At 45.4% G+C, this 61,542-nt stretch overlaps 2 protein-coding genes and 2 pseudogenes across 3 annotated transcripts in view; 1 reads left to right on the top strand and 3 right to left on the bottom strand.

The window, feature by feature from the left end:
• Window positions 1–18,350: 18,350 nt before the first annotated feature.
• LOC144674606 (uncharacterized) lies at window positions 18,351–33,419 on the bottom strand. Its single transcript, XM_078535879.1, has 2 exons — window positions 32,523–33,419; window positions 18,351–19,266 (listed from the first exon to the last, which is right to left on the bottom strand). Exons 1-2 carry the CDS (start codon window positions 33,267–33,269, stop codon window positions 18,571–18,573), a joined length of 1,443 nt encoding a protein of 480 aa, XP_078392005.1. The 5' UTR covers window positions 33,270–33,419; the 3' UTR covers window positions 18,351–18,570.
• On the top strand, window positions 22,526–44,473 carry LOC144674607 (uncharacterized; annotated as a pseudogene).
• On the bottom strand, window positions 35,471–38,005 carry LOC144674605 (uncharacterized). The gene is made up of 2 exons (XM_078535878.1): window positions 37,952–38,005; window positions 35,471–36,992 (listed from the first exon to the last, which is right to left on the bottom strand). The coding sequence occupies exon 2, from the start codon at window positions 36,881–36,883 to the stop codon at window positions 35,762–35,764; it is 1,122 nt and encodes a 373-aa protein (XP_078392004.1). The 5' UTR covers window positions 36,884–36,992; window positions 37,952–38,005; the 3' UTR covers window positions 35,471–35,761.
• Window positions 44,474–55,649: 11,176 nt separating the features above from the next.
• LOC144674604 (Ig heavy chain C region-like) overlaps window positions 55,650–61,542 on the bottom strand; it is a 15,562-nt pseudogene continuing 9,669 nt past the window's right edge. Inside the window, exons 4-7 of the transcript XR_013574598.1 lie at window positions 58,794–59,099; window positions 58,263–58,577; window positions 57,332–57,643; window positions 55,650–56,087 (exon numbers count right to left, since the gene is read on the bottom strand). The product of XR_013574598.1 is annotated as an Ig heavy chain C region-like (transcript). The remainder of the gene's footprint in view (window positions 56,088–57,331; window positions 57,644–58,262; window positions 58,578–58,793; window positions 59,100–61,542) is intronic.

Genomic DNA, 61,542 nt, shown 5'->3' with positions numbered 1-61,542 from the left:
ACCACCAATTAACGGCCCCTTAATCTCATTAAAGAACTTGTTAAGGAGCCTGTCTGGAACAGAATGGGATTTTCAGTCTTCTGGATTCTAAATTGATTTATGGGGTACAGGTTGTTTGCAATAAATCCCCAATTGTGAATGAAATCACCAGGTTCTACAGGACTGAGCATCCGGCAGGAATGAACACTCTAAATGGTCATTTTAAAAAGATTTATTAACCATTAAAATGTGGAAAGGTAACAAGTTAGAAAGATAAAAATCAAGTTTCAATTAACAGTAAGAGGAGAATGTTTAACTTTAACAATTAAACAGACTTCTCACAACTTTCCTCGGTTGATCAGGCTGAAGACATGAAGTGAGGATAACCCTCCGTCATTTGATACACAGATAACATGCTAACAAAATGGCTTCTCGAAATCTTCATTTCTACACTTAAAAGATGCTGTAAGCCCACCTTAGTTATTGGAAATGGCTAATTGGTCTATGGTTTGTCAATAATGTGACAAGAGTTAACTCCAGTGGTTTTAGCTAATTTGCCACATTGTCTTAAACTTAGGACAGTGCCTTCCTTTAAGCTATGTCTCTCATCTTGATGTTTTTTTCAGGAGCCCATTCATTAAGACAGACTCAACAATCAAGGACAGTGTGTGTTCCTGATAGGGAGCAAGTCCGAGGCTTATCCCATTTCTTTCCCAGCTGTTACAGCACTTTAATTCTCTCATAAGAAATGCTAATGGAGAAATATTGAGATAACATGAAGCGACTTCTAAGCAACTACCAATCATCTGTTGCCCGTCAATCACTGCTTCGTAATACTGTTTTGGGAAAGTTTGTTGGAAAAGGTTAAAATCATCAAAATGGCTTCTTATCTCAATGTTAGCAGAAAATTGTGTTTTGACATTGTTAGCTTATTACAATGAATATGACATGAAATGAACCTGAAAATGGTTGGGCTACACTAAAATCTAGTACCCAGGCTTACTTACAGGATGAAGTCAGATAGTCTGCTGCACGTTAGCGCACAGCTGTGGAGTTACCATAGATCGAAAGGAAGTTAATTTTCATCTGGTTTTTGTTTGTTGAATTTGAGGGATAGACTTGTTCCGGTTTGAGCGCTGTATCTTGATGTCCGTGCACACTTGTATTGTCTTTATTGTCCTGGTCATTTCATGAGCTGCTAGCTCCCCTCGGCAAAGCAGTAGCAAACCCCAAAATGGCTGCCTTTGCTGCTGGACAGGAAGCTCCCTGCCCCCGGAGGCACTTGGTGCCTCGGTCTGGATGCTGAGCTCACCTCCTGCCAAAACAGCTTATTTACATTTAAAAATAATGCTGCAAGAGCGATGCAGTTCAGGTGCAGATTGCGGACCCAGAATTCATCCAGTGTCAGGTTCCCAACCCTCTTTGAAAATCCAGCTCTTGGGGCTTTATTCCTCTTGATGTTAATAATCCCTGTAACAGGGCTGGAGTTTAATATTCTGGTTAAATGTCAAATAAATCACTTTGGCGTCAAACACACAGTGTGTGGAATATTTGTTTTCTTCAGGATAAGAGGAGACTAATTGAAATCTTGTTCTCGACTGTTCCATTTCTGGGCCTTTTCTCCTCTGTTAAAGAAAGATTTTTATTTCTGCAGAGCCTTTCATGACATCAGGATGTCCCAAAGCATTTTACAGCCAATGAAATTCCTTTGAAGTGCAGTCAATGTTGGAATGTAGGAAATACAGCAGCTAATTTATGCACAGCAAGATCGCATAGACAACAAATTGATAATACCCAGATAATCTGTTTCAGTGACGTTGATTGAGGGATAAATATTGACCAAGATTCCTGGGATAAATCCCCTGCTCTTTGAAATAATGTCAATGGATCTCTTACACCCATCCATTCTGTCTCAGTGCAGTCTCTGACAGTCTCTCCCTCAGTACTGCGGTGGAATGTTAGCCTGGATTTTATGCTCATCTTTCTGGATGCGGATTTAAATCCACAACCTCCTGACTAAGACATGGAAATGCAACCACTGAGCCATGACTAACACATCATCATCACTCTGGATTATTTCAGATCCTAGACCTTTGGTTACTCTCATGGACAAGTCCCAGCTCCCCCATACCTTCCAGAGTGTCTCTCCCAACCTTGATAGCAAACATCATCTCACTTTTCAAAAAAGGAGGAAGAGAGAAAATGGGGAACTAGAGGCCAGTTCATCTAACATCAGTAATTGGCAAAATGTAGGAATCTACCATGAGGGATGTGGTAACAGGGCACTTAGAAAATCATTAACTGATCGAGCAGAGCCAATATGGATTTATGAAAGGGAGATCATGTTTGACAAATGTGTTCAGAGCTTTTTGAAAATGTAATAAGTCAGGAGGATAATGAGGATATCAGTAGATGTGTATTTGGATTTTCAAAAAGCATTTGATGAGGGGCCACACGAGAGGTCATCACACAAAATTCGGTCTGGTGTTTGGGGGGTATCTGAGCATGGACTGAGGATTGGTTAATGGTCAGAAAACAGAGAGTGGGAATAAACAGGACATTTTCAGGTTGGCAGGCTGTGACTAGCAGGTACCACAAGGATCAGCAGTTGTGCCTCAGCTATTTACAATCGATATCAATGACTTAGATGAGGGGACTGAGTGTAATGTATCCAGGTTTTCTGACAATACAATGTTGGGTGGGAAAGTAAGTGCTGAGGAGGACACAAAGAGGCTGTACAGGGATATAGACAGGTTGGGTAAGAACATGGCAGATGGAATACAACACGGTGAAGTGTGAAGTTATCCACTTTGGTAGGAAAAAAAAGAATATTTTTTGAATGGTGCGAGACTGGGAAATATTTGCATTCAGAGGGACCTGGGTGTTCTTGTACATGAATCACAGAAAGTTAACATGCAGGTACAGCAAACAAATGGTAAATGGTCTGTTAGCTTTTATTACAAAGGGATTGGAGTATAAGAGTAAAGATGTCTTACCACAATTATACAGAGCATTGGTGAGGCATCACCTGGAGTAGTGTGTGCAGGTTTAGTCTCCTTACCTAAGGAAGGACATACTTGCCCTGGAGGGAGTGAAACAAATGTTCACCAGACTGGTTCCTGGGATGAGGAGATTGTCCCATGAGGAGAGATCGAGCAGACTCGGCCTCGATTGAATGGAGTTTGGAAGATTGAGTGATCCAACTGAAACATTCTTAAATGGCCTGACAAGGTAAATGCTGAGAAAATGTTTCCCAACTGGTGAATTTAGAACACGGGGATCAGTCTCAGAATAAGGGGTCGACCATTTAGGACTGAGATGAGGAGGAATTTCTTCACTCAGTTGTGAATCTTTGGAACTTTCTATCCCAGGGATCCGTGGTTCTCAGTTATATTTAAGACAGAGGTCGACAGAGTTTTGGGTACAAGGGGAATTAAGGTTTCTGGGGAGTGTGGATCTGAGGTAGAAGATCAACCATGATCATATCGAATAGCAGAGCAGACTTAATGGGCCAAATGGCCTCTTCCTACTCCTATTTATTATGTTCATTAAACCTCAGTCTGGTTCCCCTCAAGCTGCTGAGTGAGTGAATTAAATCTTTCTTCACAAATCACCCGGATACCAGACTACAAGTCAGGCCATGAACATTGTTCATTGTTTACAAATCACAGTGAAATGTGGGCACACAGACCTTTTCTAGACATGTCTAAGTGTAATCAGAGTTATCCAGCAGTTCACTAATGGGGAGAGCTATTTCATAAAACAAGGAACAAAGACTCCACAGGATATTCAGTGATTCACTGTAAATCAGCACGAATGGCTGAGTATTAATTACAGCAGGGAGCAGAGTCTGAGGTTATCAATTGGTGAGTTTATTTTCAGAGTAATTCCTTCAATATTTGACAAGTTAACAGCTTTGAACAGCCCGTCTCTCAAATAGCTCGAGCCTACTTGTAATTAAAAACATTCAGAACTTACCGAGCTTCATCCTCGAGTTACAGAACAGACTTTCTCCCATCAATATAGAGCTGCAGGATTGCACTGTGATCTCTTTATTGTTCATCTTTAGTTCAAGGCAGTTTCTGAGTGATTTACATTGAAAACGAGGTTTGCAGACATGATGGTCTATTCACACATAATTGAGAGATGGTGCGGGTACACGCTAAGTCTAAACTGGGCAACTAACATTAGAGATCAACCCCAACTGTCAGAATGAACATGATTCAGTCCAGCAATAACAGCAGAATCCAACCCCTGTAATCACTTGTGAACTCTCTGGTGTGTCACCAGGTAGGATAAGCGAGTGAATCCCTTCCCACATCCGGAGCAGGTGAACGACTTCTCCCCAGTGTGAACTTGCTGGTGTGTCAGCAGGTTGGATGACTGAGCGAATCCCTTCCCACACTCAGAGCAGGTGAACGGTCTCTCCCCAGTGTGGGTGCGCTGGTGTGCGGTGAGATGAAATGATTGCCTGAACCCAGTCCCACAGTGAGAGCATCTGAATGGTTTCTCATCAGTGTGAATACGTTGGTGGTATTGCAGATCCCCAGAACTTTTAAAGCACTTCCCACAGTCTGGACATTTAAACGGCCTCTCGTCAGTGTGAACTCGCTGGTGTCTCAGCAGGTGGGGTTTCTGAGTGAATTTCTTCCCACACTCAGAGCAGGTGAACGGCCTCTCCCCAGTGTGAGTGCGCTGGTGTGCAGTGAGATGAGATGGTTGCCTGAACCCAGTCCCGCAGTGAGAGCACCTGAATGGTCTCTCATCAGTGTGAATACGTTGATGACATTGTTGATGCCCAGAACTTTTGAAGCACTTCCCACAGTCTGGACATTTAAACGGTCTCTCGTCAGTGTGAACTCGCTGGTGTTTCAGAAGGCGGGATGAAGTCCTGAGCCTCTTCCCACACTGTGAGCAGCTGAATGGTGCATACGCAGTATGAATGCGCTGGTGCTCCCTCAGTCCATGTGGGTTTTTAAAGCTCTTTTCACAGTCAGGGCATTTAAACTCTCTCTTGTCAGTGTGAACTTGCTGGTGTTCCAGCAGGTGGGATGAGCGAGTGAATCCTTTTCCACACACGGAGCAGGTGAACGGCCTCTCCCCAGTGTGAAGTCGCTGGTGTCTCTGAAGGCAGATTAACTGAGTGAATCCCTTCCCACACACGGAGCAGATGAACGGCCTCTCCCCAGTGTGACTGCGTCGATGAGTTTCCAGATTAGACGGGGATCTGAATCCCTTCCCACAGTCCCCACATTTCCACGGTTTCTCCCTGGTGTAAACGGTGCTTTTTGCTTCCATGTTCAAAGGCTGATGATCTTCAGGTCCTGATGAATCGAGAGACTCTGGCAGATTTTGATGTGATTTTGGTTTGACCTTCCTAACTGCAAATCCTTCTCATACTCTGTAATGTGAATTCAAAACAGAAACAAAGAAATATGAAAGAGAACCCACAAAAACAGAAAGGCAGGTTGTGAAATTGAGCTGAATGAATCCGGTAATTTGTGGGGCTGACACGAGGAAAATGTGACTATGAAAACTGCCAGATTGTCATAAAAACCCAACTGGTTCATTAATGTTCTCGAGGGAAGGGAATCTACCTCCCGGTCTGGGCCTACACGAGACTCTGGCCTCTGTGGGAGAAGAGAGAGTGAGAGGTGGAGGAGGGAAAAGAAGATGGATTTCATAGATCTGCAGCTCAACCAGAATTTTGATAGAATCTCCCAAACCCATGACCCCCACCACCTGGAAAGACAAGAGCAGCTGGTGCATGGGGAAGCCATCAGCTCCAAGACACACAGCAGCGAGTTCACACTGGGGACAGGCCGGACACCTGCTCCACGTGTGAGAAGGGATTTAATCCATCATCCAACCGGCTGATACACCAGCGAGTTCAGCATTGACTCCAGGGGTTGGATTCTGCTGTTATTGTTGCTGTTGATCACACCCAGTACTGAACCTTGTTCATTCTGATAGTTTGGGTTTGTTTCTGCTGATGTTAAAAATCACTGTAACTGGACTGAAGGTTTAATATTCTGGAAATCGGCTTGTTTTATATTGTAACCCTTACTCTTCAAATAAAGTATATTTCTTTGGCCTAAAACAAACAGTCATTTACTTGTAATTGTTTTCAATTTAGTTACTGTATTCAGTGCTCATCATGTGCTCTGATCGACATGGTGAAGATCAAACACAGATTGTGTGATCACTTTGTGGAACAACCTCTGTTCAGTCTGTGAGCTTGACCCTGAGCTTCCAGTCACTTGTCATTTTAATTCTCCGCCCCACTCCCACTCTGACCTCTCTGTCCTTGGCCTCCTGAACTGTTCCAATGAAGCTCAGTGGGAGCTCTAGGAACAGCAGCTCATCTTTCGATCTGGCATTTTACAAACTTCCAGACTCAACATCAAGTTCAGCAGTTTCTGCACCAACAGAGAGTTGTCAGGATCTGGAACTCTCTACCTGAAAAGGTGCTGGGACCTGACTCGAGAAGGAATTTTAAAAGGAAGTTGACAGGGATTTGAGAATGAGGAACATATGGATTACAAACAGAAAGTGGGTGTCTGGGGCTAAACATGATTGCTCTTTCAAAGAAACAGCACAAGCATAAAGGGTTGAATGGGCTCTTTCTGTGCTGCAAGTTTCTATAATTCTAGAAGTTGGCCGTTTAGTCCCTCGTCCCTGTCAGATTTCAATTTAATCTCGCATCAACTGCTGTTTGTGGAACAGAGTTCCTAACTTCTACCTCCCTTTGTGTGTAGAAGTATTTGCTGACTTCACTCCTGGAAGGTCTGGCTCTCATGTTTACACTATGCCCCCAGAGTCTAGGACTATGACTCTTCTTTGGAACTGACTGAATCTTTGTCTGAATCTGGGGAAGTGAGGACAAGCATGGTCAAAAAATTGTAGCCATGTCTTTCACAGTGAAATGAGGAAACAATCGTTGACACAAAGCTTGACAAGTTTGGAGTTTTCTGCCACAAATGACAATTCCCTCACCAACATCACTACCCATTCACTCCACCTTCCCCTCTCAATATGACAATAGGCAATTGCCTGCATAAGGCAGGCCTCTTACCAGGGTTTCCAGTCCCGCACACACCATGTGTTTTTTTATTCTATGATGGGATGTGTGCATTGCCCATCCCTAATGGCCCTGGAGCTGTGTGGCTTGCTGGGCCGTTTCAGAGTGAACCACATCACTGTGGGGCTGGAGTCACATGTAGGCCGGACTTGGTAAGGACGGCAGATTTCCTTCCCTAAAGGGACATTAGTGAACCAGATGGGGTTTACGATAATTGATAGTTTTATAAATTATTAACTGACTCTTGGAGTCCAGGTATCATTCCGGTAAAACTGTGCTGCACTCACAAGGACAATAACCCATAGTCCTATGTTGGGACTTGAACCCATGTCACGAGCCCAGTGGCATTACCACTGGGGCACCGTCTCCCCGCCCTCCAAGCTCGCGCGCGGTGTCCAGGCTCCCCCCGGTTCACAACCTCCACCCGCCCTCCGAGCTCGCGCGCGGTGTCCAGGCTCCCCCCGGTTCACAATCTCCACCCGCCCTCCGAGCTCGCGCGTGGTTTCCAGGCTCCCCCTCCCCGGTTCACAATCTCCAGCCGTTAGATTCATTTCTCACCCTTTGTGATCTCAACTCGACCGCTCCTTCTTCCAGCTCCGGTTCTAGTACTGCGCATGCATCAGTCGCGGCCTAGCCCCGCCCATCCATCACTCCAATTGGTTGGAGGGCAAACCGCACCTGCTCGGTCCTCCAGTCCCGCCTCTCTCTTCCTATTGGCCCGGAACCGCTGTCAATCAGCCGGGCATTGTGAGCTGTCAGGTGAGAGGTCACTGTCGGGAGCGGGTTCATAAAACCGGGGCGGGGTTTACAAATCCCGAGTGCGGCCCCAGATCCGAATATTAAACAATGAACATTCTCCACTCTCACTATCCGCCGGACAGGTAGATAAGGTGGTTAAGAAGGCATATGGGATACTTGCCTTTATTAACATTTAAGTTATGAAGAGAGGTTGGATAGACTTGGGTTGTTTTCGTTGGAGCAGAGAAGACTGAGGGGCGACCTGATCGAGGTGTACAAGATGATGAGGGGCATGGACAGGGCGGATAGGGAGCAGCTGTTCCCCTTAGTTGAAGGGTCAGTCACAAGGGGACATAAGTTCAAGGTGATGGGCAGGAGGTTTAGGGAGGATGTGAAGAAAAACTTTTTTACCCAGAGGGTGGAGAATGCGCTGCCTGGGAGAGGGTGATGAAGGAGGGTTGCCTCACATCCTTTAAAAAGTACCTGGATGAGCACTTGGCACATCATAACATTCAAGGCCATGGGCCAAGTGCGGGTAAATGGGATTAGGTAGGTAGATCAGGTGTTTCTCACATGTTGGTGCAGACTTGAAGAGCTGAAGGGCCTCTTCTGCACTGTGTGATTCTGTGAACAACCTCAAACAAAGAGACCAGGACCCTCCGAGCATGCACAATTCACCCGGCCAACCCGCGGCAGATAGAGCGGTTTCTATAGATGTTTGGGACTGTGGGTAATACGGATGCCATTAGAGACCCAGAGTCCATTGATCATTAAAATAAAAGCAAAATACTGCGGATGTTGGAAATCTGAAATAAAAACAGAAAATACTGGAAAAACTCAGCAACTCTGGCAGCATCTGTGGAGAGAGAAACAGAGTTATTGTTTCAAACCCACTATGACTCTTCATTGGAACTGACTTAATTTTTGTCTGAATCTGAAGAAATGAAGACAAGGTTATACTGATATAGAGATTGCAAACTAAGAAAGACCAAGGCCCATCACCTACTATCCGAACCCTGCAACAATGGATCTGTTGTCCAATCTTCGCAATGAATCTGACACATTTATTCGTCTGACAAAGGATGGCCTCTTTCTTAATATTCACAATTAAAGGGGCGGTTACCCAGGGGCCAATAAATTAATATAGGGTGAGGTATATCTAGTGTTGTTAAATGGTACATATTATTTATGGTTCTCTAATTAAGTATGTTTATTTCATTCCTTGTGAATAAGTCCATTTCAGTAACAATTGCTGAAATGTTTGCTCCACACCCAAAGGGTTTCATCAAGTTTTCTCGTGGAGTTTGAGACAAAATCAGCTTTCAAAATGATGCAGAGTTTCAGTTGTCAGTAAGTTCACAGATGACATAAAAACTGGTGGTGTTGTAAATAATGAGGAGAAAAGCCTTAGATTACAGGATGATATAGATGGGCTGGTAAGATGGGCAGAGCAGTGGAAAATGGAATGTAACCCTGAGATATGTGAGGTGATGCATGTTGAAAGGACTAACACGGCAAGGGTATACATAATGAATGGTAGGACCCTAGGAAGTACAGAGGAGGCGTAGAATATAAGAGCAGAGAGGTTATGTTGGAGCTGTATAAAACACTAGTTAGGCCACAGCTGGAGTACTGTGTGCAGTTCTGGTCGCCACACTATAGGAAGGATGTGATTGCACTGGAGAGGATGCAGGACAGATTCACCAGGATGTTGCCTGGGCTGGACCGTTTCAACTATGAAGAGAGATTGGATAGGCTAGGGTTGTAGGGTTGTTTCCTTTAGAGCAGAGAAGGCTGAAGGGGAACATATTAGAGGCTTACAAAATTATGGTGGGCATAATTAGCGGAGGTGTCAATAATAGGGGGCATGGAATTAAGGTAAGGGGCAGGAGGTTTAGAGGGGATTTGAGGAAAATTTTTTTCACCCAAAGGGTGGTTGTAATCTGGAACACATTGCCTGAGGGGTTGGTAGAGGCAGGAACCCTCACAACATTTAAGAAGTATTTAGATGAGCACTTGAAAAGCCATAGCATACAGGGCTACGGGCCAGGTGGTGGAATATGGGTTTAGAATAGACAGGTGCTTGATGGCCGGCACAGTCCCAATAGGCCGAAGGGCCTATTTCTGTACTGTATAACTCTATGTGACTCTGTTCAACAAATGAGGGAGATCCATAACAAAAACAGAATTACCTGGAAAAACTCAGCAGGTCTGGCAGCATCGGTGGAGAAGAAAAGAGTTGACGTTTCGAGTCCAACATGACCCTTCAACAGAACTGATGTATAGTTAGGAGAGAGGTGAAATATAAGCTGGTTTAAGGTGGGGGGCGGGGGGAGAGAGAAGTTGAGGGTGGGGTGGTTGTGTGGACAAGCAAGCAGTGATAGGAGCAGATAATCAAAACATGTCACAGACAAAAGGATCAAAGAGGTGTTGAAGGTGGTGATATTATCTAAGAAAAGTGCTAATTAAGAATGGATGGCAGGATACTCAAGGTTCAGCTCTAGTGGGGGTTGGGTGGAAAGGCTAACAAGGTATTAGTTGTAGATTTAAAAATAATGGAAATAGGTGGGAAAAGAAGAATCTATATAAATTATTGAAAAAAAGGGATAGGGAAGAAACGGGGTGGGGATGGGGGGAGGGGGAGTTTAAGATCTAAAGTTGTTGAATTCAATATTCATCCCGGAAGGCTGTAAAGTGCCTAGTCAGAAGATGAGGTGCTGTTCCTCCAGTTTGCGTTGGGCTTCACTGGAACAATGCAGCAAGCCAAGGACAGACATGTGGGCAAGAGAGCAGGGTGGAGTGTTAAAATGGCAAGCGACAGGGAGGTTTGGGTCTTTCTTGCGGACAGACCGGAGGTGTTCTGCAAAGCGGTCGCCCAGTTTGCGTTTAGTCTCTCCAATGTAGAGGAGACCGCATTGGGAGCAACGAATGCAGTAGACTAAGTTAGGGGAAATGCAAGTTAGGGGAGATCCATGCTCAGCCATGCCCCTCACTCACTCCGATTGGATGGGGGACCTACTGCTCCCGTTCGGTCCTCCATCCCGCTCCTTCCTCCTACTGGCCTGGAGCTGACATCAATCACACGGGCATTGTGAGCTGGAGCATGTTCAATATGGCTGCTCCATCTATATCGGTGCGCATGCGCATTGCGAGTGGTGTCCAGAGACAGACAATTGAAGGGGTGGTTACCCAGGAACAAAAGCAAAAATTGCTGGAAAAACTCAGCAGGTCTGACAGCATCTGTGGAGAGAAAGACTAGTTAACATTTCGAGTCCATATGACTCTTCATCAGAACTAAAGAGAAATAGAAATGTAGTGAAATATAAGCTGTTAAAGGGGGTGGGACAGATGAAGCTGGATAGAGGGCCAGTGATCGGTGGAGGCAAAGGAGAGACTGCAAAAGATGTCATAAATAAAAGGTCAAAGGGGTGTTGACGATGGTGATATGAGCTAAAGGATGTGCTAATGGTGACATTAAGGGTGGAAAGCAGGATGAGCAATGACAGATGGCCCTAGTGGGGGTGAGGCGCGGGGGAGGGGATCAAAATAGGCTTAAAGGTGGGAAATAAACAATGAATAGAAATAAATTTCAAAAATAATAATAGAAATCAGTGAGAAAAGAAAAAAATATATATATATAAATAAAATTAAATTTAAAAAGGGGGATAAAAGATGGGGTGAGGATGGAGGAGAGAGTTCATGACCTGAAGTTTTTGAACTCAATGTTAAGTCCAGAAGGCTGTAAAGTGCCTAATTGGAAGATGAGGTGCTGTTCCTCCAGTTTGCGTTGAGCTTCACTGGAACATTGCAGCAGGCCAAGAACGGTCATGTGAGCATGACAGCAGGATGGGGTGTTGAAATGGCAAGCGACAGGAAGGTCTGGGTCATGCTTGTGGACAGACCAAAGGTGTTCTGAAAAGTGGTCACCCAGTCTGCGTTTAGTCTCTCCAAAGTAGAGGAGACCACATTGGGAGCAGCGAATGCAGCAGACTAAATTGATGGAAGTGCAAGTGAATTACTGCTTCACTTGAAAGGAGTGTTTGGGCCCTTGGACGGTGAGGAGGGGGTAAGTATAGGGGCAGGTGTTGTACCTTCTGTGGTTGCATGGGAGGGTGTTGAGGTGTAGGGGTGATGGAGGAGTGGACCAGGGTATCCCGGAGGGAATGGTCCCTACAGAATGCCGACGGGGGGGCGGTGAAGGAAAGATGTGTTTGGTGGTGGCATCATGCTGGAATTGGCAGAAATGGTGGAGGATGATCCTTTGAATGCGGAGGCTGTGGGGTGATAAGTGAGGACAAGGGGGACCCTATCATGGTTCTGGGAGGGAGAGGAAGGTGTGAGGGCAGATGCGCGGGAGATGGGTCGGACAGGGTTGAGGGCCCTGTCAACCACCGTGTGTGGAAAACCTCGGTTAAGGAAGAAGGAAGACATGTCAGAAGAACTGTTTTGGAAAGTGGCATCATCGGAACTATGCGACGGAGGTGAAGGAACTGAGAGAATGGGATGGAGTCCTAACAGGAAGCAGAGTGTGAGGAGCTGTAGTCGAGGTAGCTGTGGGAGTCGGTGGGCTTGTCATGAATATTGGTGGACAGTCTATCACCAGAAATTGAGACAGAGAGGTCAAAGAAGGAAAGGGAAGTGTCAGTGATAGACCATGTGAAAGTGTTGGAGGAGTGGAAATTGGAATCAAAATTAATAAATTTTTCCAGGTCCAGGTGACAGCATGAAGTGGCACCGAAGCAGTCATCGATGTACCGGAGAAAGAGTTGTGGGAGGTTGGGAGACTATGAGGTTGGAAGCTGTGGAAGGAAGATCTCCTTTTGACACACAAAATAAACCCAACAGCCAAGTACTGTGTGCAGTTCTGGTCACCAAATTATAGAAAGGATATAGAGACACTGGAGAGGGTGCAGAGAAAATTGATAAGAATGATACCAGAAATGCATGGGTTTACATATCAGGAAAGGATGAACAGACTGGATCTCTTTTCTCTTGAAAAAAGATGTCTGAAGCTGAACTAATTTAGGACTTTAAAATGATGAAAGTTTTAATGGAGAGGAAACAGACAGAATGTTTCCTCTTGTGGGGAAGAGCAAAACTAGAGACCATCAATATAAGATAGTCACCGAGAAATCCAATAGGGAATTCAAAAGAAACTTCTTCGCCCAAAGAGTGGTGAGAATGTGGAACTGAAGACCACAGGAAGTGGGTGAAGGGAATAGTATAGATGTATTCATGGGGAGGTTAGACAAACATATGTGGCTGAAGGAAATATTAGCTCATGATGGTAGATTTAGAAGTGGAAAGATGAGAGGTGGCTTGAGTGGAAAATAAACACCAACATGCACTGGTTGGGCTCAATGGCTTCCTTCTGTGCTGTATATCCTATATAATCCTGTGTAAGGCTTAACTGATCGTCCAACCTGGAGAGACACATGGACACTAGCAACAGGGTACTGCACACAGTACTTAGCTGTTGGGTTTATGTTGTACACCAGGTAGGCTTTGCTTTTTGCTTCAATGATATATGTCATCTCTGCTGAGTAGGTCTCAAACCAGCCTTTGTTGTGGGTTCCACCTTTACCAAATGTTGCTGCTGCTGTGTCAGAAATAATTGAACTCAGTGACTTCCAAATTTCATCAGTATCAATGTTGATTGATGAAGCTTTTATTGATGTGCCTGTAAAATATTTCACTGTTTTGATTCCTGTTGTTTGATAATTTAATTTCATAATGGAGGTTTCACTTTGAAGAGTGTGTAAGTCAGTAAGAATTGTCAGCAAGGATTAAGCAACAGGGAGAAACCATGGAAATGTGGGGACTGTGGGAAGGGACTCAGTTCTCTATCCCGGCTGGGAACTCATTGGCACAGTCACACTGGGGAGAGGCCATTCACCTGCACTGTGTGTGGGAAGCGATTTACCGAATCATCCAGCTTCCAGAAACACCAGCACATTCACAGTGAGGAGAAAGCATAAAACTTACTCCGTGTGTGGGAAGAGATTCACTCAGTCATCCATTCTCCGGATACAGTCTGTGAGAATTCTGTTCTTTCTTTGACTGTGTATTAATATAGTCTGCAGGAGTTGTGTTCTTTCTTTGCCTGTGTGTTGATCTGTAGGGTAGAATCTCTGGAGGTGATGTCATGCTTTGAACCGGCTTGTCTGAGTTTAGAACTGTGAGATGGTGGAAGTGCAGATGTTCTATGTAATCATAGAGGAATATGTGTGCTCTCATCAACAGGCGAATGCTGTTCACATGAACACACCTGTGATTGGACAAGAGCCACATGATTGTGTAGTGAAATGTCCATGGACAGTTCTGATTGGCGGCCTCAGGGGAGCCAGTTGGGGGGTTTCCAGCATAAGAACAGTCCACCTGAGGGGTTTGGTACAGTGGAGAAAAGAACAAAGGAAAGAAGAGAAAGAAACACGAAAGCTGGAAACTCCACAAGAAAACTGGAAGCTCCAAGGGAAGAAGTGTGCTCTGCTGTCCAGATATGACAAGGGAAGTATAGAGCTCACGTTGTTCTGTAAATCACTGCCTGAACTTTACCTTTAGTCCTTAAGTTTGTCCTGCCTTTCTCTTAATAGAGCTGCTCCATAACTGAAATTTATTGACACATCCAATCCTGATTCACTTGTGTGTCCAACCTCACTGCCCATCAGGTTGTTGAGTCTGATAAGAGACCTTTTAATTGTTCTCACTGTCTGAAGAGTTTTCAAAGCTCTAAAGATCAGATGAAATACCAATGGAGAGAAACCATTCACCTGCACTGAATCTGGGAAGGGATTCACTCGATCATTCAACCTTCTGACACACCAGTAAGTTCACATCTGACTGTATTGGTTGGATTCTATTATTCTGTTGTTATTCTGGCCACTGTCTGAGTCTGAGCCACATTGTTCATCATCTCAACATTGATTTCACCCTGAGCTGATTTTGTGACCAACATCTGCTCCTTTACCAAGGCATAGACACTTAGAAACATAGAAAATAGGAGCAGGAGTAGGCCATTTGGCCCCTCGAGCCTGCTCTTCCATTCAAATGATCATGGCTGACCCTCTACCTCAACATCATACTCCCCCTCTTTCCCCAAACCCCTTGATGCCTTTCATGTCTAGAAATCTATTCAGCGATTTGGCCTCCACAGCCTTTTGTGGTAGACAATTCCACAGGTTCACCACGCACTGTGCAAAGAAATTTCTCCTCAACTCAGTCCTAAATGGCCTGCACCATATCCTGAGACTGACCCCTTGTTCCAGACGCCCCCCACCACCCACCCCTCCAAACCCAGCCTGGGGAAACATCATCCCTGCATCCAGTCTGTACACTTCTGTCCGAATTTTAAACGTTTCAATGACGGCCCCTCTCATTCTTCTGAACTCCAGTGAATACAGCCCTAGTCGACCCAAAACTCTCCTCATACAACAATCCTGCCATCCCAGGAATCAGGCTGGTGAAGCTTTGCAGTCACTTCCTCTGTGGCAAGTATATCCTTTCTTCGGTAAGGAGACGAAAACTGCACACAATACTCCAGGCTGCCTGCTTCCAGCTCTGTGACATCTCCCATTGCCCATTTCAAAATGATGCAGAGTTTCAGCCAATGATCTGGACTCAGCCCCGCCCCTCATTCACTCCAATTGGTTGGAGGATCAGCCGTCGGTGCTTATGCCCCCAACCCCGCCCCCTCTTCCTATTGGTCTAGCTCCGCCGTCAATCAGCCGCGCATCGTGAACAGTCGGGTGAATAAACCCCGGGCAGGGGGGCGGGGTTTACAAATCCCGAGTGCGGCCCCAGAGCCGAATATTAAACAATGAACATTCTCCACTCTCACTATCCGCCGCTTCCGGCTTCTCTCCGGGAACAACCTCAAACAAAGAGACCAGGACCCTCCGAGCATGCGCGACCCACCCGGCCAACCCGCGGCAGATAGAGCGGTTTCTGAGCCGTATGGTATTGTGGGTACTGCGGCCGCCATTAGAGATCGAACTCACTTAATCTTCGTTTGATTCTAGGAAAGTGGGGGTGAGATTCCGCTAATGTCGGTGTTGAAAAATAAGAAAGATCAAGCTCCATCTTCTACCATCCGCATCCTGCAATAATGGAGCTTTTGGCCAATCTGTGTAATGACTCTGTTCCAATAAGTCACAGAAGACACAGTTGCTCTGCAATGCCTTGCATTTTAATGGGAATTTTCAGATATTTTTACTGCTATTAGATTGGGTTGTGGACTATACCGTCTTCACTTTTCCCTGTTGATCTAATCCAGGAGCGGTGATATATTTAGAAGGACTTGGTCTGTAAGAGACAGTCAATGTGAGACCGATAATGGAACATTTTTATGTTAATGTCTAGTGACACATGATCATTTTCCCAGTGAGTCAGTTTGTAAAAAAAACTCAAATAATCACAGCTACTGCAGCTGATCCTCTTGCTGCAATTTGATAATAAAGGAATCAGGGATCAGTCCCACCCAGCTGGACAACAATGAAGAGGCATTGAAGGAATTTATGTTTTAATTCATTTATGGGATGTGGCTAGGCCAGCATTTATTCACCATCGCTATGGATGGTTTGGTCAATGGTGTCAAAGACTGTAGATGGGCCAAGAAGGACAAAGGACAATGAGGGAGAGTTTACCTTGGTTACATTGGATGCAGTTTAGGACGATGAGAAGAGCTACTTCGATAATGTGGCAGAGGCAGAAATCTTATGTGTCGAGGGGCCAAATGGCCTACTTCTGCTCTTATTTCATATGTTCAGATTCAAAAATGGAATTCCAAAAAGATGGGCAGGATTTGGGAGGTGTCAACACATTTCAGGACTTTGAAGGGGAAAGGGAGCTTGGAGTGGTTTGCAAGGATGGTGGGATCAATGGTTGATTTTATTGAGGAGGGGGTGATAATGTCAGATTTGAAGGAGAGAGGAGCAGTGCCTGAAGAGAGAGAACTGTTAACAATGTTAATGAACATGGGAAGCTTGGAGATCAACAAATGAGTGAAAATAGGGCTGGGGTAGCAGGAGATGGGTCTCATGGCAAAGCTAAGTGCTGAGAAGGAACAAGGGGACATGGGAGAGAAACTACAGAAAGATGTACGTTCAGGGCGAGGGGGGAACATTCAAGGTTAATTGGACTGGTGATCTAGTGGAAGGGAGGGAGGCAGCAGAGGCAGCTGATCAAATTGTTTCAATCTTAGTGACAAAGAAACTCCATGAGCTTCTCACACTTGTTGGCAATGAGGATGGAGGAGACAGGGGAGAGGGAGAGCCCTTCAAAAGGAACTAACTTGTCTCAGAGATACTAAAAAGACTCAACACACTGTATTTAACACAAAGCTGCTGATTTGAATTTTATCCACAATATTATGCCCTATAACTGGGCTGGAGTTTATTAACATCAGCAGAAACAGACCCCAATAAACATAGTTCAGTTCTGTTTGTGATTAACAGCAAAATCCAATCACAATAGTTACTTGTGAATTCCCTGGTGTGCCAGTAGGTGGGATGATGAGTGAATCCCTTCCCACACTCAGAGCAGATGAATGGCCTCTCACCAGTCTGAAGAACTGGTGTTTCAGTGGGCTGGAAGTGTATTCAAAATCATGAGGGGTCTGGACAGGGTTGATGGGGAGAATCTGATGAGATCCCCCTTCTGAAAGGATCTAAAACGAGAGGGCACAGATTTAAAGTAGTTGGTAAAAGAAGCAAAAGTGACACGAGGAAAACCTTCTTCACGCAGTGAGTGGTTAAGGTCTGGAATGCACTGCCTGGGAGTGTGGTGGAGGCAGGTTCAATTGAAGCATTCAAAAGGGAATTAGACTGTTATCGGAAAAGGAAGAACATGCAGGTTTATAGGTAGAAGGCGGGAGAGCGGCTTTAAATCAAATGACCATTCAAAGAGCCGGTGCAGTCACGATGGGCTGAATGGCCTCCTTTTGAGCTGAAACAAATCTGTGCCTCCCGGCCACTTCGGAGGCTGAGGATGTTTCTCCTTATGGGAGAGACGACAACTAGGGGCCACTGTTTAAAAATAAGGGGTCTCCCATTTAGGACAGAGATGAGGAGAAATTTGTCTCCTCACAGGGTCGTCTATTGTGGAATTCTCTTCACCAGAAAGCAGTGGAGGCTACTGAATAATTTTGAGGTTGAGTTAATTCTTGATTGACAGGGAATCAGAGATTATGGGGGTAGACAGGAAAGTAGAGTTGGGGCCTCAATCAGATCAGCTATGATCTTATCACATGGCTGAGCAGGCTCACAGGCCTGAATGGCCAACACCTGCTCCTAATTCATATGATTAACTGCTTTCTACCACAAGGCCTTTCACTGGGAGGGCCACTGTAGATTTCATCCTCTAGCTCCAAGCCAGGCAAATCTTCCAGCTTCTTTTCCCTCACCAACTCCAAGTGAGCTGCAAAATACACAAGCCCAGATGTGCAACTGCCTTCTGTGGGAAACACCCAGATAAATTAAACTTCTAACTCCAACAGCCCATCTCCATGGCAACGTGGCATGCTTTGGGCGATTCCAAACAGAAATGCATGAATATCTTTTTCCATCCATACAGCATTTTATTTTATGATCCATATGAAATGTGCAATAGATATTCGCAACAAGCCTCAAAGAGCATCAGCCCACTGGAAACAAAGTTGTGAGACCGGCCAGTCCAGCAGAAAGGGATCCTCCCACTTCACCAACTGTCAGGATGAACATGGTTCAGTTCTGGATGTGATTAACAGCAGCAATAAGATCAGAATCCAATCGTTGTGATCACTTGTGAGCACGCTGGTGTGTCTGCAGATGGGATGACTGAGTGAATCCCTTCCCACACACAGAGCAGATGAAAGGCCTCTCCCCGGTGTGAACTCGCTGGTGCCTCTGCAGGCTGGATAATCGAGTGAATCCCTTCCCACACTGAGAGCAGAGGAATGACCTCTCCCCAGTGTGAAGTTGCTGGTGTAGCAGCAGGTTGGATGACTGGGTGAAACCCTTCCCACACACAGAGCAGGTGAACGGCCTCTCCCCGGTGTGGACTCGCTGATGTGTCTGCAAGTTGAATAACCGAGTGAATCCTTTCCCACAATGAGAGCAGGTGAATGGCCTCTCCCCGGTGTGAACTTCCTGGTGTGTTAGCAGGTTGGATAACTGGGTGAATCCCTTCCCACACTCAGAGCAGGTGAACGGCCTCTCTCCAGTGTGAACTCGCTGGTGTCTCAGCAGGGTTGATGAATCACTGAATCTCTTGCCACACTGAGAGCAGGTGAATGGCCTCTCCACTGCATGAACTCGCTGATGTGCGTGCAGCTGCCATGAACCACTGAATGCCTTCCCACACTCAGAGCAGGTGAATGGCCTCTCCCCAGTGTGACTGCGTTGATGAATTTCCAATGCAGACGGGCATCGGAATCCCTTCCCACAATCCCTACATTTCCATGGTTTCTCCATGGTGCGAGTACCCTTGTGTCTCTCCAGGTTTGACAATCAGTTGAAGCCTCGCTCAAACACACAACCCCTGTGCGGTCTCCCCGGCTGTGAAAGCTGCAATGTTTCTTCAGACTGTATAACAGTTCATAGCTCCTTCCAAAGCCAGTGCATTGGAATACACTCACTCGGGTGTGTGAGAATCGGTGCTTTTCCAGTCACACTGATGTTTCAAATACTTTGAAGCAGACATAACAGACAAATATTTCTTCTAGGTTCAAAGGCTGCTGATATTCAGATCCCGATGAATCGAGTGGCTCTGCCAGATCTTGACGTGACCTTTGGTTTGAGCTTTCTGACTGCAAATCATCCCCTTCTAACGTCCTGTAAAAGGAGTTTACAAAAGTCATCACAGAAAGTCTGCGATAGAAATTCAGAACAGACAATTCTAGTTTCTATGGAACATTCTTTCCCCTCTCATTCCCCAAAAGCTGTAAATCTCCATTCCCAACATGCTCCCTGCATTTTGAGCTCTCAGGAATGTTCAGACAGATTCAAAATGTTAGCTCTGTTTCTCGCTCCACATATGCTGCCAGACCTGCTGAGTTTTTTGCACCATTTTCTGTTTTTACTCCCTTCATTCTCACTCTGTTATATCTCATTTATACACTCCCAATTCTCCTGAAGGAGCCAAAAAGATTGTAATACTTGATTAGCGATACAGAGGGGATTTGAGGAAGAACTTTATTTAGACAGCGAGTAGTCATGGCCTGGAATTCGATGCCTATGAGGATGGCAGAACCGGAGATGATCAATGGTTTCAAAATGAAATTGGATAGGGAGTTGAAAGAAAAACTTTCAGGGGAACGAGGATACAGATGGAGAATGGGACTCACTGGATTACTCTACAGAATGTCAGCATGGATCTGAGTTTCCAATTGGACACCATCTGTGCTGTAATGAGTCTATGACCGGAAATATATAATGCAGCTACAGTATTATTACAGGACTAGAAATAATAATAAATGAACTTTAATACAGAATAATAAATAACTAGACATTTCTCTGTTGTTACGATCCCTGTGGAAACCAATAACCTTAAAATATACAAATTCCCAGACAACCCCAACGGAATAAACAGAAGGACAAGGTTTTATTTTTTAAAAACGATGCCGGTAACAATCAAACTAAATTCAACATAAATGAAGCCTGCATTAACAGACAAATAGCATTTCAATAGACCGGATAAATATGACTTTAAACAGCTGGAGCATCAGCCTGGTCCACAAAATCACCAGCATTTCCCCCCTCAGCATATTTGGCACTAATTCCAGTTACAGATTCCCGCAACTCTCTGTATTTCCCAGGGGAAGGAAAGAAAGTGATTTACTCACAGATGTTAGACCGAGGAAGAAGTTTTAATGTTTATGAACCTAAACACAAATGCTGTGCCGTTTAAAATCAAATTGCATTGGAAGAAAATGAGGAGAAGACATTTTACACAGTCCCCTCCCCACTCCCATAGCTGGCAGCCCAGCACGCAGGCGCAGAAAGCGCTTTCTGTCCGGAGCAGGCGCAGTGCGGCTGTCGTCAGCGGTCGCTCTCGATCTCTTTTTGGAGAAGCCAGTCGCCGTAGACAGAGGGGGAATTCGCTGAGCGGCTTCTCGCTCTGGCCGGAGCCGTCAGCCGGTTGCCTGGAAACTTTGGCTCGAGGAGGTTCGGGGGATGGGGAACAATGGGTGGGGCTACCGTGTCCGCGCGCCTGGTCTGCAAACTGGAACCCGAGGACGTCACCGCGGAGCACAGTCAGTCCTATTGGCTGATTCAGGCGTCACAATGATTCAGAGGAGCGTTCCCAGTTCACATTGAGAGCACTGGACTTGATGGTCAAACTCTCTCCACCGAACACGCGCTCGGGTTACTCTCCCTCATTGTGGTCGGACCGAGGTTAACCAATGGGAGGAGCTGGACGACCGGAAGGTGGATGGTCCTCCAACCAATCAGAGCGCGGGCACTGTCGCATTGCCGACACGGAGCTTCCCCCATTGTTTGAATGCGGATGTTGGACAATGAGCTTTTAAACCTGTCCGTTACTGCCCAGCAAAGCTGCTGATGCTGCTTCTCTCTCTGAATGAGGATTTAGCTTCTCACACACGAAAACTTTCTCCCCAGTCCCGTGTCAAATATCTGTGAGTAAAACACTTTCTTTTTCTCCCCCTTTCCATTTCTTTTCTAATTCTGGGTTTAAATTGTTGACCTGCAGGAACTGAAGGGAAAGGAAGAGGGTGCAGACTGTGGAAAGGTTGACCCAGGTCTCTCTTTCTCTCTCGCTCTCTCTTAAAGACATTGACACCCTTTACTCCCTCAGCTTGACACATTTATTTGTCTGGCTAAAAGGATAGCCTCTTTCCTAGTATTTCCAATAAAATAGGCGGATTCCCCAGGAGATGCCTGACATTTAAGCTGGCAGTAAACTAATATAGGGCAGAGATATGTCGAATGTTTTTATATGGTAAATATTTGATATATTTTTTGTTGACCGATAATAACTTTCATTTATAAATATGTCTAGTCTTGTAATATAGTACTCTAGCTACCGTTATATATTTCCAGTTATCGAGTCATTACAGCACAGGAATGCATTCAGCAACTCAAGTCCATGCTGACTCTCTCTAGAGCCATCCATCCCATTCTTCCTCTCTACCCCGTTCTCCTACAAGTTTATTTCCTTCAAGTGTCCACCAATTTCATTTTGAAATCACTGATCATCGCGAGTTCCTCCAACCTTGTAGGCAGTGAGTTCCAGGTCATGCACATTCGCTCCTAAATAAAGCTCTTCCTTGCATCCTCTCTGTATCTTTAATCAAGTAATGCCAGTGTATATTATGCACATTTTAAATCCAGTAATGTATACATATATATATAGCCTGCATAATGATTTCAAAGGCCCCTGTGCCCTGGACAGGAAGCAGTGCACATGGATCTGCTGATCAGCATGAAATGGCACCTTCAGGAGATTTGGGAGGTACAGCAAAGTGAGAATGGAGGGACTGTGTGTGGGACAGAGAGCTACTGCTTCTGGGGAATATGAGAGAAAGAATGTTCCGTAGAAACTAGAATTATGTGTTGTGAATTTTTATCCTGCACTGACAATGATAACTTTTGTAAACTCCTTTTACAGGATATTAGGAGAGGACTTGTATCTGGGAAACTCAAACCAAATATCGCATCAAGATCTGACAGAGTTATTGGATTCATCAGGACCTGAATATCATCAGCCCTTTGAATGTGGAAGGAGAAATGTTCCCCTGTTCTGTCTGTGGGAAAACATTTCAAGCATCAGTGTGACTGGAAAAGCAATGAGACACAGACAACTGAGTGACAGTGCTCCAGTGCACTGACTGTGAAAAGAGCTTTAAACAGTTATACAGTCTGAAACAACATTACGCCATTCACAGCCGGGAGAGATTGTACACATGTTCTGTGTGAAGATGAGGTTTCAACTGAGCGGTTAACCTGGAGGGACACAAGGACACCTGCACCATGGAGAAACCGTACAAATGTGGGGACTGTGGGAAGGGATTCTGCACCCCATCTGCGCTGGAAACTCATCAACGCATTCACACTGGGGAGAGGCCTTTCACCTGCTCTGAGTGTGGGAAAGCATTCACTCAGTCATCCACCCTGCTGAAACACCAGCGAGTTCACTCCGGGGAGAGGCCTTTCGTCTGCTCTGAATGTGGGAAGGGATTCAGTAATTCATCTCACCTGCTGACACACAAGCGAGTTCACACTGGGGAGAGGCCATTTATCTGCTCTGAGTGTGGGAAGGCATTCACTCAGTCATCCAACCTGATGATGCACCAGCGAGTTCACACCAGAGAGAGGCCATTCACCTGCTCTGAGTGTGGGAAGAGATTCAGTGATTCATCTGCCCTCCTGACACACCAGCGGGTTCACACCGGGGAGAAGCCTTTCATCTGCTCTACATGTGGGAAGGGATTCCCTCAGTCATCCAACCTGCTGACACACCAGTGAGTTCACACCGGGGAGAGGCCTTTCATCTGCTCCGAGTGTGGGAAAGGATTCACTCAATTATCCCACCTGCAGACACACCAACATGTTCACAATGGGAAGAGGCCATTCACCTGCTCTGGATGTGGGAAAGGATTCATTCAGTCATGCAACCTGGTGATGCATCAGCGAGTTCATACCAGGGAGAGACCGTCCATCTGCTCTGAATGTGGGAAGGGATTCAGAGATTCGTCCACCCTGCTGAGAAACCAGCGAATTCACACTGGTGAGAGGCCATTCACCTGCTCTATGTGTGGGAAGGGTTTCAGTCAGTTATCCAGTCTGCTGAGACACCGGCGAGTTCACAAGTAATTACAGGAGTTGGGTTTTGCCGTTATTGCTGCTGTTAATCACATCCAGGACTGAACCATGTTCATTCTGACAGTTGGTGAAGGGGAGGATTGGAGATGTACTAGAATGGTGCCAGGGATGAAGGGGCTTGGAGGAAGATTCGGTCATGGTTTTCAACAGAAAATTGGATCATTATCTGAAGGGGAAAAATTGACAGGATTATGTGGAAAAGGTAGCGGAATGACACTATGTTCGCTGCTCTTGCAGAGGGCTGGCACAGACACAATGGGCTGAATAGCCTCTCTTCAGTGTTGTAACCATTCCATCATTCTAGAACACCAGCGAGATGATTTTATTCAACACAGCATGACAGTGGGTCGCACTCTTACCTCTGAGTCAGGAGGTGCTGTGTTCGAATCCCCAACCCAGAGACTCAAGCCCCCAGAATCCACGGCTGACACCTCCGGTGCCAGTTATGAGGGAGAGCTGACCTGTCGGAGGGACCGTCTTTCCAGTGAGACATTAACCCGAGAACCCCGTCTGCCCTCTCAGGTGTATGTAAAAGATTCAATGGCCACAATTGGAAGGAGAGCACGAGGGGGAGGAGATCTCCCCTGGTGTCCTGGTGCCTGATATTTATCCCTCAATCAACATCAGTGAAAACAGACACTCTGGCCATTGCCGTCTGTGGGAGCTTGCTGTGCACAAATTGGTTGCCACGTTTCCTACAGTGTGACCACATTTCAGAAAGCGTTTCATTGGCAGTGGAACACTTTGAGACTCCCTGAGGTGGTGGAAGGTGCTATATAAATGCAAGTTTATTTTTAAATCAACACGCTCCTATTCTTACAGGCAGATTGTCCAGCAGGAGCAGGAGCCAGCTGACCTGAGGCTGGGGGGAGGGGCAGTGCAAGAACTCCCAGTGTGGACCAATCTGCTTCCCTCCAGAAGCCACTGAATACATTGTGGGAACTGGCTATTTAAAGGGGATGCCTTATCTTACTCGTCTGAGAATCCACCCCTTTCCCCCTGTGAAATACTGGCAGACAATAGATTTTGGGGCTGGTCAATGTACTGAGAGTATCTCTGCCATTGAAGATGTTTGTCTGTAAACAATTGATCTCACAAATTAATGGATGGATTTACTGAAACTTGGTACACCGACCATGCAAGAACTGTCCTATCTTTGGTGTAGTTCCGGATCCTGGAATTTTTTTGAAGGATCCGTTCATATTGGGAGAGCTGGAGAATTGACTTTTTCTTTTCAATTGTTGTGGTTTGTTTTATTTCGAATGGCGATTGCTTTGGAATGTTGTGGATTGTCTCCGCTGCTGGGGTGGAATTTATCACAGCTGTCAAAATATCAGCAGAGTTTTCAGAGCAGGTTGTTGGCTGTGGATTAGCCTAAGGCTTCCTCGGTCTTAATAAAAACGTTTATTTTTTCAGCTTGTCCTTACAGAGAATGTTTTCATCCCTGTTTGTTTGTCTGTCTGTCTGTAACAATATATCTTAAAAACTAATGGATAGATTTTAACAAAACGTGGTACACGAATAGGCTATGGCCATAGGAAGAAATGATTAGATGTAGTGAACATGCAAACTGGATCCAGGCACTGGATTTTTCATATTCAAATACTGGGCCCTGTTTTCTGCACACAAAAGGAATTTGTTCCAAGCATTTTGCCTTTTTAATTAAACAGGAGTTTGGGGGACAATTGTTCCTTGATGCATTCCCCATGGCAACATCTCAACCAATCAGAATTGACTTGCCATTTCTGAATTTGAACAAAAGCTTGGGGTAACTGTTCCCTGGTGCATTCTCCATGGCAATGCCATGACAACCAATTAGCACCCTGTTTCTCAGACAGTTTAAACTGTTGTTCCCTTTGACATTTGGTATTCTTGCATCTATCCTGATGAGTGCAAGACGAAAAGCTTTGACAGCATGTCTCTTTTTTCAGCAATATTCAAATATTTAAAAGGATTTGATAACATTAGGAGATTGGTTGAAATAACATTTTTTTCTCCCCAACAATTTATTGTAAACAAGAACAACAAATTGGCTGAAAAGTCACATATGCTTGCGCTAGCAAATTGGTTAATTTTAGTGGTAAATGTTCACGATCCAGACCATTTCCGTATTGAAAAATAAGTTATGTACATGTAGTTAAAAATTCTATTTATGAAATCACACAAACGATCGTTTCTGCTTACTGCGCAAAGGTAAAGGATTGTACAGGCATCAGCTAATCCCACACTCCCAATAAAGTATATAGTCTGGTGTCAGCTGATTATATAATCAGAAAAATGCTGAAAGTAATCTTATGACATCATCACAATAGAATGTGATGACATCAGCGGATTACACAATGGAAAGGTTTGATGTCAGCTCAATCTTAGACATAAGTAGTGTAATGGGAAATGTACAGAACTGGACCAGTTTTCTTCAGTCGACAAACTCTGCTGCCCGTTTCCCAACTCACACTCAGTCCCGTTCACCTATCTGTCACAGCACCCGCTGTGCTCACTGACCAACACTGGCTCCCACTCAAGCAACACCTCGATTTTAAAATTCTCTTTTTTTTCAAATCCCTCCCCAGCATCCTTTTTTCAAATCACCACATGGTCTCACATCCCCCTCTCCCCATCTCTGTAATCTTCTCCATCCCTAAAACCCTCTGAGATATCTGTGCTTCACTAATTCTGGCCTCTTCAATATCCCCAATTTCAATTGCACAACAACTGGGGGCTTTGCCTTCAGCTGCCTGGGTCCCATGCTCTGGAATTCCCTCCTTAAACCTCTCTGCCCCTTGATCTTTTGTGCTTCTTTAGGAAACTCCTTAAAACCAAGCTACTGGTCATCTCTTTATGTGGCTCGGTGTAAAATTTTGTTTAGTAATGGCACCTGTGAAGCACATGATTAAAGGTGCTATACAAATGCAGGTTGTTTTTGTTGTTGTGGTTTAATTATGTTCAGCGGAGGTTGCTATTGTTAAGCAGTCAAATGCTTTCTTGCTGCCTCCTGAGAGAGCGACAGGAAGGCTGTTGACTACAATTGGCCATGCAATCTTCAATGTTTAAATATACAGAGGATTGGAGACATTGTTATGTCGGTCCCTCAGAACTAAAGAGAAACTTGTCTCTTTAAATATATATACCAGGAAGAGGCTGAAATGAAATCTGACCCTTTTAACCTGCACAAAGACAAGAAGCTCAGATTCACAGGCTGCATGAGTCCATTTGGCTCATCATGCCCATGCCATCTCTTTGAAAGGAATTTCTGATTCATCCAACTGCTCTCCTCTTTCCCTACAGCCCTGCAAATTCTTCCCTTTCAAATATTTACACCTTGGAAATAAATAATTGAATCTGCTTTCAGGCAGATCAGAACAACTCGCTGTGTGAAAAAAATAAAATTTACATAGAAACTAGGAACAGGAGTAGGCCATTCGGCTCCGCCATTCATTATGATCATGGCTGATCATCCAACTCAATAGCCTGCTCCCACTTTCTTCCCATACCTTTTGATCCCTTTCGCCCCAAGAGCTGTATCTAACTCCTTGAAAACATACAATGCTTTGGTCTCAACTACTTTCCGTGGTAACGAATTCCACAGGCTCACCACTCTTTGGGTGAAGAAATTTCTCCTCATCTCAGTCCTAAATGGTCTTCCCCATATCCTCAGACTGTGACCCCTGGTTTTCGACCCCCCCACCATCATCTCACCTGGATCCTTTGCCAATTACCTTAGAGGGACTCACTTTCTGTTAAACAGCCTGCCAATTCCTTTCACCCACTTTCCCTAAAGTGCATAAATCTAATCAAAAGTCCAGCAAAATCAAATATTTTTACTGATAAAATTAATGTAACAGAACATGGTTTAAAAAAACAAAATTACCTGGGGATCAAAGACAACCAGAGTAAAAGGATGTGCACAATGTTCTGGATCCAAATGGTTTCTTTTTGGCCCCTCTGTACCCTGTCCTCATGACTCCCCACTTTGGACACAGGAGCACTGAACCTTGGGGGGGGGGGGGGGGTCACATCACCATCTCTCCCTCCCTGATTGGCTGGAGGCCCATTTCCCAGTCATTCCTCCAGCACCCTCCTGTCTCTCTCTATTAGTGCGACGTCAGTGGCAGTTTCCCAACTGGGCCACAAGCCCTGTTATTCTCAGCTACATTGAGCCTTCAGCTCCATCGCCTGGCTGTCATTCACATGCGCAATAGAGAGACAGAAAGGCGTAGGAACTCAAATGGGAACTCGAAACTTTGGCTCTAAACCAACACTGTAACATTTGTCAGTCCTGTATGTGTTTTTTATACTAGGGTTTTTATTATTAGATTTAGGTGCTGGAGGCAAAGGGTGGGGGCTTTTAAAGGGTAACTTTCCCTTTCTAAATCTGTATTGTCTATCGTGTCAGCAGTGGCTCAGTGGATCTCACTCTTACTTCTGAGTCAGAAGGTTGTTGGTTCCAGTCCCAATCCAGGGGCCCAAGAACAACAATCAAAATTGACATTCCTGGTGCCAGCACTGAGAGAGTGCTGCACTGTCAGAGCTGCTGTCCTTCAGACGAGCAATACACCAAGGCCCTGTCTGCGCTCTCAGGTGGGCGAAGAAGAACCCACAGCCACTATTTCGAAGAAGGGCAGAAGAGTTATCTCCAGCAGGGACTGGGAGAGAAATCCTGGGCCCCGGTGCTTTTCCTGTTTCCAGGCTCTCAGGCTTCTCCGTGCAACAGAACTTTTAAGGGGCCAGAGAACGAAGACTGAATGGCTCACAGTTGTATCTGTTTGGTCATCAGCAAGTCCGAAGACTCTGCTGATTGCTGCTTCTCACCACAATATATTTTCAATATCTGCAACGCCCCATAACTTTATCACGATATTTCTAACCTCAAAAAACTCAGAAAAAAACAGCAAGATGGAGTGGGATAACAGGTAACTGGACAAAAGGATAAGATTGAAGTATATGGAAAAGACTCTTGTGAATTATGTGCAGTAAAACAGGTTACTGATTCACTCTGAGCTCAATCTGCACTCCTGTCCTGGTGATCTCATCCCACAAATCCTGCTCACAGTAAACTTTCACCAGCAACAAAATAAACAGAACTCCAGCCAGGATTCCACCCTCTGTTCGCAAGATAATTATAGATGACAAAGGCCATCGAGTCCTGTTCATCTCACCTATCTCCATACACACATATGTATTAGGAGCAGGAGTAGGTCATTCGCCCCCATGAGCCTGCTCCGCCATTAGATAACATTCTCTACATTTCACCAATGACTACAACTCAAAAGTGCTGAATTGGCTGGAAAGTGATTTAGGACATTGTGAAAGGTGCTATATAAATGTAGGTTTTGTCTTTCTTTCATTATAACTGCATGCAGTGGGCAGAGTGACAGTAGCAATGGTGAAAGTGGAGGCCCAATGCTGATTATTTAAAGATAATTAATCACTGAGCAATCAACTGATGTTAGCAAAGTGGCTACATTTACAAAAACAATTCAAATCTGTACCTAATCTACCCCCAAAACCCCTCTAGCTCCCCTGAACTCCTCCAACCATCCCCCCTTCTCCACCAAACTTCCCTGACCTCCCTCCAAATTTCCCCCAACCCCTTCCAAACTTCCCCAAATCCCTCCAACTTCCCTCCAAACCTTGACCTACCCCTCAACCCCCTCCAAACTTTCCCCAACTCCCAAACTTCCCCACAACCCCTTTCAAAACCTACCCCCAACCACCCCTCCAACCTACCCACATCCCCCAAACCCCCTCCCACATCCCCCAAACCCCCTCCAAACTTCCCCCAACCCCCTCTAAACATGCCCCCCCTTCCTCCCACCCACCCCTCCCCCCCACCCCCTACCCACAACAGCATCCAATTGGTTGTAAAATTACAGGGATTTGACTGACTATTTCTCAAGCAGGAAAACTCTCAGTTTCTGCTGCTGCTGCTTCTCACCTTCGGGCAGCTTTGTGGTTTCCTGGCAGGCTTTTCAAAAAAATTGGAATTGCAAAGCTGCCTGAAGTTCGAGGCAGCAGCAGCAACTCGTGAAATTGACCTGACACTGACAGACTGGCTTCGAAAATATCAGAACTCTCAGCCTGACAGATCTGTTTTTTAAGCTGGTCTGTCAGGTTTGTAGCTCTGGCTGCTCAGTGAGGATGATGCAAAACTGTTTGAAACAATGAGCCCAGACCACACCTACTCACCTCCCCCACCCATAACATCCCAGGCCCTGCTGTTTGGCACTGTCTGAACCCCACTCTCCCGGGCCTTGATCCCTGGTGTCTTGGGCCAACATTTATCCTTCAGTCAACATAACCACAAACATATCATTTGGGTCATTATCACATTTCTGTTTGTGGGACCTTGCCGTGTGCAAATTGGCTGCCGAGTTTCCTACATTACAACAGTGACTACATTTCAAAAGTGGCTGTAAAAGGCTTTGAAACATCCTGTGGTTGTGAAAGGCGCTATAGAAATGCAAATCCTTGTTTCATTGTCAGCAAATTTGGACACATTACACTCAGTCCCTCATCTAGATCATTCATAAGGATTGAGACCTCATTTTGTGTATGAACCTCCTGGTTGACAGCTTTCCGAATGCTTTTTGAAAGTCCAAATACACCACACACAAGATGAGGAATTATTTGTTTTAAAAACACAGCGAGTTGTTACGATTTGGAATCCACTGCCTCAAAACTGACTGGAAGTAAATTCAACTGTATCGTTCAAAAGGGAACTGGACAGATTCTTGAAAGAAAAAGAAAATTGCAGGGCAATGGGATTAATTGGAAAGAGCCTCCAATTGCCTCCTACTGTGCTCTATGAGCCTCATGTGCATTTAAAGGATCTTCAATTGTGGGTGACATATTAAAGCAATCAGTGCCTCCTCTTCTCTGTATGTTTAGTTTAACACTTCAATCTCCCCTTCACATTCTCTGAAGTGGCAGATGGAGTTTAATACAGGGAAAGTTGAGGTGATGTAATTTGGCAGAAGGAACAGGTAGAGGCAACACAGATGTCATGGCACAGTTCCAAAGAGTGAGCAGAGACAGAGGGACCTGGGGGTTCATGTGCAGCGATCTTTGAAGGTGGCAGGACACAGTGAGAGAGGAATTAGCAAAGCATGTGGGATCTTGAGCTTCAGAAATAGAGAGCTTGGGTTGGATCTTGGGTACCGAGGTGGGTAGCTTGGATCTGGAAATTTTCCAATTGCCGGACCTGCCTCGATTTAAAGGTTCCCAAATGTTGTGATCTTCACTCGGGGGCGGGGGGAGGGGGGTGGTGCTTTGAGGTGGGCGGTTATGGATGGAGTTGGTTGCTGTGCCACTGGAATCGGAGCTTAGGCGGTTAACAGGATGCCCGAGCAATGAGGTGGGCTGGTTAAAAGGCCTGCCTCCATCTCTGGGACTTTATCCCAGTTGCATTGTAACCTTTTGGAATCTCTGGTCCTCGCCAGTGGCACCCACATGCCAAGAGAATGTTTTAAAAATAAATTAATAGACACGATTATTTGGAATAATTGCCCACCCACCAGGGGCAGCAGCCCAACACAATTCCTCCTCACTAATTGCAAGTGAGCCAATTGCAAGCCCCCATTCCACCCCAAGGCCCTTATGTACTCCATGCCCGCTCATGCCAACTCTTGCCCTGGCATGGATCCCCCATCGCCCCTTTTACCCTACATCCCAACTCACATTATTCACTATGGGCAGACCCCAGGAGCCAGGTTGAGATTAATTAAAATAAAGTTCTAAAAATCTAAAACAGCCTTCACTATTTTTAAACAAAACTCCCATTCTTGCAACCTTATTCAAAACTTTTGGTTAATCTCATATAAAAACCAACATACTTCTGTCCATACCACTTCAAAGGCAGCTAAACCCTTAATGGTCTCTTTAAGTTGTCAAAGTGTGGACTCAGAACAGCTGCTGAGATGACTGTAGGTTTTGGAAGTCAGCCAAGCATTCATAAATAGCCCTTAGGGAAATGCCAGCAATTACTGAAACTGCTGGGACTGATGCTACATTGTACAGCCAACTATCTTTTTCACTTACACTGACAGCTGCAGACGAAGTCAGGAGAGCAGGGGATTTTAAAAAAGACTTTCAATCATGACAGTTAAACAGACCCTATCCACCCAACAAGAGTCTTTACGTCTACTCCATAAAGTCGTGACTTTCACACTATGAGTTAACTCCCTTGCAGAAGGCAAAATGGTGCCTGTTTGAACTCAGTGCTGAGTTCAGATGGCTCTGCTGAGTTCAGGTTCAACTTGGGTGTGAATCAAGCCCTGCCCCTGTCCCCTACTGGCAAAAATTGGATCTGTGAAAAATGGGAGTGGGACTTCCGCATCCGGGTCCCACCCACAATTTTTGAAGGTAGGTGAGTCTTTCTGACTCTGAAAATCCAGGTCATTGAGTAAAAAAGCAGGGAAGTGACATTGGACCATCATAAAGCTCTGATACTCTGAAGCCAAAATGGACATGTCCAGGCATTGCAACATTTTTGAATCCAACTAAATGCTGAGGTCACGAGCTTTCTGGTGAATTCTCCATGGCAACGACTTGACCAGTCGCAACTGACTTGCCAACTAATCAGCACCCTTTTCTCACATAGTATAAATAGTTGCTCCCTTTGAAATTTGGTGTTCTTGTGTTTGTCCTGATAAGTGCAATATGAAAACTTCAAGAGCATGTCTCTTTTTGCAGCAATAAATGACCTTCATCAGCTTCTGTGGAACATTTCAGTGGAAATGTGCACTTCCAGACCACTGGAAACAAAGTTGTAAGACTGGCCAGTACAGCAGAAAGAAACCCTTTGACCCTCCCACTTCACCAACTGTCAGAATGAACATGGTTCAGTCTTGAATGTGATTGACAGCAGCAATCACAGCAGAATCCAACCCCTGTAATTACTGGTGAACTCGCTGGTGTCTCAGCGGGTGAGATGACCGAGTGAATCGTTTCCCACACATGGAGCAGGTGAACGGCCTCTCCCCAGTGTGAACACCCTGGTGTCGCAGTAGGGTGGATGAATCACTGAATCCCTTCCCACACTCACAGCAGATGAAAGGCCGCTCCCCAGTGTGAACTCGCTGGTGTGTCAGCATGTTGGTTAACTGAGTGAAACCCTTCCCACACATGGAGCAGCTGAATGGCCTCTCCCCAGTGTGAACTCGCCGGTGCTTCTGCAAGATGGATGGATCAGCAAATCCCTTCCCACACTCAGAGCAGGTGAACGGCCTCTCCCCAGTGTGAGCTCGCTGGTGTCGCAGAAGGTTGCATAATCGACTGAATTGCTTCCCACATACAGAGCAGTTGAATGATTTGTCCCCAGTATGAACTCGCTGGTGTATCAGCAAGCTGGATGAATCACTGAAACCTTTCCCACATATGGAGCAGGTGAACGGTCTCTCCCCCGTGTGAATTCGCTGGTGTGTCCGCAGATTGGAAGAGTTAGTGAATCCCTTCCCACAATCAGAGCAGGTGAACGGCCTCTCCCCGGTGTGAAGTCGCTGGTGTATCTGCAGGTGGGATAACTGAGTGAATCCCTTTCCACAATCAGAGCAGGTGAACGGCCTCTCCCCAGTGTGAATGCGGCGATGAGATTCCAGTGCAGATGGGGACCGGAATCCCTTCCCACATTCCCCACATTTGCATGGTTTCTCCATGGTTCAGGTGTCCTTGCATTCCTTGAGGTAAGATGTTTAACTGAAGCCTCATCCACAAACAGTACACGTGTTCGGTCTCTCCTGGCTGTGAATGGTGCAATGTTTCTTCAGTCTGTGTATCTGGTTAAAGTTTTCTCCACAGTCAGTGCATTGGAACTCTCGCACATGTGTGTACACGAGCTTCTTGGTGATTTTCCAGACACAGTGACGTTTAAAATCTGTTGAAGCAGACAGAACAAACAATCCTCTTTCTAGTTCAAAGGCTGATGATATTGAGCTCCCATAAATCAAGTCAGGTCTGGCTGAAACGCTCCAGCCCAGGCAACATCCTGGTGAATCCCCTCTGCACCCTCTCCAGTGCAATCACATCCTTCCTATAGTTTGGTGACCAGAATTGCACACAGCACTCCAGCTGTGGCCTAACTCACATTGTATACACTCCAACATAACCTCCCTGCTCTTATATTCTGTGTCTCGGTTAATAAAGGCAAGTGTCCCACATGAGCTGGGGTGGGGTGGAATATCTGGTGTTAGTGATGGTGTGGATATGTGGTCAGAAACTTATCTTGGGGTTAAATCTGACACCAGGATTGTGAACAGTGTGGTTGAGCCTCAGACAGTTCCCAGGGAGAGGGATGCACACGGCCGTTATGGAACAGAATTTTCCAGGCTGATCAAATCCACAAGGGAGACTTGGCCAAACTATCACAATGATTTTTCTATTTGCATTTATTACAAGGAGGCTTGTGCACTGAAGTCAGAAGTAATGAGTCCACAGCCACCTTCAGAGATTTTAAAGATTAATTTAAAGTATTTATTAACAAAAGAAGAAAAAACTTAAGCACACACACACACAAAATCACGGTTACACAGTTACTTAATCTAATAGCATTTCACAAAATTCATACTTAACCAGACTACCAACTACACACTTCCTTTAAGGCAACAGCCCAAATAGATTCCTAATTTATAAAGACATTCAATACTATTACCACAAGCACCCACTCGACAGTGAAATTCCAACGGCTTTTAACACAACCTTGGTTACTGGAACAGCAAACTTCTGGAGGGTAGCTAGAGGCTTCCCCCCTCCAAAGTCTGTTTCACACGTTGCACCTTTCAAGTTCTCACATGGCCATACCCCACACAACCTCCCATCCTTCTTTAAATATATTTTATACCTTTTGATTTGTAAATCCCATTGTTTCTCTTTCAAAGTTACTTTTCCCAGAATATAAAAATCTTTCACGTTGTTATTATGGCCAGCACTTCTGGGAAAAACGAATGCAATCACTTTGCCTGACTTATCTTGTCAGTTGTAAACATTACACCATCCCTTTGAAAATCAAACAACTCCTTCTTTATCTAAACATATAAATTACCTTCACACCTTATCCACTGAGACCTCATTCCAGCTCACTCATCCCCATTTCAAATGCTTCTTTTACACCTCACTCCTTTGATAATTTAAACCTTGCAGTCTAATTGTCTTTAGTTAATTAAATTAGCCACACACACACAGAACCATAAGCTTGTTTCACAATATCCCACAATAATATCAGAAAAAAATCTGATAGTTCCTTGACAATTCAAAGTGGTGACTGAAGACAATAGCTTTGGTCTTCCCAAATTTTGATTGGAGATAATTCCTGCTCATTCAGTACTTGGTGTCAGATAAACAGTTTGATAATTTAGTAACAGTGGAGGAATGGAGAGGGATGGTGGTGAGGTAGAGCTGGGCATTGTCAGTGTACATGTGAAAACTAACACGGTGCTTTTGGGTGATGTCACCTAGTGGCAGCGGGTAGATGAGAAATAGGAGGGGCCAAGGATAGATCCTTGGGGGACACCAAGTTCAAGGACTTTGTGGAGAAAAGGGAGTTTGGAGATGGGGTGGTAGTTTGTAAAGATGGTGGGATAAAGGTTTGTTTCTTCTCAGGAGGGTGATGGTGGTGGATTTTAAGGCAAGAGGGACAGATAAGAGAAAGAACCGTTAACAATATCAGCTAACATAGAGAAAATGGATGGTCAGCAGTTTCGTGAGAATAGGGTCAAGGCAGCAGAAGGCAGGTCTCATTGACAAGATGAGCTCTGAGAGGGCAAGAAGTGGGAGAGGGGCGAAACGGGAGAAAAACAGGTTCAGGGCAAGGGGCAGGGGGGAAGCTTTAGAAAGAGTTTGGCCCGGTGGGCCAGTGGAAGGAGGGAAGCAGCTGATCGGATTGTCTCAATCTTAGTGACAAAGAAGTTCCATGAGCTCCTCACACTTGTTGTTGGAGGTGTGGATGAAGGAGACAGAGGAGAGGGAGAGCACTTCAAAAGGAACTAATTTGTGTTAGAGATATTAAAAAGACTCAACACAGTGCAAGTTTAACACAAAGCTGATTTATTTGACTTTATCCAGAATATTAATTGGACTGGAGTTTATTAACATCAGCAGAAACAGACCAAATGGACACAGTTCAGTCATGGATGTGATTAACAGAAAAACCCAATCACTTGTGAACTCGCTGATGTTTCAGCAGTTTGGTTGAGGTTATGAATCCCCTCCCACACTCGGGGCAGGTGAATGGCCTCTCCCCAGTGTGAACTCGCCGGTGTCTCAGCAGGGAGGATGTGGTTGTGAATCCCCTCCCACACTCGGGGCAGCTGAATGGCCTCTCCCCAGTGTGAACTCGCCGGTGTCTCAGCAGGGAGGATGTAGTTGTGAATCCCCTCCCACACTCAGAGCAGGTGAATGGCCTCTCCCCAGTGTGCGTGCGCTGGTGTGTCAACAGGATGGATAAGCGAGTGAATCCCATCCCACACTCTGAGCAGGTGAATGGTCTCTCCCCATTGTGAATTCGCTGGTGTACAATGAGTTGAGATGATTGTCTGAACCCAGTCCCGCAGTGAGAGCACCTGAACGGTCTCTCATCGGTGTGAACACGTTGATGGATCATCAGGTCCCCGGAACTTTTAAAGCACTTCCCACAGTCTGGACATTTGAAAGGTCTCTCGTCAGTGTGAACACTCTGGTGATTCAGCAGGGTGGATGCGTTAGCAAATCCCTTCCCACACTTGGAGCAGGTGAATGGGCTCTCCCCAGTGTGAATTCGCTGGTGAACAGTGAGGTGAAATAATGTCTTGAACCCAGTCCCACAGTGCGAGCACCTGAATGGCCTCTCATCAGTGTGAACACGTTGATGGGCAGTCAGTTCCCGGGGACTTTTAAAGCACTTCCCGCAGTCTGGGCATTTGAAAGGTCTCTCGTCAGTGTGAACTCGCTGGTGTGTCAGCAGGGTGGATGACCGAGCAAATCCCTTCCCACACTCGGAGCAGGTGAACGGCCTCTCCCCAGTGTGAACTCGCCGATGTTTCAGCAGGCTGGACGAACAAGTAAATCGCTTCCTACACTCAGGGCAGGTGAATGGCCTCTCCCCAGTGTGAATTCGTTGATGATTTTCCAGCTCTGATGGGTAATTAAATCCCTTCCCACAGTCCCCACATTTCCACAGTTTCTCCCTGTTGTCACTGCATTTATGTTTCAACAGATTAGATGATCGGTTGAAGCCTCGTCCACAGACAGAACACGTGTACGGTTTCTCCCCACTGTGAACGGTGCTTTTTCCTTCCATGTTCAACTTCCGATGATATCTGGGTGACGACAAGCTGGGCAACTCTGTCAGATCCTGATGTGATGTTTGGTTTCAGTTTCCCAGCTGCAAATCCTCCCCTTCTAATACCCTGTGAAATTGATTTAAAACAAAGAAAAAGGAGTGAGAGAGAACCCACAAAAACAGGTTGTGAAATTGAGCTGAATGAATCTGGTAATTTGTGGGGCCGGCACCAGGGAAAAGTGACCATGAAAACTGCTGGATTGTCATAAAAACCCAACTGGTTCACTGATGTCCTTCAGGGAAGAGAATCTGCCACCCAGTCTGGGCCTACACAAGGCACCTCGATGGGAGAAGACAGGAAGAGAGAGAAGGGTTGGGGTGGGAGAGGGAAGGGTTGAAAAAGAGGGATTACAACTCAACCAGAAGTTTGACAGAAACTCAAAACCCTGAACCTCCACCACCTAGAAGGGCCAGCTCACCACCACCTTCTCAAAGGCAACTAGGAATGGGCAATAAATGCTGGCCCATCCAGCAAAGCCCACATCCTATGAATGAATGAAAAAAACATAAGGTATTAGCTAATCATAAAAGTATCACAGACACAGATTTAAGATTTAGGGTAAGATCTACAGGGGGAATGTGAGGAAGAAATTTCACACATTGAGTGTTAATGACCTGGAACTCAATGCTTAAACTCAAAGACTGATAATATCCAGGTCCTGATGAATCGAGTGACTCGAGTCAGATCTTAATGTGATCTTTGCTTGGAGTTTGCTGTGTGTAAATCCTCCCCTTCCAATCCCCTGTAAAAGGAGTTTCCAAAACCCATCCCCGTCAGTCCAGGATAGAAATGCACAACATTCTCTCCTCCTGCTGACAGGGATGACTGCGCATGCGCCATGCTACACATTAACCCCGCTCAAGATGGCGGTCGTTAACCCGGGCCTTTTGCTGGAGACGCGATCCCGCAGCCTTCGCCCCACAGATAGTTTCTTACTTTGGGTTCAGAGCCGCATCGAGTGCTTACGAACCCTCCCCATCCACCCACCGGCTCTATTTTTCCCTCCACTCCGCTCTTTATCTTACCTCCTGTGGATCCGACAAACAAGCTACTGTCCACCGCCATTACACACACTGCGCCTGCTCCGGATCACTGTGCCGGGTGGATTGACGGAAACTCCGGACCAATAGGAAGAGGGGGCGGAGCTGTAGGTCCGATCGTGAGCGTGTGATCCTACAACCAATCGGAGTGAATGAGGGGCGGGGCTGAATCCGGATGTCCCTCATTGGCTGAAACCCTGCATCATTTTGAAAGCTGATTTGTCTCAACCTCCAGGAGAAAACTGGACCTTTCTGTTTGTGGCTTTAAAGAGATGAAACCCTGTGGGTGTGAAGCATACGTTTCAACATTTGTTAATGAAATGTGGGAACATGATGAAACAATGCTCAAACAATTCATGGGCTGACTTAAATGAATAACTGGGGAGACATGGAGTGTTAACATTAAAACAAGGAGAGTCCCTGTTTCCAATAAGTGATTTGGCAGAAGGGTTAGGACAGGTTCAGGAGGAGGGTGGGCAGGGGGGCATGGAAGCTAAATGTGCAACTGCTGACCCCAGAGAACATTGAGGAGCTCAAGAGGGATTACAAAGGTTGGAGAACCGTGAAACCCCTCTTTGAGTCCCTGACACACTGGTGGGAAGTGATCAAGGGAAGCATTAAGAGGTTTTTCATCCGCAAAGGCACCCAGAAAGCTAGAAAGGAACAGAGGGAAATGTCCCGACTCCAGGAAAAGATGCAGAATCTGCTCCGGCTGCAGTCGATGGGGGTCGATGTCAAGGAGGAGCTCCAAGAGGTGAAGGGCCAGCAAGCCTCGCACTTTGCCTCGGAGGCCTCCAAGATCATCTTCCGTTCCAGAGTCCGCTCCGTGGAGCAGGATGAGACGTGCTCACGTTTCTTCTTCCAAAAGGTACACAGAGAGCGCTCTGTGATCAGCAGCCTGAAGGAAGAAGACGGCTCAGTAAAGTCATCACGGTCCGACATTCTGAGGATCAGCAAATCCTTTTATGCCGGACTGTATGACGTGAAGCCCACGGACAGCACGGCCTCCCAGTCCTTCCTGTCCTCTATCACGGAGGTCTTAGACCACAGTACGCGGGAGAGCCTAGACAAACCGCTAACTCCTGACGAACTGACTAAGGCCCTCGAGTCCTTCGAGAAGAGTAAAACCCCCGGAAGCGACGGCCTGCCGGCGGAGTTGTATTCGGCTCTGTGGGACTTGATCGGCCCAGACCTGCTAGAAGTGTACGAGAGTATGCTCCTGGCCGGCAGCATGTCAGAATCCATGAGGAAAGGCATCATCACCCTCATCTACAAGCACAAGGGGGAAAGGGAGGAAATTAGAAATTGGCGACCCATTTCACTGTTGAATGTGGACTATAAGATTCTGTCCAAGGTCATCGCCAACCGGGTCAAATCCGCTCTGGAATTGGTGATTCACCCTGACCAGACCTGCTCTGTGCCAGGCAGGAAGATCTCTGACAGCCTGGCGCTGCTCAGGGATACGATTGCCTATGTACAGGACAGGGGTGTGGATACCTGCCTCATCAGCTTGGATCAGGAGAAGGCCTTTGACAGAATATCGCACACCTACATGGGGGATGTGCTCTCCAAAATGGGCTTTGGGGAGGGAATTCGAAATTGGATCCAACTGCTCTACACTAACATCAGTAGCGCAGTCTCAATCAATGGGTGGGAAACTGATAGCTTTCCGATCAAATCTGGAGTCAGGCAGGGCTGTCCTCTCTCGCCTGTCCTTTTCGTGTGCTGCATAGAACCCTTTGCCGAGTCCATCAGGAAGGATCCGGGCATAAGAGGAGTGACGATCCCAGGCAGTGGAGGCACTCAGGTAAAAGCCTCCCTGTACATGGACGACGTTGCCGTTTTCTGCTCGGATCCGCTGTCGGTGCGCAGACTGATGCACGTCTGCGACCAGTTCGAACTGGCCTCGGGAGCCAAGGTAAATCGTGGGAAGAGCGAGGCCATGTTCTTTGGGAACTGGGCTGACCGATCCTTTGTCCCCTTCACTGTCAGGGCTGACGGCCTGAAGGTGCTGGGGATATGGTTCGGAGGGACCGGGGCATGCGTTAGAAACTGGAAGGAGCGAGTGGCTATGGTGAAAAGGAAACTGGGCATGTGGGAGCGACGCTCCCTCTCCATTGCGGGTAAGAACCTGGTCATCAGGTGTGAGGTACTCTCGCTGTTGCTGTACGTGGCGCAGGTCTGGCCCATTCCACACTCCTGCGCGATGGCGATCACTCGAGCCATCTTCCGCTTTATCTGGAGGTCGAAAATGGATCGTGTCCGCAGGGACGCGATGTACAAGCCTCTAGATAAAGGGGGAAAAAACGTGCCCAACATCGCCCTCATACTGATGGCCACCTTTGTGTGTGGCTGCATCAAGCGGTGCGTAGACCCTCAGTACGCAAACACCAAGTGTCACTACGTGCTGAGGTTCTACCTGTCCCCGGTGTTGCGAAGGATGGGTCTGGCCACGCTGCCGCGGAACGCTCCAAGTAGTTGGACCGTGCCGTACCACCTGTCCCTGGTGGAAAAATTTATGCAGAAAAACACCTTTGACCACAAGTCCATCAGGCAGTGGTCAGCACGTAACGTCCTAGAGGCCCTGAGGGAAAAGGAGAGGGTGGACCCTGTGGGATGGTTCCCCGAGCAGACTGTCAAAGTCATTTGGCAGAATGCCTCATCGCCAGAACTTTCCAACAAGCACCAAGACGTAGCTTGGCTGGTGGTGAGAAAGGCCCTCCCCGTCAGATCCTTCCTACACGCCAGGAGTCTCACCCCCTCTGCACGTTGCCCTCGAGGTGGCTGTGGTGGGGAAGAGACCGTTGTTCACCTCCTTGTGGATTGTGCCTTTGCAAAGAAAGTCTGGAGAGAGATGCAGTGGTTGCTGTCGAGGTTCATCCCGAGCAGTTCTGTGACACAGGACTCTGTGCTCTACGGGCTGTTCCCAGGGACACACACCGAGACAAACATCGACTGCAGCTGGAGGATCATCAACTCGGTGAAAGACGCGCTTTGGTCTGCCCGAAACTTGTTGGTCTTCCAGCACAAAGAGTTGTCCCCGACCGATTGTTGCGGACTGGCACAATCCAAAGTCCAGGACTACGTGCTGAGGGACGCACTAAAGCTTGGGGCAGCTGCCGCCAAGGCGCAATGGGGAAGGGTCGCTGTCTAAGACCTTTCTACCACAGCGCACCGAGAGACTGGGAACTGTTTAGAGCCCCTCGGGCTGTACAGATCAAAATGAAAGGCTGTAAATGATTGTAATATTGTTTGTACTGATGCACCTGGTGATACATTTTGTAAAAGTTTAACCTGGATTGTACCCTTGTAATGTTGTTTTTGAAATGGTTTTGAATGTGATTGAAGATTTTTTATGAATAAAGTAGGACAGGTTCAGGAGAATGTCATAATTCAGAATAACACAGACTCTGAAGAAGAGTCATACGGACTCAAAACGTTAACTCTGTCTTTCTTTCCACAGATGCTATCAGACCTGCTGAATTTTTCCAGAATTTTTTGTATTTCTTACAGACTATAAAGGAACAGCTGATCTCAAAGATAATCTTTTGCAGTATGTGTGGAGGGGATCAGCTGAATCAGGTTTAAAGGGGTGAAATGATATTTTTTCTAGATTGGACAATCACATTAAAATCTGCAACTCAGATGGGACCATGGATTATTGCAGATTTCCATCGGTGCATTATTCCAGGAAGCCTTAAAATCATACGGACAGTATTTCAGAACCAGGGTTCCAACTACACGGGGGCAACGGGCAATTTCACCCCAGAAAAGCCCGCAAAAAATCAATCACAGAGACAGCCACTATAAGAACAACATTTGTTGGAAGCAGAATCTATGAGCAGGAGCTCCTCCAGTCGCAATGCAGAATCCCAGCTGCTGGGGTGCTGGGTAATTGTGAGTGGAAAATATTTTTTTTGTGATTACTTTGTGGTTATGGGATTGAAACTTTGACCATAGACCAATCAATAAAGATCAGAACCAAATGATGAAGAAACACCAATGCACGGAACTTCCATTATACAGCAGAAGGAAGGGGAATGGGCATTTGTGAAGAATTCACAGCAAGTTAGTAGAACATGACTTGCCCTAAACACATTTCAGCTGGCTTGAGATATGTTTAAATCACTTCGAGAAATGGAACATGGCAGAGCACCCATTTACTTGGATTTACGTGTGATTTTTCTTTTTATTTGTTCACAATTGGGGAGCAGAAAATTGTTTTCGTTCTCTATTTTGTGTTTCAATGGCACCGCCGATACCCACAATCTCCTGCGTGAGTGAAAGTGCCCGAGTCACTGTACAGGAGCCCAACGCGCAGGCGCAATGCTGATGTACCTGGAGCATGCGCAGTGTCAGTTTGCTCAGAGCCCTGGGAGTGCGGGAGACGCGAGTGAGAGTCGCTGAGGCGGAGGGAGGAGCGGTTCTGGGAGCCGGGGTGGGGAGGATCCAGAAACACCCGGTGGAGGCCGCAATCCTGGATCACAGCCTCCATGACCCGTGTTTGCAGCTCCGGGGCTTCTTCCCGGTGACAGAGCCGGGTTCAGGGGAAGAGGCTCCGGAGCGGGAGGTTCAGAAACTGCGGGGAGACCGCGGGCCGTCCGGGGGCTCAGAAACTGGCGGGACGGACTCAGGGTCCGGGTAAGACCCACCCGGGAGGGTCCCCCCTCCTGTGTCCCGCCCGACGGCAGCTGGTGTCCCGCCTGAGACCCTGAATCAGAGACACAGGAGCTGGAGAACTGAACCCAGGCAGAGGAGAGGGAGGGAGAAAACTGGGAGTGGAGGAAAGAAATGGTGGGGATGGTGAGATGGGTTTGGATTTCAGCCCAGGGAGGAGGGAGAGTGTGTGGGGAGATTTACAGCTTTGGGGGAACAAGAGAGGAATAAATGTTCCATAGAAACTACAATTGTCTGTTCTGAATTTCAGTCCTGGATTTAAAGCGATGACTTTTGTAAACTCGTTTTACAGGGTATTAAACGGAGGTGACTGGCAGACAGAAAACGCAAAGCAAACATCACATCAAGATCTGTCAGAGGCACTGAATTCATCAGGACCTGAGTATCATCAACTTTTGAATGTGGAAGGAGAAATGTTTGTCTATTCTGTCTTTGGGAAAGGATTTCAAACATCGGTGTGACTGGAAAAGTCTCAACACCTGAGTGAGAGTGTTCCAGTGAACTGACTTTGGAAAAAACTTTAAGCAGTTACACAGTCTGCAAAAATATTGCACCATTCACAGCGGGGATAAACTGTACATGTGTTGTGTGTGGACAAGGCTTCAACTAAGCGTCCAACCTGGAGAGAGACAAGGACCCCCACACCATGGAGAAACCATGGAAATGTGTGGACTGTGGGAAGGGATTCAATTTCCCATCCCAACTGGAAGTTCATCGGCGCAGTCATGCTGGGGAGAGACCGTTCACCTGCTCCATCTGTGGGAAGGGATTCACCCATTTGTACAACCTTCGGACACACCAGCGAGTTCACACTGAGGAGAGGCCATTCACCTGCCCTGTGTGTGGGAAGGACTTCACTTGGTCATCCCACATTGTGACACACCAACTTGTTCACACTGATAAGAGACCGTTTACATGTTCTGACTGTGAGAAGAGTTTTAAATGCAGAAAAGATCTGCTGATACATCAACGTATTCACACTGGGGAGAGGCCGTTCACCTGCTCCGTGTGTGGGAAGGGATTCATTCAGTCATCCCACCTTCTGACACATCAACTTGTTCACTCTGATAACAAATTCTTTAATTGTTCTGACTGTGACAAGAGCTTTAAAAGCAAAAAGGATCTGCTAACACATCAATATACTCACACTGGAGAGAGGCCATTCACCTGTACCAACTGTGGGAAGGGATTCAGCCGTCCATCTGCCCTACTGAATCACCAGCGAATTCACACTGGGGAGAGGCCGTTCACCTGCTCTGACTGTGGGAAGGGATTCATTAATTCATCCAACCTTCTGATACACCAGCAACTTCACACGGGGAATAGACCGTTCACCTGCTCTGACTGTGGGAAGGGATTCACCCGTTCATCTAACCTTCTGACACATCAGCAGGTTCACACTGAGGAGAGACCGTTCACTTGCTCCGTGTGTGGGAAGGGATTCACTCGGTCATCCAACCTATTGAATCACCAGCGAGTACACACTGGAGAGAGGCCGTTCACCTGCTCTGTGTGTGGGAAGGGATTCACTCAGTTATCCAACCTGCTGACACACCAGAGCATTCACAGTGGGGAGAGGCCATTTACCTGCTCTGTGTGTGGGAAGAGATTTTCTCATTCATCCTATCTGCTGTAACACCAGCGAGTTCACAGTGGGGAGAGGCCGTTCGCCTGTAATGCCTGCGGAAAGGCATTCACTCAGTCATCACGCCTGCGAACACACCAGTGGGTTCACAAGCGACTGCAAGGTTTGGATTCTACTCCTGTTGATGCTGTTAATCATACCAGGACTGAACCATGTTCATTCTGACTGTCCTGACCTGTTGATGAGGTTCAATATTCTGAATAAATGTGACATAAATCAGCTTTGTTTGTAGATTTTTGTTTTTCCCCACTTGAGTGTTTAACATCGCCTGACTGGAGTCAGAAAGGACAATCTGGGGGAGGATCTTACAGTAGGAACAAAACTTCAGCCTGGACACAGTCCATTAGGTTCACAGTGAGGGACCCCCAAACAACACTTTGGTTTTTCTCATCTTTCTTCACTGACTGCACAATCCCCATGTGGGTGAATCCTGAGGTGTGTAAGAAATGTGTCTCAGCTGCTCTCTTCCATGGTTCAGAGCTCCTAGACACAGAACAGAAGGCTCTTTTACAACTGGGTTTAGAGTCAGGAAGAACAACGGTGAATGCTGGAAATGTGCTGCCAAATGAAAGATTGGTGTAAAATTGTGATCTGTTCCTGACTGAAAGTGAAACAGCAGGTTTAAGTTTCCAGACGGAAAATGGTTCTTAATAAGTCTAAAATGGTTCAACGTGTTTGTGTGTCAGTCCCGAGTCGCTGAATCAAAACATGCTGAAATTTATTGGGTTAAAATCTGCATTAAACTAGAAGCTGGAGGAGTTCACAGGAGAATGTTAACTGCTGGGACAATAATACAACAGTTTGATTCCCAGAAAAAGAACAACCTGCAGCGTATGTCCAAGAATTCCCAGTTTTATTGATGTGTGCTTCCCACACACTGTCCTTTTAAATATACCTCACTCCTACCAGCCTTTAACTATCAGAAAGGTAACAGAGAGAAGGCTGAAGCTGTGTCTGCCCCTTTAACTTCACAGTGTCAGGACCCCTTTGGTCCCTTTAAGAATGAGTGATGTGTTCAGCTGAAGATTCCTGTTGGTAGTTTTCTGGACGGTTTCCTTATTCTGATCATTCCCGGTGAGCCTTGGGTGTGTGAACCCGCCCCACCCCCAGACGCGGCAATCCACCCTGTCCCCGGGTGTGTGAACCTGCTCTATGTGGTACTCGCCTGTGGGCTCTCGTGTTTCTCTCCAGTTCGTTTATTCTGCTCCTTCTGCTTGAAGTTGCTGTTTGTGATTTTATCTGGAAGTTTAACAGTAACGGTATTAACCAATGTTATGGTCAAACTGTAGATGCAAAATGTCACCTTAGCTCCTTAAACATTTCAGTAGCAGCTTGGTTACAGTGACAACACTGATTTCAGGATCTCTAGATTGTGGATTTCACCTTCAGAACCTGAGCATATTGACCAGGCTTCTAACCTCATGATGATATTCAAAATCTGCAATTGAAATCTGGTCTCAGTGATGGAGTCCATGAAACTATCATTGATTGTTGTAAAAACCCATCTGCTTCACTAATGTCCTTTATGGAGGGAAATCTGCTATCCTCACCTGGTCTGGCCTACATGTGAGGCCAGACCCACAGCAATGTGATTAACCCTTAACTGCCCTCTGAAATTACTGAGGAAGCCACTCTGTTCAAGGGCAGTTAAGGTTGGGCAACAAATGTTGGCCTTGCCAGTGACACCAACATCCCATCAAAGAATAAAACAAAATATATTTTGCATGTGAAGATTTAATCATTTCAAGCATTAATTTAATCTCATTGACAGCTATCAGCAGCTATTAACCCTGTTATGTTTTTGATCATTAAAGGCTGGTAGGAGTGAAGTATATTTAAAAGGACAGTGTGTGGGAAGCACACATCAATTTCTAATGACTCCAGTGTTATGTGGGTAATATTTGTGTCGAAAGGATGGGGTGAATCTTGTAACAATCTCCCAGATTAACTGGGATTGAGGGGCAAGACTAAAGGTGAGCATTAGTGCACTGTACTGCACTGCACACTACTTAGTGACAAACCCTGTTGTGTTAAAAGTTTACTAATTCACACTGGTGTAGCACTGAGACAATTGCTCAGATAGATTTTTAATGTTAAGGATTATTTTCCCTGCAGGATTTTCTATTTAGCTTCCACCTGACCCACTGATGGTGTCAGACAGAATCTAGAACTGTCTCCTCAGTCGAATGGACTGCTGCAGGATCCTAATGGTATCCAATTAACAATCTATCTTCTGGTTAACAGGCACAACTGAAACCAGCTCAACACAAAATGGTGTGTGTGAGTGTTTGCGCGCACACACTCGAGGGTAGCAGTGGAAGGATGCTTTTCTGAATGGAGAGCTGTGACTAGTGGAGTTCCGCAGTGATCAGTGCTGGGACCTTTGCTGTTTGTAGTATACGTAAATGATTTGGAGGAAAATGTAACTGGGCTAATTAGTAAGTTTGCAGACGACGCTAATGTTGGAGGAGTTGCAGATAGTGAAGAGGATTGTCAAAGGATACAACGGGATATAGATCGGTTGGAGACTTGGCAGATGGAGTTTAATCCGGACAAATGCGAGGTAATGCATTTTGGTAGGTCTAATACAGATAGGAATTATACAGTAAATGGCAGAACCCTTAAGTGCATTGACGGGCAGAGTGATCTTGGTGTACAGGTCCACAGGTCACTGAAAGTGGCAACGCAGGTGGATAAGGTAGTTAGGAAGGCACATGGCATGCTTGCCTTCATCAGCAGGGGTATTGAGTATAAAAGCTGGGAAGTCATGCTGCAGCTGTGTAGAACCTTGGTTAGGCCACACTTGGAGGTTTACCAGGATGCTGCCTGGTCTGGAGGTTATTACCTATGAGGAGAGGTTGGAGAAACTCGGATTGTTCTCACTAGAGTGACGGAGATTGAGGGATGACTTGATAGAAGTTTACAAAATTATGAGTGGCATGGACAGAGTAGATAGTCAGAAGCTTTTTCCCAGGGTGGAAGAGTCAATTACTAGGGGCATAGATTTAAGGGGAGAGGAGAACACTTTAGAGGAGATGTGCGGGGCAAGTTTTTTACGCAGAGGGTAGTGAGTGTCTGGAATTCGCTGCCAGAGGAGGTGGTGGAAGCAGGTACGATAGTGGTGTTTAAGAGGCAACTTGACAAATACATGAATAGGATGGGAATAGAGGGATATGGACCCTGGAAGTGCAAAATGTCTTAGTTTGACAGGCAATATGATTGGCGCAGGCTTGGAGGGCCGAAGGGCCTGTTCCTGTGCTGTACTTTTCTTCTTTGTTCTTGTGTCTATGTGTCTGATTGTCAAGTTTGAGTCGGTTCTCCTTTCGGGTTCTTCAACAAATCCATTTGGACGGACAAGTGGCAGCTGAAATTTCATGTCTGGAAGTGTGAAGTGATTCATTTTCGTCGGAGAGGAGAGGAAACAGAAAATTAAGGTTACAATTTTAAAGGGGCTTCTATGTTGCACAGCCAATGGTTCGGATCTGGAATATATCAATTCGGTTCAGTTCCACGAGGGGGTGGACGCATTTTACCATCGCAAACTTCATTCACATTAGTTGTGTAGCTTCATAATAAAAAGGTTCAGGGAGAAAAAGCAGGTTGGGAAGATGCAAGAAGAGATTGTTTCTTTCCGTATGTTTTTACATTGGAGGCCGTTCAGTTACTGAGCGTTACAAAGTGGACGGCGTTTGAAATTTCCAGTCAAGGCAATGACAATTTTAGACGTCGCAGTGGCCGAGCGGTCTAAGGCGCTGGATTTAAGTTTCAGACTCTATGGAGGCGTGGCTTGAAATCCCATCGCTGCCAGAGTTTCAGACTGTCCGTATTTCGAATCAATTTTGCCACACCCTTCAGTCATTGAGTTGGAAAGGGCTGCAGCACAGAGAAAGGCCCTTCGGCCCATCGAGTCTGCGCCGGTCAAACAAATACCTAACTATTCTAATCCCATTTTCCAGCACTAGGCCCATAGCCTTGTATACCATGGCATCGCAAGTGCACATCCAAATACTTCTTAAATGTTATGAGGGTTTCTGCCTCTACCACCCTTTCAGGCAGTGAGTTCCAGATTCCCACCACCCTCTGGGTGAGAAAATTCTTCCTCGCATCCCCTCTAAACTTCCTACCCTTTACCTTAAAATCCGTCCACCAAGGGGAAAAGTTCGTTCCTGTGTGCCCTATTATGCCCCTCATAATTTTATGTACCTCAATCATGTCCCCACCGTGTGCGCTCGGTGTGCAGTGCTCCATTCTGGCGGAAAGATCGAGGAGAGGCAGCAGAAATTGCAGGACAGCGAGGAATAGATGGGGCTGCATTTCTTCATTCCCCTCTGTAACCACTCTGTCCTTTTATGTACAGAACATTAAAAGGTACATGGCGACGATGTACGGAACTGACTTATTTAATGGGTTTGAAACCCTTTAGAGTTTCCTGGTACAGGTGAAAATCCAACATTTTGAACCTGCAATCTACATTTATTAGTTTACATTTCTCACAGTTCTGGTTTTAAGAATGAGTTACAGTAAATGATTATCTATTAAATGGACTAAAAAAACCTTTCAAACGCTTCCCTGTATTTTTCATTTCCGTTCATCTGTCGGCATTCACCAAATTTGCAGTTGGAAATGGAACAAAAACGGAGCCAATTTGGTGACATCCTTGATTTCTGGATGTTTGTCTCTCCTTAGGCCGCTGTCTCTATTGGTGTCTATGTCTGTGTGTGTTCCTCTGCGTGTGTCAATATGATTCAGTTCCCTGAGGGAGATGAATGCATTTTTACCATCATAAACTTTACTCACTTTCGTTATGCATCTTCATAGTAAATGGCACAGAGAATAACAGTAGGTTTAAGCGTTGGAAGAGGACCTTAACCTTTCTGGCGCGGTTGGCGTAACCCGTGGTTAAAATAGTGGACTTATCAAACCAGATGCTGTGAGTTCGATCCCTGCTGGTGCCAGTGGATAAAGTTTAGCTGAGGGAAGCGGTGGAAATGTAAACTGTGGGGAGGAGTATCTCGGCTGTGAAGAGATTTAGACACGTCAGGGTAACAAGGATAGAACATGGGAGAATACTTTCCAGATGTGCAAAGCTATTAAGAAGGTCTGACAGAAATTGAAAAATGCTGAACTATTTAGGCACAACAAGTAATTAGGAAAGCTAATCGAATGTTATCATTTGCTGTGAGGGGGAATTGAAATAAGAAGGTTATACTTCAGTTGTACAGGACAGTGATATCAGGAGTACAGTGTAGAGTATTAGCCTCCTTATTTAAGGAAAATGTAAATGCGTTAGAAGCAGTTCAGAGAAGGCTTACTGAACTAATACCAAGAATGGGCGGCTTGTCTTATGAGGAAAGGTGGCAGGCTAGGCCTGCATCCGCTGGAGTTTAGAAGGCTAAGAGGCGACTTGATCGAAATCTTTCAGATCCTGAGGGGTCTTGACAGGGTGGATGTGGAGAGGATCTTTCGTCTTGTGGGAAAATTTAGAACTAGGGGTCACTGTTTAAAAATAAGGGATCGCTCATTTAAGACAGAGATGAAAGAAGTTTTTTCTCAGAGGGTCGTGAGTAATTGTAACTCTCTCCTTCAAAAGGCAGTGGAAGCAGAGTCTTTGAATATTTTTAAGGCAGAGCTAGATTGATTCTTGATCAAAAAGGGGGTGAAAGGTGATCGGGGTAAGCAGCAGGTTTCAATCAGATCAGTCGTGATCTTACTGAATGGCGGAGAAGGCTTGAAGGGCCGAGTGGCCTACTCCTGCTCCGAGTTTATATGTTCACATGTTCTTTGAGTCCAGACTGCTTCCCGGCTCAGTGCCCAAATGCCAAAAAGTCAAGGATGATTGAAATTTTCACTGAGCAACATGTAAACTGACAGTGGATTCATTCGGTGCGATGGTGTGTTCCAGTTCTATATGTGCAATCATAGAATCAATTTATATTTGTTATTTTGAACCCAATATTTCTAATGGGCTGGATGTTATGCACATGTTTGATATAATTTATCCCATTTACAAAAATAAATATTGGAAAACTATTTGTGTGGGAGGTTACTGGATAAAAGCAAGCCTGGAAATGGAGCAGAGAGAGAGGATCCCTGGAGTGATGTTCAGTCAGTTCAGGAGGATGGTATCAGAGGGAATGGAGCAGGGAGAGAGGATCCCTGGGGTGATCTTCAGTGAGTTCAGGAGGATGGTTTCAGAGTGAATGGAGAAGGGAGAGAGTATCCCTAGGGTGATGTTCAATGAGTTCAGAAGAAAGGTATGAGAGAGAATGGAGCAGGGAGAGAGGATCCCTGGGGTGATGTTCCGTGAATTCAGTTGTTTGTTGTGCCTGGCAGGCCGCAGGGCCTGGGAATTTCCACGATTTGTGCTCCCTGGTGTTCCTAATAAGCCCCAAACTGTGGTAATAATTTGAAGGATTACTGCTCGATAATGTGTTTGTGTCAGATCTGCCCTAGTCTCTAGGAATCTCCCATGGTTTGTGTCAATGGTTCAGTCTGCGGTATTTGTGAATTTTTTGTTATTCATTTATGCGATGTGGGCGTGGCTGTCTGGGCCAGCATTTATTGCCCATCCCTAATTGCATTGAGAAGGTGGATTGTGACGTCTCTGCCTTGTGAGTGTTTAATTGGACAAGGTGGAGAGAGTCCAGGCGAATGCTCTGGGCGCATGGGTTCAAATCCCAACATGGCAGCTGCTGGAATGTGAATTCAATTATTAAACCCTGGGATTGAAAACTAGCCTCAATAATGGTGACCATGACAACTATCACCGATTGTCGTAAAAATCCATCTGCTGCACTAATGTCCTTTAGTGAAGGGAATCTGCCATCTTTATCCAGCCTGGCCGACATGTGATTCCAGGTCCACAGCAATGTGACCTAACTGCCCTCTGAATTGGCCTCGGAAGCCGGGCTGTTCTGGGCGGCCTTGCCAGCGACACCCACATCTCATGAAAGGATAAAGAGAAAAAAAAATTTTACTCCCAATCTAACCCCTGCTACACAGACCCTGGGAGTGTTTAATGGGACAGTGTAAAGGAAACTTTAGTCCTCCATATGCTGTCCTGTGTGGGCATCTGATGAAGCAGACCCCTGCTGTTTACTATTACCTGACATGTGACTGTGACAGACCTGAGTATGAGTGAAATCACCGAGGCTCCCCTCGCTGTGCAATCATCCTGGCTTTGGGGTTTACTATAAAAAGGCAGAGGTAAAAGTGTATTAACACCGATGGGTCGCTGGATGGCGCAGTGACTCTTTCACTGAAGGACCTTGGGCTCTGAAGAAGAGTCATGAGGACTCGAAACGTTAACTCATTTTTTCTCCACAGATGCTGTTGGGCCTGCTGAGTTTTTCCAGCATTTTCTGTTTTTGATTCACATCCCAAACAGGAATGGTTAAAAAAAATCTGGGAAAGGGGAGGAAACAGTGTAATAGGGGAAATGGAGCGGTGTCAATGGGCCTTGGGGAAAGGAGTTCAGCAAAGTCAGTTCGTTTCACATTCATGATTTATTAACAATTTCGGAGAACATTTTACAGAAAAGTTTATTTTAAAGTCAACTGGACTGAATAAGATGACTGAGAGTCACACTGAGAACAGAACACATTCGCTCTGAGCTGCCAACTGTATGTACAGCTGTAACAGAGACCAGAAAGAGAAAACCGGAGCTCAACATAAAGGGAAGGGAATAATTGTGAATGAGGAAAGCTACTTATTTACACATGGAATTCAAACTACTGGGGAATTATAAGCTACAATTACAACACAGCCATAATTATCTCGCACATTTCAAACAGAGAAGCGGAAATACCGTCCATGACTGTCTTAGTTACAAATTCGGAAACATGAACTGAAGGTATTTCATTTTTAGATTCACCGAGAGGACATATTTTAAATTCGTAATACAGAGATCTCAATAAACGGCTGAGGAAAATCTACGGTGTCCAAAATTCAACAGGTCACTTGATCTGCAAAAGAGGATAAAATAATGAAGCAGATGTTTAGAATGTGGGACATTTATGTTAGTGTTTTAATCAATGAAACATTGAGAGATTTTTCAAACTGCTTCTGTCAGTTTGAAGTGTGAGTGGATTGAATCTTCTCACCTTCACCAGAGTGACGGCAGTGCTGTAGAAAATGCTCAGGAAGAACAGAATGATGAATGTGGAAGCGGTTGTCCAGATGTTGCCGTTATCATCCTCAGAGTCTTCAATCCAGGTGCTATCTGTGGAATCTGCGAGGATGTAACCGAGGAAATATAATTAGGTTATTTATTAATCTAGGATATCTTTTAAAAATATACTCTTTACTCTTTCCTAAGTTATTAATGCATTCTCTAATTTAATGTTCAATATATATCTACTGTTAAGCTCGTGAATTTCAGCAACCTATCTCTGTAACTATCTCCACAGCTGTTCTTCCTTTACAATCCTCGTATAGTCCGAGTCGGAAAATATAGAAAATTATCTCCAATATCATTTTATTTTCGAACAATTTCGTACGATCTATTATTGGAGAATATTATGATGGATATCAAGAGAGATTCACTGAGCAACTTATTTGGAAACTGTGAACGTTGCTTTTTTAAATCTCGGATGTGAGTTCCCATCTTGTTTGTCTATTTGTGATGGGAATGTTTGGTGCATCATTAACTTAAATCAGATTCTCAGTAAGAACATTGTTTCAGTGTGCTTTTCGGATCATTATGTAATAGGGACAATTGCCGGAGGATACGTCGGTTAAAAAAGTGCATTTGAATTAAACCTTCTTCAATAGCCTGGCGTTTGTGTCATGCTTTAGCTTTTATGTATGTGTGCATGAGTATATCGTGCCTTGCATCACTCTTTGTTTCTGTGTCCATATGTGTGTAAGAGTATTGAGGTGTGTTCATTTGCCAATGAGTGCTGACTTGTGCATTTTTGTGTCTGCGTCTGCATGTATATTTTGTTTTTTTTGCCAATGTGTATGTATGAGTGTGTTATTGTGTGTGTTTATGTATTGATATCTATGTTTATTTATTACTATCTGTGTTAGTGTGTGTTTATGCGTTCTTGTCTGCTAATATGTGTTAATGTTTCTTTTTGTGTTCCACGTATGTGTCAGCATATTAATGTCTGTGTCACAGCGTGTGTGTGTGAGAGAGAGAGAGAGAGAGAGTTTTTAATGTGTGCATTTGTGTGTTGATGGATATTTAAAACTATGTATCAATGTGTGTTTATGTTTTCAAACGTACTAACGTGTGTTTTTTGTGTTCTCGTGTGTATAAGCGTGTTTCATGTTTGTGTCTACATGTGTGCCTGTGAATGTGTTAGTCTGTTCCTCTATGTTTTTGTCTGTCTGGGTGTCGTCTGCTCATGTGTGTGCATGTGTTCATGTGTATCCATGTACTTGTTTTAATGTGTATGATATTGTGTGTCTTTTTGTCTGTATTTCTGTCATTGTGAATGTGTGATAATGCATATTTGTGTCCTTGTATGAGTCTGCTTGTCTGATTTTATCTGTCTGTGTGTGTGAGATTGTGTATATGTGTGTGAGTGTGTGTGTATGTGTGTGTGCACGTGTGTATTTGTGTGTGTGTGTGTGATTGTGTATATGTGTGTTCCTGTGCCTGCATTTGTGTGTGTATTTGTGTTTATGTGTGATTGTGTGTGCGTGTGTGTCTGTCTGTGCCTGTGTTTGTGTGTGTGCAAATGTGTATTTGTCTATGTGTGTGTGTTTGTGTGTCTGCCCGTGTTTGTGTGTGTGTCTGTGCCTGTGTGTGTGTGTGTGCCTATGTATGTATGTGTGTGTCTGCCTGTACTGTGTGTGTTTGTGTCTGCGTGTCTGTGCCTATGTGTGTATGTATGTATGTTTGTGTGCGTCCATTTGTGTCCCTTGTGTGCAATTTTACTATTTTTCAGTGTTTCACCAGGTCCCAACGATCGAGTCTGACCCTGATAGTGAAAATTTTGGTGAATATTTTCAATGTTCTATATAAACGTGTTTTCTGTGAGGTGCAAGGTGATATCAGGTGAACGAATGCAAACAATCAACCATCTGCCTCATGAAATTCAGGGGCAGAACCGTGAACAACCCAGGGAGGATTTAATCATCAGTTTAGATTCGGATGATGGGAAATCAATCTTAGCATAAGATTAACAGGAACAAGAGTGTGGAAACTTCTTAAAATTATGTTACATAAATATATATTTTACAACATTTTAAGCATGATGGGACTTTAAAACCTGTGGCCAGTAAGCTAGAAGCCGACTTCTGCTGTTGGTAACTGGGTCCTTACAGCAGAGGCCCGTTCCCTTCCAGATTCTCTGCTCGGGGACTGAGAGTCCAGTGAGTTCATAGTTTTGCTCCGTCTGCTTGGCTAAGCTATTTCCCTTTCGGTTCTCTCTGCTGAGAAGGTGGAGACACACCGGGTTAACTAATGGCCTTCCTCGTCTTTCTGTTTAGCAAGTGGAGGTAAAATTGGCTAAAAATTTTCCTTTCAGTTTTCTCTGTTGGGGAAGCGGAGGTACAGGGGGTTAATAATTTCCCTTCCCCCTCTCTCTGTTGGGGAAGTGGAGGTATAGCGGGTTAACAATTTCCCTTCCCCCTCTCTCTGTTAGTGAAGTGGGGGTACAGTGGGTTAACAATTTCTCTTCCCCTTCTCTCTGTTAGTGAAGTGGGGGTATAGTGGGTTAACAATTTCCATTCCCCCTCTCTCTGTCGGGGAAATGGGGGTACAGTGGGTTAACAATTTCCCTTCCCCCTCTCTCTGTTGGAGAAGTGGGGGTACAGTGGGTTAATAATTTCTCCCCCCCCCCTCTCTCTGTTGGTGAAGTGAGGGGGTGCAGTGGGTTAACAATTTCCCTTCCCCCGCTCTCTGTTGGGGAAGTGGGGGTACAGTGGGTTAACAATTTCCCCTCCCCCTCTCTCTGTTGGGGAAGTGGGGGGTACAGTGGGTTAACAATTTTTCTTCCCCCTCTCTCTGATGGGGCATTGTTGGGACATGTTTCTGTGTGACCCTCACTTCAATTCCCAGTGGGTGCGATGCTGCAACTTAAAGCTGATATCCATTTTAAAGGATTGGACAATAAGAGAAGCAGCAACACTGAGATCTAAATGCGCTGAGTTTGTTTGCCGGAAATGGGAAATTGTCAGATTTCTCCTCAGTGGGAGGAGAGTTGGTGATGTTATTTTGCAGAATCCCGTTATGAATGAGCTTTACTCTGTCTCTAACCCAGGATGCATCTGAGCTGGGAGCACTGGGTGTACAAGACTTGGTTCTGAGCCCTGGAAATATCCGATTTTAACTAAACAGCTCTAACATTAGCAAAAGTGGAAAACAAAATTAATTAAGCGACTGTGCATTTAAATCACGATTGGAGAAAATGACTTTATTATTTTTTTTATTGAAGTTTGAAATGTAACCGAGAGATTCTCATTGACATGAATTAACGGTGTCCATCAGTGCAAGGGAAATATTCACAAAACTCGGTTTACCGCTGGATTTATCAACCGTTCTGTTGATGATCTTCAAGGGGATCGCTTCATGTCCCACCACACAGGAGTAAGAAGCGCCGCTGGCCCACTCCTCCGCTGCAATGGATAACAGGCTGTACATGAAGAAGGAGCTATTGCCGTTCTCCGCCACCACCCCGGTGTTCTTGTAGTTCCCGGGATTCACTGGCTTGTCATTGACGGTCCACTTGACGAAAATCTCTCGTGGGGAGAAACCTCTCACTAAGCAGCTGAGGGAGACGAATCTCTGAGCGGAGACATCTTCTGCCGAGGGCAGCAGGACAGACACGGACGGTTCTCGCAGAAAACCTGCATAAAAATTACAATAACTGTTAATAAACTGGACAATTTCAGAGCCAAAAAAAAAACGCTGCTTAGATGTGAGAGAAATGCGATTTGTATTGAATCTTAAAAGTTTCCATTTTCCATTTTGGGATCTATCTGGTTTTCCAGCTCGGAGCAGGGTTGGATGTCTAAGAAATCGAGGTCTTCAAAAGCTGCTATTTTCTGGATAATAATGAACCTTTAAAGAGTTGCTAAATAGTATGGATTCTCTCTGGAAACAGGATTTCTAAACACTTTGACCTCTTAACAGTCTCAGTTCAGGCTGCCATGTTGACACTCCTGAGTTGGGAGGCTGTAGTCTTGTGCACCCCCTCATCTATGCAAATGTTTAGAAAGGACCAGGATGTGAGCATCAGCATGATGTAAACTTAAAATCTGACCTCGAGCAGGGGGGCGAACAGGATGTTGGGGATGTGGTAGCCACCCTGGCAGTTTGGGTATATATCCTGTAACCTTTGGTGAGAAGAGTTTGCATTGGTAATTGACACTGGATAAGTTAATAGCCCCCAGAGAAAGGTTATATTAACAAGTGCTCAGGCAAAGGGCCTAGGTCCTGGTGGGGTCATATGCTGGTGAGGTGCCGTGGTGAGGCTGCAGTGCCCGGTGGCAGCTGCCTTCCTCAAAACGGCCAAGGAGGAGCAGGAAGGTGAGATCAATTCACTTTGTGCCAACCATTTGTCCGCCGCCTGGGACCAGTAAACTGCTGTCAGCTGTCACCCGTCGTATACTTTTCCGGTCCAATGAATTCCTGCATCGGCCTAAACTGTTGTTTCTTAATAAACTTTTAAAAAATCTTAAATTTCCTGATGACCAGCTGACTGTCCCTTTCGGGATTTTGGCCCCCGAATCCAACATCTTACAGATACAATCCTTTTATCTGAGAACTTAAGGAGTTGGATTGGAAAGCTGCTTAAAGTTTACAGCACAGAAACAGGTCATTCGGTCCACCTGGTCTGTGCTGGTGTTTAAGCTCCACACCAAGCTCCTCCCACCTGACTTCATCTAAATCCAATAGCACAGCCTTCAATTCATTGTTCCTACATTTACTTATCAATTTTCCCCTTAAAGTCTACAGGCCCAGAACGTTTAATTAGTGAAATTGCCAATCAGATGAGACCATTAATACACTGGATTCTAAATGTTGACCCTAGCACTTAGCCTGGAAATAGACACAATGGCTCACTTATTGCTTCAATCTCACCGCTCACCTTGTTCCTTGTGGATGGAACTTCTTAAAGGAGTCGGCAGATCCTGATGGCTCACCACGCAGTAGAACTCAGCCCCACTCAGCCAGGCTTGTGTCGAGATGTTTACGTTGCTGACCACGCTGTCATGATCCGCTCCCGGTTGGACGGCGATCTCTGATTTCAAAGGCTTCTTCTCTTGTGTCCAGGACACAAGGACTCCATAAGGAGCATTAGAAACGATGCAGGTTAATGTCACGGTCGCCTCCAGTAAGACCTGTTCTATTGGCGGTGGCAGTAGAGTAATTGTGGGATCATTGCGGCAGTCGTGATCACCTGTGAGACAGAAATGAAAATCAACCAAAGTTTCACATTCAGAATCAGGACAGCAGTATTCAGCCTTCACTCCCTGAAGGAGAATAAATCACCTTGCACATATCAACCTCTAAATATCGTCTTTAATTTTCTTTACACAAAGGAAAACCAGCTTGGTCTGTGTAAATTGTTCTCATAATTTAAGTCGTTCAGCCCCGGTAACATTCTCATGAATCTGCGTTGCCCCAGTCCCAATACAAATATACCATTCCTGGGCCCTGGAATGCAGTACTGAAAGCCGTTTTATAAATAGGGTGGATGCACTTTCCAACACTCTAACCCGAAGCTGTTACCAGTGAAGGGTTCCAGACACCTTCTGCCTCTCCAAATATGATCAGCTGACTCAGGGTAAAGCTAATGTCAAGTCCACCCCACTCACTCTGTGACGTCAATGTAGCGACGTGACGTGATAAAATCCTGAATGGTGAACAATCCGAATGCAGCCCTTACATCGGAATTAAACAATAACTACATGATAGTAAATTAGAAGTTGTTCCGTCTACTAACTCCAATAAATTCCTGATTTGATTAACATCGGAGAGCAGAATGATCTATTGCTTCCTCGGTTTGTATTTCTTACCCTCACACTTGGTGGCGTTTCGACTTTGGGTGACCCCTTGATGAGTGACCTGACAGGTATAGACCGCGTCGCTGAACCATTCCCCAGCGGAGACATTCAGCCGACTGGTCGCCGAGAAGGTCCCCTTCACTTCAAAGGCGGGAGAGGTGACAATTCCTGAATCCATGGGTTGTCCATTCTTCAGCCACTTCACGGTCATTGACTTTGGACGGAAATCGACGATTGAACAGACGGCGATGGCAAATTTGTTGGTTGTGATTTCTTCCCGGGAACTCACGGTGAGGAGAACAGTTGGAAGTAAGCCAGAAGGAGGGCCTTCAAAAAACACAGGTTAGCCATTTCTTGCAGAAGAAATTGATAACAGATACAATGAGTTCTTATATTTTAACAGGCTCTTTGCGGTCAATGGACACTAACCTGGAATTTCCAGGAATCAAAACTATGCAGAGCACTATAAATGTATTATAACCCTATAACCAAGGTCCTATACAGGTCAATTACAGCCTTTCTGTTTCTCACAGGTTCCCCAACACTTACATTGCATTCCAATGCTCTTGGTTGAGCCGCTGTATTGAACCTCACACTTGATATTACTGCAATCCCCCTCTGACTCGGTGATGATTATCTGGCTGCTCAGGGTGAAGGTTCCCTTCTGGTTTCTCACTGACGGGTAAGTCTTAAATCCAGTGGTGATCGGCTGCCCATCTTTCTTCCAGGTCAGGCTGGTGATTTCTGGGGAATAGTCCATCGCCAAACAGCCGTAGGTGATGGAGCCGTCGGGGTTGTGTTGCTGACAGGAGGAGACCAGGCTGTAGAGAGTGGGCGGAGACGGTGTCGCTGGGAAAGAATGGCCGATTGAAAAAGTTAGACTCTGTGATTTGTGATCATTAAGTAACCAAACAACTCAAAATTTGACTATAACTCTAAACATATCCTACTTATTCCAACTAAAACCCACATCCACATTTGATCATTTATTATTTCCATCGTTTGGTGATCCTCATCTGTCGGTTCCCTCTTTAGAAACCCACACCTCTTTTTCCGCCTCTATCCCATGACTAAAATAGAACATTTTGATGTCATCTGAATGACGTACCTTTAAGTGGATTAAAATGGAAGAGCAGAGGATTTCCCCCATTATTTCGCCACCATTTATTTCTCAATCAACAGCACTTGGTGATAGAGAAATTGTCTCGTCATTCATATCATTGAAGTTTGGAAATTGGCTCTGTTCAAATTGGCTGATGCCCCCTCCCCTCTCCACGTCCCCCCAAAACAGAGAATAGCAACGACCCTTCGAAAGTACCTTTGTAATGGTACCTATATAATGACCATAGAACTCTAAACTGAATACCAGTTACAGTAATTACGACATTTTCCAATCGTATGTACATGTGAACACGCGGATTAGTAGCGGGAGTAGGCCATTCTGCCTCTGGAGCCTCCTCCACCATTCACTCCGATCATAGCTGATTGATTGTGGCGTTAACTTCACATTCCCGCCTACTCTCTGCTAACCTTTGACTCCCTTGTCAATGAAGAATCTCTAACTCTGCCTTGAAATATTAATGACTCCTCCTCCATCGCGCTCTGGGGAAGAGAGTTCCAAAGTTTCACGACCCCTTGAGAGAAAAATAAAATCCCCCCATTTCCGTCTGAAATGGGAGACCTCTTATTTTTAAACCGTGTTCCCTATCGTTAGTCTCTCTCACAAGGGGAAACATCCTTTCAGCAACCACCCTGTCAATTTCCCTCAGGATCTTATACGTTTCAATAAAATCAGCTCTCATTCATCTAAACTCCAATGGATACAGGCCCAGCCAATCCAAATTCCCTCATAAGATAACAGACAACACCTCCCAGTATCATTTAAATGAACATTCTCCGAACAGCTTCTAATGCTTTTATATCCTTTCTGAAAAGAGACCAAATCTGGACACAGTAATTCAGACGAGGCCTCATCGACGCCCTGTTAAACTGTAGCAAAACATCTTTACTTTTATATTCTATTCCCTTGTAATAAATGACAACAATCCCTTTGCCTTCCTCATCACTTGCTGTTCCTGTATTGTATTTTTTTATGATTCATGCACCAAGGGATCCACATCCCTCTGTACCTCAGGGTTCAGCAATCTCTCCCCCTTTCAATAATATGCTGCTTTTCTATTCTTCCTGCCAAAGTGGACAGGTTTATATCTTCCACATTATACGGCATCTGTCATTTTTCTGCCTACTCACTTAACCTATCTATATCCCTTTGCTGGGCCTTAATCCCCTCTTCACCACTTACTTTCCTATCTATCTTTGTGTCATCAGCAAAGTTAGCAAATTCATTCAGTCCTTTCATTCAAGTCATTGATATAAATTGTAAATAGTTGAGGCCGCAGCATTGATCCCTGTGGCACTCCACTTGTCACATCTTGCCAACCTAAAATAACCAATTTATCCCGACTCTCTGTTTCCTGTTAGCTAACTAAACTTCCACCCATGCTGAAATGTTACTGCCGACACCATTATTTTGTGTAGTAACCTTTGATGTGCCACTTTGTCAAATGCCATCTAGAAGCCCAAATACAGCACTCCCACTGGTTCTCCTTTATTCATGTTCCTTGTTACTTCCTTGAAGGGCCTCAAATAGATCAGACAAACACGATTTCCCTTTCACAAAACCATGATGGATCTACATAATTGCATTTGAATTTTCTAAGTGACCCGTGAGAGGCTCCTTAATAATAGATTCCAGCATTTTCGCTCTGACAGATGTTAAGCTAAGTGGCCTATAGTCTCTTGCTTTCCCTTTCCCTCCTTTATTTAATATAAAAGCCTCATTCTCTATTTTCCAATCTGACGGGACTTTCCAGAATCTATGGAAGTTTGGAAAAGTAGAACAAATGCCTCTTCTATTTTAGTAACCACTTTGTTAAAGCCAAAATATTTGTCCAACTTCTCTGCCCATTTCCTTATTTTCCTTTATGACAGGTTTGTCCAATCCGTGTCCCGTGGCTGGATTGTGGACCCCGAAGCCCCTCTTTCTGGCCCCCGGAGCCGTTGTTCTAAATGCTGGTAAGGCGGGTAAGTGGAGTTGAAGATACCCGCAAGGAGCTGCTCCTCCAATCACGGGCGGGTCTTCTACCCCGTTAACTGCTGATAGGCTGACTAGTGGGCCTATCAGCAGTAAAAGTGGGAGACAAATAGATTGTGATTGGAGGGGCAGCGAACACTCGCTGGAGAAAGGCGCAGGGAGCCGTGGGGGAAGCGCACAGAGACATTGTCTCCCTTC

The sequence above is a fragment of the Cetorhinus maximus genome, unplaced genomic scaffold (genome assembly GCF_964194155.1).
Source record: "Cetorhinus maximus unplaced genomic scaffold, sCetMax3.hap1.1 HAP1_SCAFFOLD_723, whole genome shotgun sequence".
NCBI lineage: Eukaryota > Metazoa > Chordata > Chondrichthyes > Lamniformes > Cetorhinidae > Cetorhinus > Cetorhinus maximus.
This window is presented reverse-complemented; position numbering and strand designations above follow the sequence as displayed.

Bases quoted from the DNA above. Each gene is read 5' to 3' on its own strand.
- LOC144674605 (XM_078535878.1), bottom strand. From the start codon at position 36,883: ATGGAAGGAAAAAGCACCGTTCACAGTGGGGAGAAACCGTACACGTGT.
- LOC144674606 (XM_078535879.1), bottom strand. From the start codon at position 33,269: ATGGAGAAACCATGCAAATGTGGGGAATGTGGGAAGGGATTCCGGTCC. The intron at 19,267-32,522 runs GTTCACCAGTAA...TCAAACCTGGAG, and splicing joins ACCCGCTGAGACACCAGCGA to AGACACAAGGGTACTCGCAC.